The 72,089-nt window shown below is 32.7% G+C and overlaps 6 protein-coding genes across 7 annotated transcripts in view; 3 read left to right on the top strand and 3 right to left on the bottom strand.

The window, feature by feature from the left end:
- Positions 1 to 4,909: 4,909 nt before the first annotated feature.
- Positions 4,910 to 6,830, bottom strand: LOC134248922 (uncharacterized). The gene is made up of 2 exons (XM_062731310.1): positions 6,778 to 6,830; positions 4,910 to 6,626 (listed from the first exon to the last, which is right to left on the bottom strand). The coding sequence occupies exon 2, from the start codon at positions 6,386 to 6,388 to the stop codon at positions 5,165 to 5,167; it is 1,224 nt and encodes a 407-aa protein (XP_062587294.1). The 5' UTR covers positions 6,389 to 6,626; positions 6,778 to 6,830; the 3' UTR covers positions 4,910 to 5,164.
- A 15,098-nt stretch (positions 6,831 to 21,928) lies between these two features.
- On the top strand, positions 21,929 to 24,532 carry LOC134248909 (protein FAM177A1-like). The gene is made up of 5 exons (XM_062731303.1): positions 21,929 to 22,032; positions 22,997 to 23,152; positions 23,668 to 23,734; positions 23,978 to 24,075; positions 24,491 to 24,532. The coding sequence occupies exons 1-5, from the start codon at positions 21,997 to 21,999 to the stop codon at positions 24,530 to 24,532; spliced, it is 399 nt and encodes a 132-aa protein (XP_062587287.1). The 5' UTR covers positions 21,929 to 21,996.
- A 4,079-nt stretch (positions 24,533 to 28,611) lies between these two features.
- On the top strand, positions 28,612 to 33,490 carry LOC134248891 (protein max-like). 2 transcript variants are annotated; one of them, XM_062731288.1, is made up of 5 exons: positions 28,612 to 28,767; positions 28,887 to 28,952; positions 31,453 to 31,560; positions 31,994 to 32,117; positions 32,537 to 33,490. In XM_062731288.1, exons 1-5 carry the CDS (start codon positions 28,729 to 28,731, stop codon positions 32,689 to 32,691), a joined length of 492 nt encoding a protein of 163 aa, XP_062587272.1. In that variant the 5' UTR covers positions 28,612 to 28,728; the 3' UTR covers positions 32,692 to 33,490. The 2 variants fall into 2 exon arrangements, with proteins under 2 accessions (XP_062587272.1, XP_062587271.1); XM_062731287.1 differs by having other exon boundaries at positions 31,453 to 31,566.
- A 1,280-nt stretch (positions 33,491 to 34,770) lies between these two features.
- On the bottom strand, positions 34,771 to 50,496 carry LOC134248890 (protein farnesyltransferase subunit beta-like). Its single transcript, XM_062731286.1, has 13 exons — positions 50,372 to 50,496; positions 45,226 to 45,293; positions 42,070 to 42,154; positions 41,825 to 41,916; positions 41,063 to 41,112; positions 39,427 to 39,523; positions 39,185 to 39,268; positions 38,800 to 38,886; positions 38,177 to 38,306; positions 37,796 to 37,925; positions 37,482 to 37,596; positions 35,542 to 35,656; positions 34,771 to 35,124 (listed from the first exon to the last, which is right to left on the bottom strand). The coding sequence occupies exons 1-13, from the start codon at positions 50,456 to 50,458 to the stop codon at positions 35,032 to 35,034; spliced, it is 1,233 nt and encodes a 410-aa protein (XP_062587270.1). The 5' UTR covers positions 50,459 to 50,496; the 3' UTR covers positions 34,771 to 35,031.
- A 194-nt stretch (positions 50,497 to 50,690) lies between these two features.
- On the top strand, positions 50,691 to 58,388 carry LOC134248889 (F-box only protein 6-like). The gene is made up of 6 exons (XM_062731285.1): positions 50,691 to 51,053; positions 52,839 to 52,943; positions 55,116 to 55,242; positions 56,346 to 56,472; positions 56,868 to 57,007; positions 57,380 to 58,388. Exons 1-6 carry the CDS (start codon positions 50,774 to 50,776, stop codon positions 57,501 to 57,503), a joined length of 903 nt encoding a protein of 300 aa, XP_062587269.1. The 5' UTR covers positions 50,691 to 50,773; the 3' UTR covers positions 57,504 to 58,388.
- Positions 58,389 to 64,861: 6,473 nt separating this feature from the next.
- Positions 64,862 to 72,089, bottom strand: part of LOC134248888 (zinc finger protein 106-like) — an 18,744-nt gene continuing 11,516 nt past the window's right edge. The window contains 7 exon segments of the mRNA XM_062731284.1: positions 64,862 to 65,276; positions 65,548 to 65,700; positions 65,921 to 65,989; positions 66,076 to 66,156; positions 66,786 to 66,905; positions 67,786 to 67,848; positions 69,147 to 69,335. Coding sequence (XP_062587268.1) covers positions 65,238 to 65,276; positions 65,548 to 65,700; positions 65,921 to 65,989; positions 66,076 to 66,156; positions 66,786 to 66,905; positions 67,786 to 67,848; positions 69,147 to 69,335 — 714 coding nt within the window. The 3' untranslated portion in view covers positions 64,862 to 65,237.

Raw genomic sequence — 72,089 nt, 5'->3', positions numbered from 1 at the left:
ACCAAAATTCGGAATAATTTAGGCATCTAACTTTTACATTTGTTTTTATTTCTTTAGTACTATGTAAAAGATTGAACTAAAATTTAAATCACTGAAACCAGAATCGAAATCTTAATGATATGTCAAAATTTCGTATAAATAACTTTAGAAACAGACGACTAGTGTCATGATTTTCAAAGTGTTGTTCGAAATGAGATTGATGAAATTTACGTCGTCGAACGCGTACCGGCGCATAGAAATGTAAGAAATTATTTTTGCTATGTTTTATATTCATCAGAGACTGGGAAAGGAATACAGAAAGGACATTACACACTATATTTTAATAGAATAGTTGTTTTTTAAAAGCACGAGATTCAAAGATAGTTTTAATTCCCTCTATATCGAAAAAAAAAATAGTTATTGCATGTAAAGTAGAGCACTGATTGTTTAACGCAGACATTTGGGAACGGGCCATGAACATCGTCAAACAAGGTGTATTCTCTGCTGCCTAAAATGTAAGGTGATCTTTCAACTAATTAACATGGTTTCTTTATTTTTCCATAGTTTTCTTATTAAATGTGGTTTCGTCATGAAACTTAAAATGCATGATCATAAAATGTCACTCTTTGCTATGACAAGAAAAGAAATGTGATAAAAAGAGAAAATAATATTTAAAACGAGGTAAGTTATTGACGAACAAGTTAATAAATCAAGAATATCAACAGTCTCATTTAAAGTCATCAGTTCGTACGTTCTATGGTCGATACAATGACCTTGTCAGCAAGAACAATCTATCATTAAGCCAAATGCTGACTGACGTTTCCAAACTATACTGTTCATTATTTTAATTACACGCTGAATTTTCGAGAATTTTTTTCTATTTTCCCGATCATGACAATTAAGGAGCACACGGCGGGTGTGACCGGTCAGCAGGGGATGCTCACTCCTCCATAGCACCTTATCCCATCTCAAGTGTTTAAGAGGTCCGTGTTTCCTTCGCTCCAATTTTATATTGTTTAATCAAATGGACTTATAAGCTTGAATATTGTTAATTCGTTATCTCCATATATTTCTTCTATATCAATAACATCAAAACGTACGACTTTTCAACATTCCTTACTGTTCTTTTCAAAATCCGGTAAGGGACTAAAAAAAGATGCTTAAATTTCTAATTGACAAAATCAATGTAGGTTTTCTTTTTTATTAAATCATGTCTTCCAACGACTTATTGGAATTTCTGAGGGTAGTATTTGTTTTTCGCTATAAACTGAGGACATATTTTTCTTTCACAAGGGTTGGCACAAAAGTAATGTCACTATGTCTATATCTTAAATATTTGGTGTCACATTATCAAATATAATGTACCAATATGCATAAAAATAAATCTAAGCAAACGTTGAAAATTTAATTTAATAATGTTTAATTGAATTAATTTTATAGAATTTAAAACATTAAAGATAAGGGGTGTCGCCACGTCACAACTAAACGTCACGTTTTAAAGTATATTGTAAGAATTAAAAAAGACAAACACATTTAAAAAAACATCTAAAAAGCGTCTAATCACCCTAAAAGACAAATTTTACGATATTTTCTAGTCTTTACTTGAAAATAAAATGACGTCATTGCTTTTTGATCATAAACATTGTTGTTTGAATCTGATGTATTGAACAAAGAAAATGTAGAAATGGTAAAATCCACACTGATAATGCTAAAATGCATTTTTGTTCAAAATGGGGAATCGCCAATAGAAAGTTACGATGCTAAATCAGACACATAGAGAAGAGACTGTAAAAAAAGTCTTGTTTTTTTGATGGTTTCACGATTTCTGGCGGGTCATGGGTTTTGAATGATCAGCAAAGGACAGGAAGGCCGAAAAATATTAGGCGTGGTTTTAATATTTTTGAGGTATTTTCTGATATCAAAAAAGAAATTCTTGATATTAATAAATCGTATTCTTGATATCTTAAAATATTTCTTGAAATCAAAAAATAGTTCTTGATGTCAAAAAATAAATTTTTTGATATCAGAAAATCATTTTCTGATATCAAACATTCGAATTCTTGATATCAAAAAATTTTTTCTGATATCAGAAATTCGAATTTCTGATATCAAAAAATCTTTCTTATTTTCTGATATCAAAAAATCGATTTTTTGATATCAGAAAATGATTTTTTGATAACAAGAAATCGAATTTTTGATTATCAAGAATTCTAATTTTCTGATATCAAAAAAGAATTAAGAATTCTGAATATCAGGAAATCAAATTTTTGATTATCAAGAATTGCAATACTTGACTCTCATAAAATAACGTGTATTTCTGACATCAAGACACACTAATTCTTGATATCAAAAAATCATTTTTTTTTTATATCAGAAATTCCCCTTTTTGATATCAGAAAATGATTTTTTGATATCAAAAATGATTAGTATTTCACAAAATCGATTTTTTGATATCAGAAAATAAGAACCAAGTAAAAGTACGATCGATTTAATGAATGCTCCCTGTGAAGACCATTCAGCTTCCCGCTACACAATTTTGTTGCAAACTTTGTGGGTTCTAATAAGTTTGGGACATGTCTGGATGTTAGGATGCCGTCGTATTTTTCACAGGGTTCTGATAAGTTTAAGACATGTCTGGATGCCGTCGTTCTTTTGCACTATTGACTATATATATTTTTAATCATTTAGTTTGCACACATATCTTAAGCACAAACTTTATGGATAGCTCAGACTTCACGATGAAGAATGAACTTCTGCTACTACACAACGAGTACATGCTGGTCAGCTGTGATGTAACATCACTTTACACAAATATGCCATGGGCGTCGGAAGGAAATTGAAAGTTGGGGGCTAATCAAAGTGGGAGGGGGGAGGGGGGCTAAACAACAAAAAAAAAATCCCATTTTTAATACCTATGTAATGTCTATTCTTGCAAATAAAGTGGGGGATCTGAAATGCCCCCCCCCCCCCCGGTTCCGACGCCTATGTATGCGATTGGAGAAACTAATGGCTGCTGTTAACAGGTTGGGGGGAAACGTAAATTCCGCTATAATAGTGGTATCTCACTATTATAGTGAAATTACGCTATATTTCCTGCCGTAGATACCCTCAATTTCATCCGATACCATGCAAGGTGTTTGAACCGCAAGTCATAGTGGGTATTAAAATGATCAAAACTGTCATGCTGGCATGTTTTGAATTTTAATAAATTTTCTACCGTTGCGTTTAATAATGCGAGCACTCTTTTTTTAACGGAAGTTGCATTTTTAACATAGCAACCGATGATTACAGGGTATTTAAGCCTGTTTGAATCTCATTTATTCCTCATTTAAGTGCACAAATTGATGCTTGTTACAATTGTCAACTAGGACTGGAAAGGGTTTATGGCATTAAACAAGAAAAAGATTATTTCTGTCTGCATGGTTACGGGTATGGAGGCCCGTTATGGTAAACGTAAAGACCCAATATGGCAAACATAAAAAAGAGTATGTTGATAAACTCGATTATATCTTCTTAACAAAATCAATTTATAATAAATAATTCAAAAATTACCTATGAAAACGATCGTTGAAAACACATCTAATTTTTAATTTCGGCTGGTTAATTGTTTATTTCAGAAAAAAGACTCAATTTACTTTGGTGTCGGGAATATTTTACAAGAGTGCCTGTAACCTTATTTTAACACATGTTAAATTGGAATTCTTAATATCAGAAAATGATTTTCTGATATCAGGAATTCGGATTTTTGATATCAAAATATCTTGCTTATTTTCTGATATCAAAGAATATATTTTCTGATATCAAAAAATAAAATCGAATTTCTGATATCACAAAATGATTTTTTGATATCAAAAATACCTTAAAAATATTAAAACGGCACCCCATAGAAAAAGGGAGTTCAGGCGGAAACGTTCAATGGTGTCTTACGTTGTCAAAAGAGAGAGACGTGTCACGGTTAGAGCGGTATGAGAAACTAAAGTTTTTCTTATGGTTTTGTTCAAAGAATTTTGACAAAGGACTAAATTATACATAGAAATAGTATACAATGGATGTCAATAATTCTTTTAAAAAGTGAAATAAGTGAATGTGTTCGTGAATCTCAAATATTTTTAAATGAAACGAAGCAATGTGAAGGGGAAGCGTTTAAAGGTGTATGACGGCGTGTATCCGTCATATGACGTTATGTAGGTGCGGCGACTACCATAATCTCAATTTGTATAAAATTCGATATTTTGAAAAGTATAAAACATTTTGATTTGAATTTTTCAGGACTGATTTGATAAAAATATACTGTAAATCACATTTTATTCGCTAGAACTTTATTTTCGCGTAATTAGCGAGACCGTATGCTCGCGAAAATTTCATTCTCGCGTATAATAGAATTCCTTAAGATTATATAGAGCAATGACCACAATTCGTGAAAATTTTGTCTCGTTTGTAAAGAGTCAATGATTATCTCGCGAAAATAAGGTGTTGCGAAAATTAAGTGATCTACAGTAGCTTCCATCATGTATAATTTCGTTGATTTAGCACCGAATTTTTCAATACCCTGCTTATGGGAATACATCTGAGGAGAATTAAAACTACAGGCAAGGTAAACTTCTTTAACAATCAGATTAATAATTTTTATTTCTTATAAAACTCTTTAATTTCAATATGGGATACGATATTATTGAGATGAAACATATGAAGATAATTTATACAGTATTCAAGATCAAATGCCCATTAAACAATACCAAACTGGAGCAGAGCAAACACGAACCTCCAATACATCAGAAGTGAAATCAGGTGCCATGGCGGAGTGGGCATTCTCTGCCAACTGTCACATCCGCCATGTGTTCCTTGTCATGGTCACGAAGTGACAGATTCATTTAAGAGATTTACTGAATAATAAACCAAATCTATTTTTTCTTTTTTTTATGCCCATGTTTTCCCAATTACAATTTTACCGAAGAAGGAAAAAATCAACTTCATTATATGCATGAACAGTATAGGCATATTACGAATGTACATATTTAATCATATAAACTTAGAAATACTAGAATTTTAAACTCTGGCCATAATTTGAAAGAATAAAGCCAAGATTTTCATGTACAATATTGGAAAACAAAGGTTCATGAAACATTATGGCAATATAAAAATCAAGATAATTTGGCAACTTAATCTCTGATACTGAAAGTACTGTTTAGAGTATATATCCAAGTTTGATATTGTGATATTTTTCCATTTGTTGAACGTATTCAATAAATAATTCATCAGAGCAAAGAGCTAGAGTTTTCCCAGCTAAATCTTCATTGGAAAGATGTCCCTGGAAGACTTCTGGGAGAGAACTCGATCTATATCTCTCAATTACATAGTATGTTGTTCTTTTCATGTACTCACACCTATCTATAACTTGCATCCATTCATCCTGATTTAATTCAGATGCTTCGATAATGGTTGTTTTCAAATATTTTATAATTCTATACCATAATTTTATCCAACAAAATGCAAATGTCAGTTCTTCGTGTGATGAACCTTTCGTTTCAAATTCTGGCCAAGCAAAACACGGAACTTCTAAGATGTAACCCCAGGTGTTTATGCTTCTGGCAAAAAATGTCGGCATTTTGATGTCAAAGAGTGAATTGGCCAAGTAGTCTAAAATATCATGTATACATGGGGCGTATAGTTTACGATTTACACATTTATTTCCCCCGTACACATGAAATAGGAAAGCTGATTTTAACACGTACGAAGAGACATTCATACACTTTCCTGTTAAATCGTTTTCTCCTATCAGAAGAGATTTTAGAATTTTATAAGACTCTTTATGATGTTCGTCCATGTTCTTCATTAGTTCAAGTTCCATTGCCGCGAACGATATAAACAAACATGGTGGTTTCGGGAAATGATCAACGTGACACGATTTGGTTACAATGTGACATCCATGTTTGAAAAGTAATTCCTTAAATTCAGGTGGAAAGTCTGAAAAAGAGGTAACCATTTCTAGATTCGGATGTTCAATTGCCAACATTAAATCAACGCCAATAGTCGTATTTTCTATGGGGACAAGAGGATTTTTTACTTTATAGTCTGATTCCGGAATATGAAACTTTTTCTCATAATTGAAATATAATTTTTGTTTTAAATCGACAGGTTGCGTGGTGAATATCTTTCCTGAATGTTTTTCTACACCCAATTTTCTTGCCTCCGAATGTATGGTAATTTTTTTCCAGAAATTCAAAAGAAATGATTGTCGGTTTCCAAAATAATTCTCGAACATATGACTTGTGGAGTGACAGTGGAGCAAATAAGGTTGTAAAATATCAATGGCTCTTTGGGACTTGAGTTGAATTTTCCAGTACCACCGATTGCATCCGCTTTGAAGAATTATTGAATCTGGTGTTGAAAGTGTTTTCAAAACCACCATAAAGTCGAATTCATTGACAGAACTGATTTTGTGCCTTCGAAGAAACTGCCGACAGGTAATATTTTGGAGAATTGGAATTCTGGACTTTTTTCACCTACAACATGTAATATTTCCTCCACCAGTTCCTGGACTCCTGTTTCGATGTCTCTTTTCTCCTCACCCTTCTCTTTGACGAGGCAGCGACTACGGAAGACGTATCGCAAAAAAGCCCTCTGCTTAAACGTGTTATCTTTTGGTTCTGAAAATTAATTATAGACATTTGTCACCTAATTTACATGATAATTAAAACACAAATCTGTGATGCATGCAGTCCTTGAACAATTAAAGTTTGACTGATGATGAATTAAAAAATTTGTAGAAAATGTTTCTATTTGGAGAAAAATGGATACGTATTCTTCTCTAATAAGGTTCTTGTTACACTCTAGTGGTTTCGACAGTTATATCAATATTACATGTTCAAAGAGTGAATGTGAAAAAAAGGACCAGAAAGATACTACCTCATGTATCTGAAATGTATTTTTCAGAAACAGATGTAGATGAGATTTTAAAAAAAATGTACATAAAGTAAATTGTGTCACTGCACTTCTAAATAATAAATACAGTACGTACCCATTATACACTGATACATATAATATCATTATAACTTCCTCTTTCGTTTTAAATCTGATGCTACAATGAAGTGCATTGAAGTGGTAAAATTTTCCGTTTGGATGAAACGTTCTGAGTCATGTTTTGAACGTCAATTATAACAGAATGACACGCCCATTTCTTTAGAAACGAACAAGATATATTCGTCGTAATGTTTTAGAACACCCCATTCTTTGCGACAAGGAACATGAGTTACACCGAAATGGAGATTTTTTAAATTATAAGAGAGATTTAGAGAGTTCCAGCTTCTGTAAAACACGTATTGCAACGAATTTGTACATAATTATGAATTTATCATGTTTATTGGAGTTTCCATAACACATGTTTTGGTCGAACACGTGCTTACTCTGTGTTCATGTAGACCGTCAATTTGATTGGCTATTATATTTATGGAATACCTGTTCTACGGGTATTCGAATGAACCATTTTACCGATTTCTCCTTTCTAAAGAAATGGGCGTATCATTGTATGACAATCAACGTTCTAAAGATAGCTCAGAACGTTCCATTCAAACGGGAAATTTTACCACTTCAATGCGCTTCATTGTATATACAAAAAATTTTACCTTCGTAATAATAAGAGAATGTCATATATAAATGTTTTGGATTCCGTTCAATTGAAGCAAATAGAAAACTGATTTTGTCATTGTACATAAACAAAATAACATGTGACAAAAACAAATTTATGATAAAAAAGCATTGTGAGAAATGTAGTATGAAATATAAAAGCCTCGGCTTTTAACTTTCAAACAACGTTTCTCGACCTCGGAGGTTATCCTGCATCATTCATGAAAACGCGGACTTTATTTCTTTAATATTTTTTTTATCATTTTGCGCGAATGAATCAGGTTAATGTACATAAATGTTAAATGTAAGTTAATAAAATATGAACAGAAAATTGCTTATTAATCGTAAAGTGTTATGTAAACATTTTATAATGACATTGTCGACTTCATTCTTACCTGACTCCATGCTATATCCGCATTTCTAAGAACGTCTGGTTGGACTTGCTAACTATGACACAATTTCACATTGTTATATGGATTTACCAGCTATATTTTCTAAGTTTGAAGTGGCGATACTCTTGAAAAAAGATATTATTCATATATATATACTGTTCCTTATCTCCATGTGTTTCATTTATGCCATTACTTCATGTTTCACTTTTATCTATATATATATTTATCTATATATAATCAAGAACGATAGGTTTTCTGACGTCAGCATAAGTTTTTGGTGTGTTTTTTTTTAATCAAGTACATGTATTGTGTGTACGTATATACCAATGCCATTTCAAATTAATATGGTACTCAATTAATGACTAAAAATGACTTGAAACAACTTCAATGGTTATCTTACAACAAAGCCTTATGATAAACGTGATGACTTTCATTTTTCAATCGTCAACTTCCCTTACTTATGCAGCAATATACCTTTACCACCTGCAAAGGGGGTTCATATCTCTCAGTTGATTCGAAGCGCAAGACCACTCTCTACATATGAATGATATCTAAAACGAATCAATTTCTATTAGTTGTATTGTTTGAACTATTTCGGCATGCGCAAGTATAATGAACAGTAGTTGTTAGGTCACAATATATAAGGTGCTGGTCAGGCGTGAAGTGGTCATCGACGAGAAATCAACCAGTTTCGAACACGCTTTTACCTGTAGCACGTATGACTGAGTCGAATTTTAGCCACGTGGGAAAGGAGCGGGCTATTCATGTTTTGTCTCAAAGTGAACAATCCGGCTCTACAGAGAGTTCTGGAGACGATTTTACAACTGAAGATGCATTAAATACATTTTCTCCGACAAAAAGAGAGGGCATAGTAAGATGACAAAAACAAGAAATTGTCTGTGAACTGAATTTAAGTAAGAAAACGATGGAGAGAAAGGTATTTGACTTTCAGTATTAAAGTAAGTAAATATAGTATGAATTTTAATATTAAATGCAAATAGAGAAAATGACATTAAAAGAGCAGTTAAGTTGCTGGAAAATAACAGAATAGAAACAATTATTCAATCGAATAAATGAAACTATAGTTTTTACGTATTAAGGATAATGGGATTGTTTACATGAATATGAAGACAATTCAATTATTTATGATGCCAATGATGATTTTAAGCTTCGGCAAGGTATTTCAGAGTAAAGAAAAGAAGTATCCTGGTTAGAAAGCACAGTCCTTGACAGTTTCCCGCTCGTATGGGCAGAATTTTGGAAGGTAATAACTGCATACACAGCACCTCCTGTCAATTTTATTGCAAGAGTTATTTAACATTTGATTTTGTGCAAAGCATAGGTACTTGAAATATTCCTAGATGGAAGTCGGCACCTTTTTGACTTTAATTAGAGAATTTTTAGAATTGTTCTATATCATATTCACGAATGAAATAATATCACAATCATTGTAATTGTTTTCTGAAAAATTTATCTTGCAGAGAATGTGTTTTGTAAGTTTTAGAGTAATGTTTTATGCTTTATGCGTTTCCATCTTCCAAAAAATTTATTAATCTAATTTCATACTAAAAGAAACCTTTTGGATAATTACTTTTCAACAGATGTAATGCAAATAAGTGTTTCGTAAAAGAATTATAAAATGTATGTATATTTTCTTCATATATAATCAATTATTCAACCTTTAAAAGTGTTAAGTGTTGCCAAGGGCAATAACTCCTTGTGTATTCAGGCATTTTAATTGTACATATAAAGTAAAATGATTTCTCTGATATTAACATTTCTCATATCTTAGAAGTCTACGGAACATAATCATAATTATGTATTTTAACCATTTTTATGTATTTTTTACGCAGTGGTTATAATATTGTTCACTTAAAATGAACTTTTTTTAATACTAACATTCATTTTTGTTTAGGGAAGGTCCATTCTTTTACGGATCCGATTTTAAATTTACACCCCAATATAAAATTCAGAATGATGATAACGTTTTATTAAAACAATTCTATTTGGATGATTGATAATAATATAGCAAGTATGTATTTCTTTATTATAGTGCCACTGTGCATAAAAAGCTTTCATGGAAATTAACGCTATAGCATTCTGTTCATAGGATCTATGTAACCTACACATAGTTTACTATTCCTGAATATTTAAAATCATACTCTGTTAAATTAAATAAATAAATGTTTTTTTCTATTTTGAATTCATAAAATAGTGTGGACTCTGAGGAGAAATATCGTTATATTAGTAGATGTTTTTAATTTTGAAATTTGCAGTTTAATCATATATTTTTCACTTTTAATAGACAATGATAAAATTCAAGTCGAATTTATTTTTTGAAACCAATTAATTAGGGATGTCAAATCGGTCAATTTTTAGTACTCGGTTACTCGGACGTTTTTTCGATCGAGTACCCGGGTACTCGGTAAAAGTGTAAATAAATATGAACAAGTCAATTGATGACTGTAAAACATTGTAAACTCTTGTAGAAATAAAACCACATGCTCTGATTGGAGGTTTACCCCTAAATGTATTTCTGTTGTCAGAATGATGAGCACTTGTTACGACGAAATTTAAATAACATTTTTTTGAAGTTCAATTTAAATATCAGATAAACACAAGAAATAAAATTATAAGAGGTTCACAGTGTTTTTGTAAAAAAAAAAAAAAGATCTACTTCGTAAATGTAATGTAACTTTGTTGCGTTTGACGTCCAGGAAATCGGTATTTTAAAGCCTTTGCCTTCAACCATTTGTTTTGGCATGTAATCAAACACAACCAATCAACAATCGCACGTGTAATATCATTTACGGCTTCTCGGAGAATTGACAAAATTATTTAATTTATTTAAATAAATTAGACTTTAAACGATGTTCAGTGAAAACAAATAATTAAAGCAAACCAAAAATAAGGGTAGAAGACAGCCAAAGGTGAGAAAAGCCAGGTAACAGGTGCTTGGTCACGATAATTACTGTATAAACACTGTCACAAGCAATTACGGTCATTTAGAGGCGTAGGAAATCCTAATTACTGCATGTACAAGTGCAAGGAGCATTTTAAGTTATAAAACAGATTGTTTAATGCATTAATGAATAAGTTTAAAAACATTCAAAAATATACATCCGAGTAACCGAGTACCGATTTTAGTATTCGATACTCGGACGTTCGATCGAGTACCCGGTTAACCGGGTACTCGTTGACATCCCTACAATTAATGTATATTATTATGATTATGTTTCAGTTTATTGGAAAGTGTGTAAACAGCTTTGACAGTGCAGTTTTTCTTGATTGGGTAATGTATTACAGCCTTTATGGGGCTTTTGTAATTGAGCCTTTATATGGCAATTTTGTTTAAGCCTTAATGGGGCTTTTAAGATTAAGCCTTGGTGGGGCAATTTTCTTTTATGAAGCCTTAATTGGGCTTTTGTAATTTGGCCTTGATGGGGCATTTTTGACTAAGCCTCATGGGGCTTTTGTATGTTAGCCTTGATTGGGCAAATTTGACTAAGCCTTAATGGGGCTTTCGTAATTTAGCCTAGATGGGGCAATTTGATAAGCCTTGATCGGGCTTTTTGTTTTTTAGCCTTGATTGGGCAACTTTGACTAAGCCTTAATGGGGCTTTTGTAATTTAGCCTTGATGGGGCAATTTGATAAGCCTTGATGGGGCTTTGTTTTATAGTCTTGATGGGGCAATTATGACAAATCCTTAATGGGGCTTTTGTATTTTAGCCTTGATGAGGCAATTTTGATAAGCCTTGATGGGGCTTTATGATTTAGCCTTAATGGGACTAATGATTTAATGTGAATTGTCCGTAAAAGATATTGTAAAATTAAGCCTGAATTGGGCATTGTGAATAATTTTATACTGTTTAATAACATTTTATGATTTAGATTATATGCTTTTTTTTAATTAGATGAGTACTAGTATATGAATAACTATTATTTTAAATTTCAGATCATTTGTAGCTTTTCGCATTGGAAAATAATTAGAGATTCAGGAGCCTAGACTTACGGACACGGAACTCTAAATGAAGGATTTAGTATTGAATTTTGGATTGATAACAAACATACAAATACACATGTTATTTTTGTAGGTTTTAGAAGTCCTGGATTAAAATCAAATTTCATGCATTGCCTGACAATCCTTTATTGTTGCCGTTTATTTATCTTAATAATCATCTTAATATAATTCATCAAAATACAAAAACAATACTAGGTTGTATCGGACAAATGTAAATTAATGAAGCATATTATAACATTTAGTGGACATATAACATTATATCAAATAATTGGTGTTCTTACATTCTTGTGATTTTGGTTTAGAAGAGGGAAGAAACTTTTATTAAACCTGTAGTTCAGAAGTATTCTAACACATATTCCAGTTTCGAACAATAATTGTTTTTACTGCCGAAATTCAAACATAATTTTCTCTAAAATATCATATTGTGTTTCCTCTTCACTGCTGTGTTTTATATATCTTTAAAAACAAAATTGTTTTACAGCTATACTTCGATCATTTCTTTTGCAGTTGAATGCATGCAGCACCTTTGTCGTCGAACTGGTTGATAGGCGCTCAACACATTCTATATCTGTGTTCTGTTGTTTATTCACTAAGATACTTAGAATAGAAATATTTTATGTTCGGATGAGTGAAATGAAGGAGAACATAAATCAATTTCTATTAGTTGTATTGTTTGAACTATTTCGGCATGCGCAAGTATAATGAAAAGTAGTTGTTAGGTCACAATATATAAGGTTCTGGTCAGGCGTGAAGTGGTCATCGACGAGCAATCACCCAGTTTCGAACACGCTTTTTTTGATTTATTAAAGGAATCACTGTCTAGTTTTTTGGGTATGCCAGGACATTTGCATGCATACAAAGCCCCCGTGGTTCCTGATCTTTCGCTTGGTGAAATTTACATTCCAGTAGAATTATCATTTAATTTAAATTTAAACAATATTTTATTCACAGATGTTATTGTGAATAGGATTGGGCAGCAGGCGCAGCCTATTTTAGCCCTCTCCCTACATTTAGGTCAAGGTACAAAACAAATAGTGATAATAAAAGAATGTACAAAAGAAGAGAGAAAAAAAACACAAACAAAAATGAAAAAAGTAACATAGAAAAAAACAGAAAAAGTCATATATAGGAAATTAAACAAAAGAGAAAAATAGAATGAACAAAATAACAAGAAGGGCAAATTACAGGGGGAGACAAAATACAAAGTAGTACCGGTTTGGGAGTACTTCTAACAAATAAAAATTATCATGAAATCAACTCGATTAATTTTCAAAGAGTAAAGGAAATTCCATCCTCCTGTGATGTCATAGGTTTTTACAAAAGTAAATTAAATTTATTGTCACAGTTGATATTTAATTAGATACTTTGTGAATAATTCATATTTGATTAGCGCGCATTGCTAATCAAACGTAGCGCTGTTTGTGTGAATGAGTGCCATGTGTGAATGTTTTGTTTGTCACGTGAGGTTTCTATTTTTAGCTTCCCAACCGACCAGGTATACGAGTACGACCAGTGGACCAATGACAGACCTCTATCTGATAATTAGTATGCATGTATACTAACTTCGTGCACTCATTCATTCATTACTCGAATCCAGCGTTTTCTCTGAAACGATTGACCCTGTGACATTATACTCAAAAGAACAATACATTTTGGAAAAAAGATTTTCAAAAATGCATATTTCCTTTATTTAATCAATTATTCAATTAAAAAAAAAAGATGTTGACAAGGGCAATAACGCCTACTCATGTAGCTTATCCAGGCTTTTTCTTTATTGTACTTCTACTGAAAAATACTTTTCTTATATTCACAATTCAGAAGTATTTTATCAGTAGCAAGTATTGGGAATTTTTAGCATCACAATTATGCATTTGACTCAGTTTTTACATAATAATCAATTTTATTCATGATGCTGTTACAAAAAATGTACGATTTTTTTTATGTTGTCATATGCTTCTGTCTATTTATGTCTCCCACCTTAAATAATATGGCAGACTATACATTTTTGGAAATAATTGGTAAATTTAATCTTAATTAAATGAAAATAAATTCATTTTTTGTACTTTTAACCATTAAAATTGTATGGGCAGACAGACATTAACAAAGGGAAAACAAAGAAATGAAAATATTATTAGAATGATGCATAATTTTGATATGTATATTTAATATTTTACATTGTATTTTGTAGATTGTAATGTGGAAATTACTTCTTGGGGTCTGCTTCCAGTGCATCTCTGATAATTTCGCGTGTTTATTGTACATATCGCAAATAAACTGGTTGATACCCAGGTAGCACAAAACATTTTCAAAACATTTTATTGGTGTTGTAAAAAGGTTTTTTCGAAACATTTCAGACTAAACATTTTAAAAACATTTTTAAAACATTTCCTCTTCTCTTTATAACATTTTAAAAACATTTTTAAAATGTTTTCAAGAAGCTTATGATTAAATCCCTTTGGAACATTTTTCTAAAATATTTTTGAAACGTTTTTAAAATGTTTCAAAAGGTATGTTTAGCTTTCAAATATCAAAGATTTTTATAGAACGTTTTAAAAACGTTCTAAAAACGTGAAATGAAACATTCCCTTTCTATAAATCTGAAACATTGCATGAATACGTTTCTGAAACATTTGGAAGGAACGTTGTCAAAATGTTTTTGAAACATTCTTAATTCATTTAAGGAACATTTCTAAGAGTATGTATAGCTTCCAAATATTAAAGATCTTATAAAACGTTTTAAAAAACGTTCTTAAAACATGAAATGAAACATTCTTTTTCTGTAAAACTGAAACATTGCTTATACGTTTCTGAAGAAATTGTAAGGAATATTTTTAAAATATTTTTAAAACATTCTTAATATCGCTGTTAGTTATAAACATTAAATTCCGGATACTTTTCGGCCTAGGCAGTGAAAATGTTTATTTAAACATTAACTAAAATAATTATTTTCACTACAATTGAAACATTTATAGTTTTTGTAACATTTTTTGGAAACATTTTCAAAATGTTTCTGAAACATTTATGTAATTGCGGCACAATTTAAATTCATTTATAAACTTTAAAAGTATATTGTGAGAATAATTTTAGAACATTCAATTTAATGTGTTTTCCTTTTTTAAAGACTTCATTTTTCATTGCTGCAACATTTTTTAATGTTATTATCAAAATGTTCTTAAAACATTCAAATAATGTATGATTGCGATTTTCCTACAATTTAGTTTATGAAGTAAAAAAAGAATATATAGAAAGAATAGTGTTGAAATGAGGAATTGTAGTGATTTTTTAATTGAAAGATTTTTTCCGGTATTTTATAATGATTTCTAGTTTTGGCTTATTGATTAAACAGACAAATATAAAGTCCTTTAATTAAAACAAATCAAAAAATCAATAAATGAAAGGATAGGCAAACACAAAATTTAAAATATAAATAAAATGTAAAAAATCATAAGCATTTGATAAAACTCTTAATGTATTTTTTAAAAATGTTCTTAATCATATCTGTGATCCACTCCCAGGATTTTACTCTGAGGCATTAGATAGGGATTGGCACACTGGTCAGTTTCAGTGTCATAATAACCTATTATGCAATTTTCCTGCTGGGCAGCGCGTTATAGAGTATAGTGGTTTGCAGCTTATCTAGGCCAAATTTTGAATTCTGGTAAACAAGATGTGCGCGCTTACTCCGTGCCGATTTGAATGAGAAGACTTTGCACCATATAACAACAATAATAACCTCGGGATTTATTAACTTTGAATGGTAAGAATTATTCCTTTATCATAGACTTTAAAAGATCATTTAAAAATTACTTTTATACTACCAGTGCATGATCAATAACTTTGTACAGATGTATGTAGCATTAAGAAATGACAAAGCGTTAAGGTTATACACATGTATTTGATATGAATATTTCATTCTTAAGTCAACACAATTTAATCCTTAATTCAAGTATTCATTGTCTTTGTGGAATGTTTTAAAATCATCAAACAATATGTTGATTTAAAAATGAAATTTCTTTACAGCATGGTGTTGATTGCATCATCCGTATTTTCAAGTCCCCCCATTCAAAAAACCCGCCTTTGGTGAAGGCAAAGGTGTACGTAAATACTATTACTCTTCAGTAATATTGTCATAGTAATTATTTTTCTGCTTTTTTCAATGCAAATGAGGAAAGAACTTAAATTTGATATAATTATTTAAAATATTTTTTTGTATATTTTCATTGATCATCTTAAGATACATTATATGTAGAACGCTGATACAAACACAACTTTCCTTATCTTTACAGGTTGTGCTATTCGTTCCGAGGGGCGGATTCCTTATCAGCCTGATTCTAACTAAGTCTTATAGATCCGCCGCTCTGTTCGACCTATACTGTGAACATAGGATTTCTGTGATTCTGTTCTTTCAAAATTCAGTGAATGGATTAGACGCCGTTTTCACCCTTTAAAAATCCGGTGACTTGAAAGAAAATAAATAAAAACTTGTACCGAGAATGGAATTTAAATGTGATTAACATATTGAATATGGGTTTGTATTAAAGGTTCAAAAAATAAATATAATTTGTGTTTATTTTCTTTTTAAATATAAATATATCATTATTTAATGAGAAAAGTAAAATTTCAGTAAAAATACTTTTGTAACCTCGACGTAAATGTTTTGAAAACGTTTTAAAAACCAAACAAATTAAACGTGAAAAAATACATTTTTGAAAATGTTTTGTTACATTTTATAACAATGTTATGATAACATTTGTTGAAATATTTTGTAAAATGTTTTAAAAACATTTTAAAAAACCATACAAAATCACGCGATTACAACATTGTTCAAAAATGTTTTCGTAACATTTTAAGAAAATGTTCCAGAAACATTTGCTGAAATATTTCACAAAAATGTTTTAAAAACGTTTAAAAAACCATACAAATTCACGTGATTAAAACATTAATGAAAATGTTTTTGCAACATTTTAAGAAAATGTTCTGACAACATTTTGCTGAAATATTTCACTAAAATGTTTTAAAAACGTTTAAAAAACCATACAAAATCACGTGATTAAAACATTTTTTAAAATGTTTTCGCAACATTTTGAAGATGTTTTAAAAACATTTTTAAAATGTTTTTGTGTTAACTGGGTAGGCGCTCATCACACTCTATATCTGTGTTCTGTTGTTTATTCACTAAGATACTTAGAATAGAAATATTTTATTTTCGGATGAGTGAAACGAAGGAGAACATAAGGTAAGTTATTGACGAACAAGTTGATAAAACAAGAATATCAGCAGTCTTGTTAAAAGTCATCATTTCGTAAGTACTATGGTCAATACAATGACCTTGTCACCAAGAACAATCTATCATTAAGCCAAATGCTGACTGACCATTCCAAACTATATACTGTTAATTATTTTAATTACACGATGAATTGTCGACGGATTTTTCCATTTTCTGGCTTTTGATTTTGCATATTTAAATTCAGATACTTTACTTCAGAAATATATTATAGGTGATGTCTGCCAACCTTGGGTGCGCTGAGAACAAAAAGTAAACATTTCTATATAATAATTTTACCAAATACCATATCCTTAGGTTACAAAGAAAATATAACTATACACAACTGAATAAATGTTTTGGTACATAATTTCACGTTTGCAGACAATATCTTTTGACATGCTGTCATGAACTGCACAGCCATACATTTCAGGAGAGAGCCTAAAATATGAATGAAGTATAGAAATACTGAACGGTATCAAAATATGAATGAAGTATAGAAATACTGAACGGTATCAAAATATGAATGAAGTACATAAGTATTGAACAGTATACTAGTTCAAAAGTTCAATGAAATGATACAAATCGGGAGCGGATCAAACACAGAAACGTCAGAGGTGGGATCAGGTGCTTTGAAGGAATATGCATCCTCTGTCGACAAGTCACATCCGCTATGCATTTCTTTTCTCTCTGTAACCATTTCTTTGAAAATGTCTAAATTGTACATTTCAAAATTGTTTCTCCTTCTAAAAAGCTTTTTTTAAGAAAAAACAACCAAAAAAAAACAATGTTGTCTTTTAAATGAGTGTAAAGAACCAAGATGGAATTTCATAGACAACAGCAAGTGATTATCGCAGAATTTTTTTTCAATATAGGGTACGATATCATTGAGATGAAATATATGGAGATAATTTCAACAGTATTAAAGATCAAATGCCCATTAAACAATACCAAATTGGAACAGAGCAAACACGAACCTCCAATACATAGTGGGATCAGGTGTCATGGAGGAGTGAGCATTCTCTGCCGACTGTCACACCTGCAGTGTGTTCCTTGTCATGGTCGCGAAATGACGGATTCATTTAAGAGATCTACTGAATAATTAATCAAATCTATTTTTCTATCTTTATTATGCCCATGTTTTCCCAATTACAATTTTACAGAAGAAAGAAAAAATCAACTTCATCATATGCGAACAGTATAAGCATATTACAAATGTACATATTTAATCAAATAAACTTAGAAATGCTAGAATTTTAAACTCTGGTCATAATTAGAAAGAATAAAGCCAAGATTTTCATGTACAATATTGGAAAACAAATGTTTGTGAAACATGATGGCAATACAAAAATCAAGATAATTTGGCAACTTAATCTCTTATACTGAAATTATTGTTTTTAGAGTATATATCCAAGTTTGATATTGTGATATTTTTCCATTTGTTGAACTTATTCAATAAATAATTCATCAGAACAAAGAGCTAGAGTTTTCCCAGCTAAATCTTCCTTGGAAAGATGTCCCTGGAAAACTTCTCGGAGAGAACTCGATCTATATCTCTCAATCACATAGTAGATTGTTCTCTTCATGTACTCACACCTATCTATAACTTGCATCCATTCATCCTGATTTAATTCAGATGCCTCGATAATGGTTGTTTTCATATATTTTATAATTCTATGCCATAATTTTATCCAACAAAGTGCAAATATAACAGTCAGTTCTTCGTGTGATGAACATTTAGTTTTAAATTCTGGCCATGCGAAACACGGAACTTCTAAGACATAACCCCAGGTGTTTATGCTTCTGGCAAAAAATGTCGGCATTTTGATGTCAAAGAGTGAATTGGCCAAATAGTCTAAAATATCATGTATACATGGGGCGTGTAGTTTACAATGTACACATTCATTTCCCCCGTACACATGAAATAGGAAAGCTGATTTTAGCACGTACGAAGAGACATTCATACACTTTCCTGTTAAATCGTTTTCTCCTATCAAAAGAGATTTTAGAATTTTATATGTCTCTTTATGATGTTCGTCCATGTTCTTCATAAGTTCAAGTTCCATTGCCGCGAACGATATAAACAAACATGGTGGTTCCGGGAAATGATCCACATGACACGATTTGGTTACAATGTGACATCCATGTTTAAGAAGTAATTCCTTAAAATCAGGTGGAAAGTCAGAAAAAGAGGCAACCATTTCTAGATTCGGATGTTCAATTGCCAACATTAAATCAACGCCAATAGTCGTATTTTCTATGGGGACAAGCGGATTTTTTACTTTATAGTCTGATTCCGGAATATGGAACTTTTTCTCATAATTGAAATATGATTTTTATTTCAAATCGACAGGATGCATTGTAAATATCTTTCCTGGATGTTTTTCTACACCCAATTGTGTAGCCTCCAGATTTGCGGTAATTTTTTTCCAGAAATCCAAGGCAAATGACTGTCGGTTTCCAAAATAATTTTCGAACATATGATTTGTGGCATGACAATGGAGCAAATAAGGTTGAAAAATGTCAATTAGGGCACTTGTGGACTTGAGTTGAATTTTCCAGTACCACTGATTGCATCCGCTTTGAAGAATTATTGAATCTGGTGTTGAAAGTGTTTTCAAAACCACCATGAAGTCGAATTCATTAACAGAACCTATTTTGGTTCCTTCAAAGAAGCTACCGACGGGTAATATTTTTGGAGAATTGGAATTCTGGACTTTTTTCAGCTACAGTATGTAATATTTTCTCCACCAGTTCCTGGACTCCTGTTTCGATGTCTCTTTTCTCGTCATCCTTCTCTTTGACGAGGCAGCGACTACGGAACACGTGTCGTAAGAAAGCCCTCTGCTTAAGTCTTATCTTTTGGTTCTAAAAATGAATTGTAAAGACATCTGTCACTTACTTTACATGATAATTGAAAAAACACAAATTTTTGACGCATGCCTACTTTGAACATTTAAAGTTCAACCGATGAGGAATTTCAAAATTTGTAGAAATTGCTTTCTTTTGGAGAAAAAATGGAGACCTTTTCATACCTAATAAGGTTCCCGTTACTCTCTGGTGGTTTCGACAGTTATATCAATATTACATGTTTAAAGAGTGAATGAGAAAAAAAATGATCAGAAAGATGCTACAGTGTATCTAATGTATCTGAAATATATTTTTCAGAAATAGGTGTAGATGAGATAATTTTCATTTACATTGGGTGCGTTCTCAGTTCTACCATTACTACCAACTTTCAATATACCATTGGTGCAATAATTTGACAATGGTACCAACTGTACCAATAAACCATGAACGGATATCGGCATACAAATGTAACAATTTTACCAATGTTACCAATGGGAGTCCAATGGAGACGTTGGTAATACTGAATTACAGATTTCTTTGTCTTCTAAGTTACTGGCGCATGTCAGAATCGCAAGAAATTCATAGCAGACTCATATCCGAGAAACAACCCACATTAGGATCACACTTCTTTAGTTGCCATATCTATGAGTTTTATATAATCCATTTAATGGATCATGTCTAAATCATACTTCAAAATCGTGAATTTAAGTGTTTGATATGATTTTTATGTGATTTTGGCATGATTTGTTAAAAAGGCTTAGAGGAAATATAGTTTATATCATTGTGAATCCAGGATCCATGTCTTTCTAGCTTGTTGCCATGTCCATAACTGGCTGTGACGTCATTTACCAACATTAACCACACTCTAGACTGTCTGCAGAAAAACATACCATTGGCAAAAAACATTGGTACCAGTGGCATGCCAATGGTAATTAATTTTACCAACGGCAACTTTTGTCTACCAACGGCAGAACTGTGAACGCACCCATTGTTTCCTATCCAGTCCTTGCCTTCAGTGTTTCTACAGTGTATACATAAAACCCGGTAGCAAACTGTATACATAAAGTAAATTGTGTTGCTCCTAAATAATAGATACAATACATACCCATTCTACACAATACATTATTATAATATTATTAATACTTCCTCTTTCGTTTTAAATCTGATGCTGTACAAAATGTGTACCTTAGGATTAATAATAGAATGTTATTTGGAAATCTTTTGAATTCCGTTGAAAACTTGGAATTTTTTAAAGAATGGTTAAAGTATTCCATAGGCGCTCCCCATGTAATTCTGTAAATGACGTATGATAAGTATATATAGGTCTACCCCTCTATACTATAAAATATCCCCTTGGATATTTTATAGTATAGAGGGGTAGACCTATATATACTTATCATACGTCATTTACAGAATTACATGGGGAGCGCCTATATAGTATTCGTTCTTTTTTTTTTTGGGGGGGGGGGGGTATAAAAGGTTGAAGGGAGGGAACTGTTCTCCAAATCTGTCCTTCAAAATTGTTGAATTTGGTAAAACATTACAGATAATATCTATTATATATTATATAAATTGAACAATAGTTATCTAACAAAATACAAATTAATTTCATATTTAAACAGTGATCCGTTTATTAATAAAGATATATATATATGGTAGTCCGAGTTTGTTATAGTTCGGTTTAGTCCGAGTTTGTTATAATCCGACATTGTTATGGTCCGACTTATCTGTCAGCGGTCCGTCTCGAATCATAAAGGGACAGACCTACTTTCGTTAAAATTTCTCTGTGGTCAGTAAAACGTTTAGATACGCGTTATTTGCGTTTTATAAATCGAAACTTTGAAAAGACAAACAGTTGTAAACAAAAATGGCTACCGATGCATCCTCGTCAGCGAATCCAGTGGTAATAATTGTTAAATTTTGAAATCTATTTGTCAAAATAGTTGATAAATGGTCAGGAGTATTCAAGAAATATTCCAAAATTTTAATTAGAATCAGCAAATGTAGTTGTCTTGTATCATTTTGTCATGAAGGAAATTAAAAAAAGGTACATCTACAGCAGTGTACAGTGCAGTGTTTTCAGGAAGTTGTTCAAGCAGTCAAGCTTAAGTAAAACTAAAGTCGTCTTTCTGGACTTCTTTCTGTTTGAATTATGTTTGAATTATGTATCTAGAAAAAGTTCAAATATGGCATATTTAGTAGGCTTGGTGTAAAATTCTTAGGATGGAAAATTTAAAATGACTCCAATTCCAACATCACAAGGGATTTGACACAAAATTTGTCTCTCCAGTACATGTGTATTTTTAACAGTATTCAATATTTTATACATTTATAATATGATTCTTGTTTTGCGACCATTTTTTTTATGGCCAAATGAAAGTCCCTTTGCTTAAATGAATGCATCAACCGCATGTGTCATTGGTACTGTGTTACATGACTGTTGTCAGAAATATAGATTTCCCAAATTTTAATGTTGTTAATTTCAAATTCAATGCCTAAAAGTAATAGGGCTGATTTCAATCAGTTTATGATTATTTTTCTGCAATAAGCAGATTAATTCATTAAATCAAGGCAAGTTTATTTTAAAACTTTTGTCGTTATTCTCGCGTGAACGTGGCTTTATTTTGTGTTCTGACTTTGCATTTCTTTCCCATTTTACTCTTTTCCAAATTTTTTATGCTGTGCAATAGTCGGAATTTTCTGTTCTGACACAAAATTTGTAGTGCATGTCGCAGTGACGACGAGCGTCGCTGTATTGAATATTTTGTACATTTATATTATCATGATTAACAATTAGGAAATAAAATTAGTTACAAACTAATTAATGTAATTGGACTGAGTACTAATTAATGAATTAAATTCAATAGGAACCTAGTGACTTTACAAACATTTCACTGGAGGGTGACCCTGAACCACCCAAAAAGAAAACTCCACGGAGGTTGATCTACTGCAGTGATGGAGTTTTAGAAGAATACTCAACAGATGAAGAGGAGGAGAAACCCCCAGAACCAAAGATCAACCCGGTAAGGACTGTAATATAATCTGATCTAAGTACTCAAAAGTACAGAGACCTAGGCTCATTTACAGATTAGAGAGTCAACTGTTTCTACAAGAAATAAATATTGTACTAACAGTTACTTAAAAGAAGGCTCCAACAGAATGTGGAAAACTATATAATATAAAAGAATGGATAGGTCTTCAAGGTTACTCTGGCATTTAGCATTAAAAAAAACTGTCAAAAAATAGAATTCAGTTACAATTTAACAATACATCAAATGTAACATTGAACCCTTTAACATTGCTCAAATTAAAAGAGTCTGAATTTACATGATGTTTCTATTTGATGCAGGTGTGAGACAGTCTGTATTTAACAACAGTTTTCTCATAATTTCAGGTGCTTTTATCACTTGCTATTTTTACTAGCTGCTAACTTTCTAAAAGTCCTGAGCCCCTTTTACAAAAGAACTTACAACTATTATATACCAAAATTAAATTATGCTGATTACTTGCTGTTTTACATATTTATCTTTTATTTTAGAAAGAGCTGAATTGGTTGCCTTGGTTTTGGTATTACATTGTGAACACAGCAAAAGGAACACTATATGGTATAATGCAATTAAATTACAGTTACAAGATTTAAAGATTTAAAACTGATCATCAGGACAACTCTTATAATTACTGAGTCAGAGTAGTTAATTGGAATGTTTTTTGTATCAGCATTCAGATCAGTACCAGAAAACAATGATAATTTTTTTTTTCTATGAATATAACTAGCAAGTCTAATTTGAAATCTATTAAAATATCATACCAAAAAATTGTTACTATAACTTTCTATATACTTTGGATAGTGGCAGACACTTGTGGAGAAAAGCTAGCATGGTTTTTTGGCATCACCACACCAAAATATCAGTATGCAATAGATGAATACTACCGTCTTAAAGAAGAGGTAAGTTTGTATCTCAGGAAAATCAGTGTGTAATGAAGAAAAATAGCCATTATTTGCTGATGTTTAAGAAAAAGAATTAAAACTTTCTTTGGATGAAAATTACTGTACACTCCATTTAGAACCCATTGTCAGCATATTTTAGAACTTTTTGATAAATTTGATTTTTCCATAAAATGGCATGAAGATATACCAATTGATTGATCAACACTTGATTTTCAATTTGAAGCTTATAAAGCTTTTGCTTTCATTCGTATTCATAACTTAAAATTTTATTATTGTTTTCAGTTTCTTAATTTCAAAACAGGCATAATTAGTACTTTCCGGGAAGAAAAATACATGTTACCCTCCTAGATTAAAAAATATAAACCTGTCTTGTTTTCAGAAACAGTTTATCATATAATGTTGCATATTTTAGGAGGAGAGAGAAAAGTGCTCTATATTAAATATTGAAAAATAGCTTTAAAAATTGTTTTTGACACTTTTTCAGAATATGAGGAAATTGTCGCAATTTGTGACGTCATATAAACTAGCCAGAAAATTACGTCATTTTTGATAGATATGCAGTCACCAAAGATCTAAGGAATATTCAATGCACTGTTACTAAAACTAATTTGTTCTTGAAAACTGGGCAAAATCCAAATCAAAGCATTCATCAGGATTTAAGAAGGGATCAGATATAATACATTTGTATATTTATTATATTTCTAATTTTTTGTATGAATGGTGGTGTTCACTAATTAACAATATGTGATTATAGAATCTCTGGTTCTTTAAAGTCCATTGTAAAGTTTTTAAAAAAATGCTAGCCCTGTTGCCTTTTTTTAAATACAGACTACATTTCTCTTGAAAAAGATTTCTTCTTAAAGAATCAAAATATCAAATCATGATTTAGCATAATGAAAGCATTCTTAATTTGAAATTTGATATTTTGTTTTATTTCTGCATCATTTATAGACATACTTGTATGACATAGACATTATTTATAAAATAATGTATATTTATATATGGTAATACTAAATTTTTAGCTCTTCTGGGCCAAAAGTTTATAGAGCCAATGCTATGGCCATTTATGCAAGTCAGTAAACTTTTTGGGAAATAGGCCATATCTCAAGAACCTCTTGGCTATTTTTTGTCATTTTTTTCACAGAAATTTCTTACCTCAATTTAAGGACATAATTTTTTTTCTCTAAAGACATGCTGATTAACACACCAGGTTTCCGTTAAGCATATATCGCTTTTGTTTCAGAATTTATTTTTGTATTCCATGTGTATTTACTATTCCATGATCTTTTTCTGAACTGTGTTGTACTGGTAAGGCCCATGGGCCTGTTGTTTTTTTAAGATTGTAAAACACATTAATTAACAGGTGTTCATATTGTCTTAATTTAGGTGTGCAGTATGATTTCTATTTAAATGTTGACTTGGGTGCGTATCATTACCGCTACATTTTCAAAATTTTCATAACAGCTACATAGACATTACCGCTACAAAAATATATTACATTACCGTATATTTATTAAAATGTTTACATTTTTTGTACATTGGTATTTCGTTAGCATGTCACTTGTGCATGTACAGATTGATGTAAAGTACAACATATACATGCATAAGACCCGTATTCCCTGAAATAAAAAATCCCACATTCACACGTGACTCCAAATTATGTAGAATGAGATACAAATCATGGAGTCAGGACTAAGTATTACTTTCAAATATTTGATGTAGTTTATGCTTACATGGCAGCAACCTAACGTTTTATTTGATACTGCCAAATATATTATTGTATACAGGGAAATTTTTGCCCCCGTTTAATTTTCGCACCATTTATAGCCCTTGTATGGCGTGGGTAGACATTATTTAATAAATGTAAACTTTTTTATATAAGAATCTTTTTGGGCGAATTTAAAACGGGGCAAACTTGTTTTGCAAGTCAGTAAACTTTTTGGAGAATGGCGAAAATAACCCTGTATTTTTTGTACAGTTTTTTTCGGTAACCGTAATTTCTTACCTAATTTAAAACGTCGTGCTGATATCTTTGTGAAAGCTTTGTGATTGGAACTTGTATTTCGCACCTGCATACCTTGCTGATTCCATATGTATTGGTAATGAGTTGTTTTCGACTAGAAAAATGTAGCGGTAATGATCGGTCGAAAATTTGGAAAAACGTAGCGGTAATGAGTTGGAATTTTTGGCAATGTAGCAGTAATGTTGACCTCCCGTTAACTTATACAGTATGTTGGAATTTTTATTGTTGTTAAATATGTATAACATACCTTGATTTTTGTTTTAAAGTAAAGTTTCTTAAAGTTGTATCTATCAATTTTTTTTTTCATTTTGTGGAACAGAATGCACTACTGCACATAAAAATGTTGTTGAAAATTCGAAGTTCTAGAATTATAAGAGAAACTCACGAGGAAGATTCTTTCTAAAAACTCATCATTTTTATATGTTTGAGAGAAAATCATAAGAGTCTTGACTACGGTTCCCAAAACTTTTATGTTGATCCAAAATGCAGTTTGAATTTTAGAAACTTGTGTTATTTTTTTTATGGAGAGGACCTGAGGAGGTTAAATTATTATAAAGTATTCTTAACCTTTTATAAACTTGTATTTGTAACAAACTTCACTCATTTAGCTTGTTTTTGACCTTTGGGTCAAGGGTCAATGTTCATTGTTTTGAAATATTTCTACATTCTATCCTAAGATGCTAAAACTAAGACATCTACCAATATACCTATTTTACTCCTGACTCTTTCGTTGGGGTCAAGGACAAAGATCAAAATACAATATCATATATGACCTATGTCAGCGCTTACTCTAAGTTGCGATGATTTTGACCTTGACTCAAATTCAAGGTCACAGGTAAATTACAGTCACACCGGCCGATTCGTACCCCATAGGTGAACGTGACGAAATCAGCCGAGGTTTGCCGAATGATTGCAGCCAGTCTAATGTTTCTGATAATCACAATTTAAAAATTAGGCTCTGATGATGAAAGCTCGAGATTTTAAGGGGTTGTACCTGTTTTTGCAATGAATAATTTGGAAATCACGTAAAGAAAAGGAGGCATGCAGTGATGTAGGTTTCGTATCAGTATCATTTACGGTGGAGTAGCGATAACAAAGTTTATTGTGCAGTGGGCACTTATAATTAAAAAATGAGATGGGTCTGGGAATTAATTCTGCATGTGGTAATCTAAATTATACCTATAGTTCCATTTCCAAGTAGGAAATTCTTTTAAATCATGGGTCAATTTTGAATATTTTTGGATGTTCCCAATAATCAACTTGAATTTGACTAATTACCCTTCTACTGGATACCTAAGGCCATCTTAAAAATGATGTTTGCTTGCCCTCTCCCGACCCAGGTAAAATTATTGGATCGGTTAGTTGGTGGTAAAATCTTTTTTCCAGAAAAGTTGAACATTTTTGTTGACTGATAAGAAGAATACCTAGGAGGAAATATACAAGAGTCCAGGAATGTGAAAAAAGTTTTGATTGGGGCCATTCTTAGTCATTCGGTCGGGAGAGGGCAACCAAAAAATTTTTAAAGATGGCTTAAACTTCATAAAAATCCTTACAAAGGTTCATATTGGTTTTGAGTACATGCGTGGATGTAAGAAGGGAGGGGGGGGTAACCTTGTTGTTGTCAAGAAATATCAAAATCTTATACAACCATTCTCCGCGATAAATTAAAATACATGGGCATTCTGACATTAAAAAAATGCTGTCATTTTGTATACATGTACATGTACCATGTATAGTGAATCAATTTTTATATAATAAAAAAATTGACAAAAAAATTCTGAGTTAACGATTTCATCCACATATTTCAAATTTTGTAAGTGAAAATGAAATATGACCATTTGGTATTTGATCTCAATCTTTTTTCTAAACTATAAAAGAATAATTGCTATGCAAGTATATGGGCTTTTTGACATAAAAAAAAAATGCTTTCATTTTGTATACATGTACATGTACCATGTTTGGTGAATCAATTTTTATATAATAAAAAAATGACAAAAATTCTGAGTTACACGATGCAGAAAATAATAATTCTTCAAATTAATAAATATGCTATTAAAAATTTTTTTACCATATATTTCAAATTTTGTTTGAATGTGTTGAAAAAAGAAATAATCGTCTACTTTCGTTTGTGGGAAATATAAAAACAGAGAGTGACAGTCATTTTTTATTAGTGATTCAAGACAAGTGAAGATGTCCAGCAATTTTGGAGCTTCTGTTCAGTAAGTGGATTTTTAAAAATCAATTAAACTATAATTTATTATTTTCTGAATAATTGCTATGCATGTAGCATGTAATTAAAGGCGAAAAAATGTGAAGGGACAGCGATTTAGAGAAAATCGGACGGTGCTCACGCTCAAAAGGTGGGCGTGGTCGCATGTCGCAAAATCACACTGCAATCAGTTTCTTAGAAAATAATTGTGAATTATATGGGTGCTGCCTTTTTAATATTTTGTAATTAAATTCTTTTTAATGTTTCATTTTGTGTTTACTGCTATTTTACGACAAATAAGCCCAGCATGAATCCGGAAGTCGCACGTGGGACGATCTCGTGGCATTGTTTGTTGACGCCATATTGACCTACCACTGGGAGAAGGAGAAGTTGACTTGAATGGGCGTATAAGCCAACCATGAGCGATGAGGATAGAGATGTAGAGATAGAGAGTGATGTATGTATTCCCCAATCAATTGCAATAATCGTATTTTATCTATTTATCCATATTTTTTTTAAGAAAGCGTGTCTGTTTTCTAGGTTAATATATGAGTCTCGTTTTCGTTTTCTAAATAGGAAGATGACGACGAATTAGGGGGGTCAATTAACTCTGATGGAACTGCTACACAGTTTATGAGCCAGGTAAGACAAAATATTTTATTAATTTTTGGGGAAATATTTTGAGAAATTGATCTTTTTGGTTGAACTGCCTGGTTTGCACGCCTGGTAGCCATGCTGTAGAATGCGCATGTCATATGTTTGTTGGCAAACACGAACCACGTGACATCTTAGGAGTTCACTAACCAATTGGTCATGTATTTCTGTCATTTCATGTGTACAATATTTGTGCATATGTTTTGGCTTATGTTTTACTAAAGCTATTCTGAAGCTAAGATTGCTTGAGTTAATGAGGTGTCCATGAGACCTATCTTTGTCTATCAAAATCTAATGATCAGATAATATATCAAAATGATGAAAGGTAAATTGTTATAATATACTGTATTACAACAGCAGGTACATGTGCATGTTGAGTAGGCTGTCCTGGTTTAATGATTAGGTAACACTCAGTCGTATAAGATTTCATGATGTAACCTGTATCCTGATAGTCTGACATGCATTGAGCAGTGCTTACATAACCAGACCTCACTGATGGGTTTTGATACAAGTTAACCAAGTTGAAAATAAAGTCATTAATATTTCACCAACATTAGACCAAAAAGGCAAAAAGAAAAACCTGAATTACCAGTATATATATCTTAAGATTATACTGATTATTATAACCCCGGCTTGAAAAGTGGGAGGGTATACTGTAATAGGTATGTCCGTCGTCCGTCGTCCGTCAATTTTTCAAAATGCTACTCCTCCTACAGTTTTGGGGATTTCAATATAACTTGGCACACAAGTCTACTTATCCTGTGTATCAACTCCTGTTATACCACTGAGTGAAATGTAATTTAGAAACACAAGTAGACTTTACATAATTCTGTCTATCGGTTTTTGATTTCGATGAACGGTGTTGCTGTGGTTACAAAAAATAAAAATTTCTGTGAAATTCTTACATATTGCAATACAATTTGTGCACCTACAATAAGATACATAATTCTGTGTATCAGTTTTTGATTTCGATGAACGGTGTTGCCGTGGTTACACATTTCTGTGAAATTCTTTCAAAATGCTACTCCTTCTACAGTTTTAGGATTTCAATATAACTTGGCACACAAGTAGCAAAACATGAACATCGCCATTATATTTTCTGTGAAATTCTTTCAAAATGTTACTCCAAATACAATTTTAGTCTGATTATAATATAAATGTGGCATGCAAATAGACTGCACTAAGAACATAAAGAGACTTAATCAAGGAACATTATTCTATTTATTGCTGTTGAAAAGTTTCAACATTAGATATAAGTACAAACCAGAGTTATTCTTCTTTACTCTTGGATTTCAAGTATAAAATCTCGTAAAACAATATAGACACAGCATGAGATATAACAAATTGTCACATTTACCATTTAGTTTTGAGTCAAGCAAGACTTGAACACAGACTTGAAGTTATTATTTTGTCTATAATATTATGACTTATATACTTTAATAGCTTTCACACAAAAATTGCTCATATAAAAGATATTAAAAGAACATATGTATTAACCTTTGCTCAAACTTTGTTTATTTATATCAATAGACTTCAAAGCACTGCATAAATGCATAAAGAATGTAATAATTATTTTTTATCAGAAAAATGTACATATTTCGTGTATTTTACAAATGTGTGTTCAGAATATTTTGATATAATGTGTAGAATGATAATATCAAAAAAATTGATAAATTCTAAAGAAATTGTTGAAATTTTGTCAGGATATAAAATACTAGTTTGTGACGTCATAAAAACAGAAATTGTGAATACACTGCTCTGGATCTATAATTATTTTCTGTTAACTTATATTTCTCGTACAATTTATTGAATTCAGCACATTTCAGGAAGTTTATTTGATGAACATTTAATTTCACTTGGATTTTAATTTTAAACTTAATCCTTAGGAAGAGTGGCAATCTGTTTTGTATAAAAAAAATCTTTAATACTATAATCAACATTTCAATGAGTTAAAAATATATTGTCATATAAGCAGACTGTGACTGCGCACCCGGTGATATATAGTGTACATAACACGAGTATGCTCATTTGCATTTACCAACTCTTAGTTTTGACGATACTTGTGAAGGAGTTTTGCTTTCTACCATTTCTACTCTGATTAAAATTATTTTTCTGGATAAAAATTTTAATATTTCTCATTAATACACAACAAAATTGCCACTTTTCCTTAGGATTATGAATAAGGTTAAAATTTGTGAAAGTGCCATTTGATTTTAATAACTTTTAAATGAAATTAAGATTTTTAATTAATTTTTGTGTGAAATGCTATTAAAATATATAAGAATATTATAGAGAAAATATTGTTTAGATGTCAAGCATATTGTTAATAAGTGAAGAGAAAGTTTAGATGTTTGTTTGAGATGGTTAGGCTTAGTGTAGCCACAGGAATTTTTCATTCATTTGATTCCACCTGCTTGAACCATGCAGAAGATACAAAGTGTACATTCCTATATCTTAATAACTAGTAAGAATTCTTGTTCACTTGCAGGCTGAAAAAAGGGCTCACCACAATGCATTGGAGAGGAAACGCCGTGACCACATCAAAGATAGTTTTCACAGTCTCAGGGACTCGGTGCCATCACTTCAAGGGGAAAAGGTTAATGTAAATGTTCAAGACGGGGATCTTCATTTCATTTTTATCACTGTAAAATCACATATTTTCATGAGGTAAAATTTTCGTGGTTTGAGGAAAAACTTTTGATTTGTGGGAATTTGATTTCAGGGATGAAGAATTTAGTAGTTATGTGTGTAACATTTTACATTTTTTGGTAGACATGAATTTGTGAGTCTCTTCATTCCTCGAAAACAACGAAAATTAAGCCCCCTTGGAAATTTGTGATTTCACAGTATCTATATAAGATTCATTAAATATTAAGTAATCCTTGATGACTCATTACAATGAACAAATTAATGATACTAAAATGACTAGAGGTATAAATTAATGTTAGTCAGTGAAGACATTTTGAGAATATATGACGAGTAAAATTGAATGGATTCCATATTATTCATCAAATTACTTTCTCTTACAGGTTTCTAGAGCTCAAATCCTTAAAAAGGCAGCAGATTATATTTCATTTATGAGAAGAAAGAATCATAGTCATCAACAAGATATAGATGATCTCAAAAAACATAATGCTATTCTAGAGCAACAAAGTAAGTGTACACAGTTGAAAACTTCATTGTTATGTTGTCACCTATAAAAGCAGGTAATTTAACCCTGTAGGTCAAATTAGATTTTATCTGTGCAAAATAAGGGACAGATTTATTGCGATTTCTTGTCTACCATTGGTAATCAGGTAAAGAAAATTACACTCCAGTAATAAAAAATAAAACAGAAAATGTCATTTTTACCCTTTTTGAGAGTATTCTGATTGAAATCGGATTTCGGTTCCCTGTCTATTTTCCAAATAAGTAATTTTTAATGCATGCGTGGTTGTATTGATCTTGAGACTCAACATAACCATTTTTTTTTAACTCAACAAATTGAAAAGAAATCTTATTTTTCTATAGTAGTGTAGTGTCTTTTTCATTGATATAAACAGTGTCTAATTTTTAAATGTTTCATTTGTCAGTTCGAGCTTTAGAGAAAGCTAAAAGCACGGGACAGTTTGCTGTTTCATCAGCTGTAAACGCACAAGCGGGGGCTTTTGAAGAATCAGAATCAGAAAGTTCTATAGATGGAGACATCAGCCATGGACGTCGCAAAAAGTTAAAAACATCAGATTAACGTTAAAGACCTTTTAGTCCAAATTTTACACATTTGTGAATGACGATCTGTCAAACAGTGCATCATTTTTAGGAATACTAGGAGATTAATTAGGTTACTGGTGCATGCATGTTTGAAAGTTTTTTAATCATCCTTTGTTACATAATTTCACCATGGATCTGGGAAAAAAACTTCCATGTACAATATCGTATACCCCAGTGATTCACTAGAAAATGACGTCATGAACAAAACTAGGTGAAAGGTGTTCATACTGGAACTCCTACTTGGCAGAAATATTTGTATATATAAAAATTTTGTTTTTGTTTTTTTACATTAATACAAAGATATATATGATGTACAAGATTTTTTCATTGTTTTTTAACACGTATAACCAATTGTTCCCCTGTTATTTTCTGTAGAATTTACTCAGTATTTACATTTCAGGCTAAGGGAAAATTAAGTGTGTTGTATATCTGCTAAGTTAAAACCTTACAAACAAACAGTTTTTACAATAATTATTATAGTAAGGTAAATATAGGCGGTAAATGAGGTCTTGTTTACTAATATCACATGTACGTGTATTTTGAACCCACCTAGAATATGTTTTATAACTACTGAAGATAAAAGTCCTCACACAAGAAACATTAATTAAAGAAAGAGAAGCTCTTACCGACAGACAATGGCCCCCACTGAAATCCAGTTGATAGATGCTGACAACAGTGTTGTTTATGTTATACAAGTTTACATGATTTGTCCTTTTATGTCTGTTTTCATCTCTCCATTGTTTAATGTCATATGTAGCAATAAATATGGATTCATATGAGTGTTTAAGCCTTGTCTAAAAGTCACAGTTTGATTGATATATATACCCAATCTTTATGCCCCTACTAAACAGTCCCTATATAATTTCTTACTTTAAAAAATCCAACAGTTAGACTGTTTTCCCCGACTGTCAGTCCAGGAACTGTTAAAAAAGACTGTTGCCTGCTGATGACAAATGGTGCTAGACGGAGCTATCTTTACATTCTGTAAAGGAGTATAACAAAACAGTTGACAGGAGTCTCAGGAAACAGTCGATCTCTCGGACCGGAGTACAAACTGTTACCTGCGGCCTTGGGTTTTGGGTAGCAGCTTGCACTCTGATCTTACAGATTGTCTGTTTACCTCTACCCCAGTCAACAACTGTATACTGTTTATCACTCGGGTTTACTGTTGATTTTATGCAATCACGTGACTGTATTATCCTACGACCCAGATCACCACACTGTGGTTTTCTGAATCCATACGACCACTCTGAAACTGATCATTTCATACACAGTATATGTGACGTCTTCCTGTATTTAAGAGTTCCTTGATTAAATGTTTATGGAAAAAGGTTGTACAACTTGTCCCAACAAGTCTGATCAAGATAATCTATATCCCTCAGTATCTTCATTCTACTTGAAAGTGGCATTCAGTGGGAATAACAGAGGGCTTCCTATTTACACACAAGATTTCAATCCCAAATTGTGGTCCCACCCAACCCAGGATCAGGATTGAATTTGCATTACCTCTTGTTGCTTTGCATATCATGACCCCTTCCAATCTCAAGAAGACAAAAGAATTTTTATTTCCCATTGTTGCCCTGAGCCATCTTTGGGGTGCCATTATTTTATTGACTATTTGATGGTGCTTCCTTATTTTAAAATGTGACCAATATAGCTACTGTTCCCGAGAAGGAAAAAATTTGAGTGAAAAAATGCATGCATCCATGGATGGACATTGAATATCAATGATATCATCCATATGAAGCTAATCCTAAGAATAACTCTACACTGAAAATGTTAGCCTTTCATTTACTGGAAGTTTCATAGAAAAAATTGGTAATGGAAGAAATCTGAACTGTTGCAAAAGCAGCTAAATTATCTTTTCATTTCTTTGATTTGCTATATAATAGTGCTTCATACTATATCTAGCACACAAAAATTCCCCCTGGAACCTACATATACTTCTACTTTTCCCCTCTCTAGCTTATCAGAAGAGCATTTCTTGCTTCCCGGGACTCTTTTTTTTTTTTTATTCTGATCTTAAAGTTTGAAAGACTACAATAATAAGACAGCCTGAGGACTACTGACAGTTTTATTGGTTCTTTTTGATAAATTAAGTGAGTTCACAACATGTCGACATCCTTATGGCACTTATTATGCTAAAACATGACCATTTACAAAAGTTAGGGACATACACTTGTGATTGTAAAAATTACAAGTAAATTGGTCACGGCCTCCAGGCTTAAAAGTTGTATTCCACAGAGTCGTAATGATAGAATGCGTAAAATAACAAGCTTCTGTCTGACTTTGATGACAGAGAGGAAATTAAGCATCTTCATGACTCTGATGGTACAGGAAGTTTGTTGAAGTAGAGAGTGGCATGAGTAACAGCTTCCAATCCTATATTAAATACTGGGTGGGTGGGCTTCTAAATAAAAAGAAAAAAAATGTAAAAATATAGCAAAAAATAATTACAGTAGATCTAGTCGATCCCTTCACATACATGCAAGTGGACAAGTTGCTTATTTAACATGGGTACTATCCCTTCACATACATGCAAGTGGACAAGTTGCTTATTTAACATGGGTACTTTAATTACAGGCAAAACAAACTAAAAGTAGTAAAACAGCTTTCCAACAGTGAAAATTAAACCACCTCAGGAAATTTTACAAAACAATTTATATCATAAAATATGAAATATAAGATACATGTAAATATATACAAGTCTTTTCCTAATGAACATCTGAACACTAAAAACAACAGCTCACTAGTCCTCACTTAGTTTATCTTCAAGTGAAGACAGAGTAAAATAAATTAGACTCTCAAAACTCTTTTTTAAACTTACAAGTTCATTTTCAGTATTTCCTAGTACATTCAAGTGGGCAATTTTTCCACCAGCAAAATGCTGAGCTATAGCCATTCCACTCAGACAGTAACAAGTGTGGTAGAAATCACGAGCTCTGAAAAAGATCTCATCCTGGTCTTTAATTTTATAAAGAAGTATAAAAAAAGATTTTTGATAACTTAAAACCTCAAGGACAGGAAATGTATAATCTTATTGAATTCATTAATAAACTGGCCATGCATTCTTTAAATCACCTTTTTATATGCAAGAACCTTTTTTTATCCATGATTCTACAACTCTTACAACTCTCAAAAATAAAAATCAATTGAATAATTCCTTTCAAAAGAAAATTGTCATAAATATAAAATGAAGCAAGTTTTCACAATTAAATACAGTTAACCCTCATAAATTTGCACAACTGGTTTCCTAAGCAAATTGTCCAGATTCATGAAGCATGCTGATTTTAAAATTGCAAGGTGCAAAAGTACACTGTAAATTTTGTTCCTCAAACATTTTGTCCAGAACCTGAAGCATCCAGATAAAGCAGGTGAGAGTCTGTGCTTAAACATAACAAGAATAGATATGGGTTACCCCATATCCAAAGATATTCGACTTTTAGATTTAATATGTTTAACAGTGTTTATTGACATTTATAAAAATAAAACTGCACTGTCTAGTTATAGAACTTGTGTAAATTCCGTCAGTCCGTAGCATTACGGTCACCCAGTCTCCTAACCATGCTAACAAACAGTACACATACCTATGTCCGCAAGACCAGTTAGCCTTGGTCTATACACACGTGCGATGGAGTTGTCGAACGGACTCCCGCAAACAGAGAAGTTACGATGGCAGACAGAACTTTTTTTCATAATTAGATCACATGAATACAAATTTTGATTCATAAAAATTAAACGACTGTCAGTTTAGAAATCCCCGGCCAGTTCGGGTTTTGTTACACATTTTACAGGTACTCTCCCGATGTGTAGTTTGTCTGCACACGTGCAGGAATCTGCTCAGGATTGAAAATTCCGTCATTTAATATACTACACACACAGAATGATTATTTTTTTTTCTATTAGATGAAACTATATGATAATTAACGAACAATTAACATGATTTTACTACAGTTGTTGATATTAGTATAATCAATTCATCAGTGAAAAAATATCAACCGAAGAATGACCTATATATTCTCTGTTATCAAACATGTTAAAAAAGCTGAGGAGGGAGCGAGCGTAGGAATATTAACATTTTTTATTTGCATTTAGGGGGGAAAGTGATCTTTGGAGGAAAAATTAACATTAATTTTGGTTTCTTTTACGTATGACATACACAACATTATTCTTATCATGAACAATTATGTTGTATCTACTTATTAATGATGGAACTATTTTCGTCGGAACAATTTGTGTGAGTCGCCGCTGACTACAGTAATATATCTTGCACTAATAGTATGCACTGATCGAATATATTAAAAATCATAATCTATATTTCTGAGAAATATGTCAAAAATTACATGTATGTCCATTCCTGTTAGCATAATCATTGCCCCTGGTAAATATTCCGAGTATTGTCCCCATTTTTTCCTTATACATGATGAAAAAATACTTATCTATCGATAATTAGTACTTCTGCACAGAAAGGTTTTGAAGTGAGAAAAAAAAGAGTCAGGTACTTTTTTACTGAAAAAGAAACATGCTTCTAAAGAGTGGATAATCAAAAATATGTTAATCAATAGAGGATTTCAGATCTTTAATTGTCAAAATATTAAATTAATGCCTCAAATGCAGACATATGCTAATGGTAAATTATAGCTGTTAACTGTAAAATCAGCATACTATGTTCCAGTACCCTTCACCTCAACCCCTCCAAACTAAGTGAAAATGCCCTGTAAAATATATTTAACATCTGACAGTGACCTATATTTGGGGATGACCTACTTTCCTGGCTTATCAATCAGTCCTCCCCCAGCGTACTGACAACACAGCAGTAAGTACTCCTGTAGGGCGTCCTGGTCAAACATCCACTTCTCCGAGCTCAGGCAGTCACTGTGTTCTACAAAAAACAATTGGGTATATTATAAACAAAGGCATTAACCTTTTTCAGCACAAAAATCAAGGTTAGTCAGAGTTCTGTATGAATATAACTAACTAACAAAATCTCTGCCTAGAGTCACTATTAATTTGTCTAAATCAGAAATAGATTTAGACTTATGAAATAAATTTAGATGATATGCCTCAGACATAAGAGTTACCCTGAGCCAGAATCATGTGTATCAGAGGTAAGGCTCCGCCCTGCCAGAAGGAGTAACAACCGTCCACTAATTTATTGGTCCGTCCCTGGAATCCCCCTTCATACCTCATCTGTCGGTTCACTGTCCACCTCTGTAAAGATCATTCAAAACATATCAACATGATCAAGGTACAAGAACAACATAAATGCATTAAAAAACTGTATTCTATACAGGATATATGCATATAGACAATGTATGAAACATTAATATTTAACTTCTGATATCTCAATTACCTAGAATGAATTTAAGACCCTCGTATGTTCTAACAACAATCAGTCATTAGCACCTTACCAACTGAAAAATTGTGAAAAAGTGTGTTTTGTTTCAATAAATTCATCTTACCAATAGTTTTTCTATATTGCAAAGTTTCCCATGCCCTAGGACCACCAAGGCTGCTAATCCACAAAAGGAATACCCTCCATGGGCCTCAAGTCCAGGGTAACCCCCAAATCCACCCTCATACGTCTGACAACTGCTCAAAAACAAAATTTTTACAATTTTCAATGATTTATATTGACCTTGAATTTATTTATAATGACAATTCAAGATTACCATTCTATCAGTAATAAAGTACACCATAACTTATTAATACTGTGGAACATCAATTTAAAAAAAAAAATTGGGGGGGGGGCAATGTTTGTGGATTTTGTGGAGAAATTCATGAATTTACATTCCCATGAACAATTATAAGAGTTACCCACTAACCAACATAAGATATCTTATCCACGAACATTGACCTTCACAAATTAAAAGGATTCCACTGATCAGCAGTTCAATAACCTAGTCTACATCATTTACATTAATTTCATAGAAAGACAACAGTTACATTGAAAACTTATCACATATTCAGAGAGAACTGACAATGTCTTCACTTGATGTAATTACCGCAGAAAATTGATGAAGTTCAAGGTAATGATAGAAACAGGAACTTACCTGTAGAGGTAGCAAGGTAAATAAGTACTGACCTAGTTATCCACTCGGGCGTCCCGTCAAACATCTGAGGGGTAATAATGTTGGTCAGTCTGGCTACACTTGCTGCACAGTAAGCTCCCCTTAATAAGTAAAATAAAATTGACTATACTGCAGTGCTAAAACTTATAACAAATTTGGAACTTTACCACCTTATAAAAGGCTCATTCTCTTTTCTTTTTAAATAATTACAGAGCATAAGTACAGCACATTTGTTTTTATTGCTTCAGATAAACTTGGGAAAATGTGTAATCATCTGAAATGTTTGAGTTTTGGTACTTGCTGAATGACCACAGGCTTTTATAAGATTTGGAGGCTCTAAAAAACCTGTACACGGATGACAATTAATTAAGCCTTTATTCTCTTCAGATCAATTCTCACCTTATGTCAACTTCTCCCCCTTCATGCATTTTGAAGGAACCATCACTCTTCCTCATCCTCATTAAAAAAGACTGCAGCTTTTCTCTGAAATAGGGATCAATCAACATGAACTGAAAATGATTTGCTTCTGTGCAATAGGGTAAAATCTTCAAGATGCATCACATCATTTAATGTTACCTTTCAATCTCTACACATTCTTATTTATAATAATTATGACCCTATATCTGCAGTTTATTTCACACCTGTCAATGACCTTGAAGGCTGTCTCCGTTCCCAGGATACACAGGGCATTCACTGCGGCATATGTGGGAGCTAGATGTGCCTGTTGTCCAGGGCCACCTATGACAAAGAACACAATAAATACATGAAATCCTGACATAGATAACCTAAGTTACTTTTTCTATCAGTGTATGACAATTTTACACATTCATCGAAAATTTAAAACATAACAGTTGTGTTACATGTACTGTACTAAATTCTATGTACCTTGTTTAAAGCAGAAATCCTGACATAAATAACCTAAGTTACTTTTTCTATCAGTGTATGCCAATTTTACACATTCATCGAAAATTTAAAACATAACAGTTGTGTTACATGTACTGTACTAAATTCTATGTACCTTGTTTAAAGCAGAAGGACATGACTCATTAATGAAGATAAAACAAGAAATCTGTGAGCCAATGCTCACTAGTAATACCCCCGCTCTGATGTAAATAAACATTATCATGTTAATATACACAAGTTCAATTACAGGCAGATGCACATAAAAATATGAAGTTGCCATCAGATTCATATAAAAATTAATCCCACCATATGGCATGCCTCAACAAAAGAGTGTACTAAAATTTCAAGCATCTGCTATGAATAGTTAATTAGAAAACTGCGACGAAAATTTGTTATGTATGAAACAGACAGATGCACAGACATTCAAACAAACAGGAAGTTGACATCAGATTTGAACAAAAATGTATCCCACCATATGGCATACCTCAGAAAAGATAGTGTTAAAATTTCAAGCATCTGCCTCAGAGTAGTTGCTGAGAAAACTGCATCGAAAATTTGTTAAATATGAAACGGACAGACGCACAGACAAACAGGAAGTTGACAAAAGATTTTAACAAAAATGTATCCCACCATAAGGCATGCCTCAGAAAAGATAGTGTTAAAATTTCAAGCATCTGCGATGAGTAGTTGCTGAGGAAACTGCGACGAAAATTTGATATGTATGAAACGTACAGATGCACAGACAAACAGGAAGTTGACACCAGATTTGAACAAAATGTATCCCACTGTATGGCATGCCTCAGAGAAGATTGTGTTAAAATTTCAAGCATCTGCGATGAGTAGTTGCTGAGAAAACTGTGACGAAAATTTGTTATGTATGAAACAGACAGACACACAGACAAACAGGAAGTTGACACCAGATTTGAAGAAAAATGTATCCCATTATAAGGCATGCCTTAGTGAAAAGTGTTAAAATTTCAAGCATCTATGATGAGTAGTTGCTGAGAAAACTGCGACGAAAATTTGTTAGGGACAGACACACGGACAGACAGACAGACACACAAGGGTAAAACAGTATACGCCCCTCTCCTACGGACCGGGGGTATAAATAGTTTCATTTATAAGATGAATCAGTAAACAGAATGCATCAGTAAGTTCAGTAATCAGAATGTGTCAGCATCATTTTCGGTAATTAGAATGGAAAAATCTCGTGAAACAAAATGGATCATTCATTGAGTGTATTTCATAATTTTGGCCGACATAATGTACTTGTATGATAAATTTAAGTATGAGATTCATTAAGATGAAGCATACAACAGAGATTTTACTTTACTGAGAAATTTAGTGTCCATGTCTTGTGCAAGTTTTACATACCTCCAAAGCCTCCATCTGAACACTGACATTTTTCCAAAAACTTGGAGATTCTACAAATTGAAAGTTAGAGGATGTACAGTACACATATAATATTCCTCAGAATATCTGTGTATTAACTATTAATCGTAAATATTAGGATAAATATGATACAAAGGTTGATCATATAACCATAGAAAGTATTATCATGTTAAACAAAGGTCATTTAAAAAACTAATAGTCACAAGATTAGGAATCATAATCTTTTAGGCCTGGTCCTAATTTTTAAGGAGAAACAATGGAAACTCAACCCTGACAAAATAGTTTTATTTTGAGATTTTGATTGCAATATGATCAAGTAAATGTGCCCTGCAGTAGCCCTTTGTTCTACATGTACCAGGAGAATTCTGCTTTAGTAACATTTATGATTATATTACCAAATTTATAGGCACCCATTTTTTCCCAACACAACTTGATATACCGTATAATCCTTGTTAACTGCCCCAGGCACTTAGAAAATTGCAAAAAGGGGGCAAATATTTGATATTCTCATTTTTAGATTTAATGTTACCCCATAACCAAGTTTCATTTTCACTTCTTCAAATTATAGCAGACTTTTGATACAATTTTTTATTGTTTTCATCATTGTACAAGGGGCCCTTATTTCCTTACAATTGGATAAGACCTGGAGAGGGGGCTTATCGGGGCACAGGCTGCTAATAGGGATTGTAAGGTATATAGATAATATACAAACCATATAAAAATTTTCCTTTTTCTGATACTTACATTGAAATTTCATCATCAGAAACATTTTCGTCTAGTAATTCTAAGCTATGCAGAATCCAATAACACAACCACGTACGACTGGCATCCAAACACTAAAAACATGTAGGTTTTTTTTAAACAGTATTAAATTTCTTTATTTTTAATTATTTGTTAACTTCATAATTATAATACATGTAATTTGAAAACTCCTTGATTCTAAGATTATACTTGATATGCTGCCCATTAGTTTTGTTTTAGAGTATTACCTCATAAGAATTTGAGAGATGTTGTAATCCTTTCTTTAGAAAAAGAAGATGCTGTTCTCTTTTAAGAGATGGTAATTCAAATGACCTACAAATTATTAATAAAAACATGTTAAATAATAAATCAATATATAAACAATTTAGAACAGTTTGTCCCAATCTGATTATTCTTTTATATATACCTAGTGCTTTAAAGTTTATGTCAATTTCTTGTTGCTTTAAGGAGGATTGTGCTCAGAGAGATTGACCTAATTTTTTCTGATATTTTTCTTGTCCATCCTAATTGTGGTACTATATTACATGGATAATTCCAAATATTCTTGGTCCTATAAAAGTTAATTAGGGAATTGATTTATGATCAATAGTTCATAAGGTCAGTAGATAATAAGTACAATATCATGTCAGCAGGCAACATCATGTCATTTTCATACAGAATTCCTATTTATCAATAAATTTCAAGATTTAATCAGAAGCAGGATAATCTGAATAAAATACTTTTTAATAATGTATTTTCATATATTCTACATCACCTGCAGTGGTTAGCGTTTGCTCTCGAGTAGCAGAGTAAGAAGTTTGTCCTAAGTCTCAAGTTCTTATTATGTTCCCCAAACGAAGTTGGGGACCATATTGTTTTTACTCTGTTTCTTATTATTATGTTCCCCAAACGAAGTTGTGGAACATATTGTTTTTACTGTTTCTTATTATTATTATTATTATTATTTTTTAGACAAATTTTGTGCACGCGATATCTCGAGAACTATTCATTAGTTTTTCATCAATCTTTTTGTTTACATTTTTCTTCACTTGTCGATGATGCGTCTCTTATATGCCATTGTTAATTTTGGAAGAATTTTGGAACAACTCGCTTCTGGTGCCAAGTTATGGCCATTTTCCTGATTTTAAAATGAAATTTTGTCAGTTCGAGATCTAAAGAACTACTAAAGATATGAACTGGAGACTTGTTGGAGAACATAGGGCATGGCTTCTAGATATGCGGAATGTCCATTTCGTGTGTCGTCAGTACTTCCGGTTGCTACCGGAAGCGAATTAAAAAAATCAAAATTTTCAACTTTTTTGTTTTTCATTATTTTTCTTTGAATTTCATGGGGTTAATAGAGACTCTTAAAGGAATGCGAAATGTGTAATTTATTTTAGAATTAAAGAAGCCAATCTCGAGAAATTCGCATTTAAAAATTTGAAGCGGTGTTCCCGATGGCGTAATGGTTAGCGCGTTGGATTTTCACGCGGGCGACCAGGGTTCGATCCCCCGTGTGACCAATATTTTTTTACGACTTTTTCAGCTAGATTTTTCGTTTTTTATTTCAGAATCGGACGGAAGACCTCTCGTTGCTCGCAACGAGGTCGTTTCTAGTTATTATTATTATTATTTTTCTTCTTCCTGGGAAAATTTTGTCCACGAATGATCTTGTAAACTACACATCCGACTAAGGTAAAATGTTTTTAGGGTCAGTAGACATGTTATGTAGATTTGCCGAATGAGGTGATTTTGCGCGCACGTGCTTGCAAGAGCGCGCACGTGCAACACTTGAAATGACCAATATAATGGATATTGCTGTAACTTTTCTATTTTTTTGATGAATTTTTTTGAAACTCATAATGTAAGGATACATTAGTAGTATAGACAAGATGGCATGGTCAAAATAACAAGATCTCACGCGCATGCACGTGCGCTTCGCTCTGATTGGCTGAAACTAAAAGCTCAATATCTTTCTTGTTTCTTGTCATAATCTTTTGAAATTTTTAACATAGTCCTACATTATGAAGATCTACAGCATGATATATAAAAATTTTCATAAAAGCATGCGCATGCGCGCATGCTGCAATCTGATTTACTGAAAATTTAAATGGCTATATCTCCTTTGTTTTTTGACGAAATGCTTTGAAATTTAAAACATAGTCATGCATTAGGATATCCTACAATATGATATAGAAAAAATTCATGAAATCACGCGGATGCACGTGTGCTGCAATCTGATTGGCTGAAACTTTATATGGCTATATCTCCTTTGCATTTTGACGAAATGTTTGGAATTTTAAAATATTGTCACTCATTTAGATATCCTTCAGTACGATAAAGATAAAAATTTATGAAATCACGCGCATGCATGTGTGCTGCAATCTGATTGGCTGAAGCTTCAAATTGCTATAACTCCCTTGTTTTTCAACCAAACAGGATGGGATTTAGAACATAGATAAATATAAGGGACTCCTACATGAAGGTGTAGTCATTTTGCACGTGCTTACACATGCGTGCAAGTGAAATGAGTAAAATTAAAAATACACTCGAATGAGTGTATTTTTCAATACTTTTGGATTAAATGCTTTGATATTAAGTATATTAAAATTTTAGATAGTGTAGACAAGATAATATGGTCGTTACGCACATGAACACGCTGCAATGCCTATTTTTAAATATATTTTGTATTTTTCTGGGAAGACCTTGATTAAGTCTAAATTCCATAAAGCATTTCTTATTTAATAGAGATTACAGGGAATATGGCACCAAAAGGGAGTTGGGGAGAGTTTGGGGAACATCTGTAACGGTCCCCGTTACAATTAGCACTAGTTTCATTTTGGGACGTGAAGACTGTTTTTCAAATGAGATTGTATAAACCCTTGTCACAGTAACATGAAAAAAGATCCCTTACTACTCAAAGACAAAGGTCATAAGTGTCAAGTACTTATCTTAATTTGGAGCCCTCTTCTGGCAAGTGGTGGTGTCTCAATATGAGTAAAAACTTCAAGGGGATGTTTGACAAACATACAAACAAACATACTGTAGATTCCTAATTATATGCGAGGAATTAATTTCCGCGTAATTTCACGATAAGCGTCACTCGTGAAAAAATATTACTCAATTTTCTTTTCATGATGCTGAAATCTATGTAAATTCTGTTGATGAACCATCCATTTGCAAATTATAATTCTCGTGATTTGACGTTAAAGACACAGTTCGCAATAAAAAGTGCTCCAAAAAAATAAGGAATCTACAGTATATAGTATTTTAATGGTTGACTGATGTTTGACTGAGATTGATTGATTGAGTTTGACTGAGAAACTATAGCAAATTTCAAAGTGTCTCCAATATACAAACAAACATAAACAATATATAGTAATTTTAAGCTTTTTACTACTTACTCTTTCTCAGCATGACTTCTGGCAGCAAAATACTTGAAGTAATGGGACACAGATTCTTCTACCTCTTTCTACAAAGAAAACACTATTAGTCAAGAAAAGAAAAATTATCTAAAATTTAGATCAAATGTCAATTAGCAGAGATAAATTGTCGTGGATTGATTTCAAACCAGAACAATCACTATATTAAGATGATGCGACTTTTAATAGTTGCTTTAGAGTATAGCTAAATAAAGCTATGTAGGTGATTGTTCTGGATTACACAAGTCCAAAATCTCTATAATTTTAAGCTTTTTACTACCTTTTGGTTGGGATTACTTCTGGCAGCAAAATACTTGGTATAGCTATGCTACTCAGCATAATTAAAATTTTAGATTTTAACAGTCAATCCATTGTAATATTTTTTTCTGAGTCATTTAACTCGTTGAATAAGTGATTGGATTTCAGTGAAACAAAAAAAATAATAATACAGCATTGAATTTTTCCTTCTATCAAAATATATTGCATCGAAAATAATCATACCAAGGTGAGACAATATACATGTAATAAGAAATATAGTTAATCTCAAGTGAAGGACATTTATATTTCACCCCTACACTTCAGGTAGGTAAATTATGCTTTGATGGTAACTTTAGATTTCTTATTTATAAGCTAAAATTAATGTCTTTTGATTTCATTCTGGAATACGATTTATTTATTGACATTCTTCATGTCACTAAAAAGAATTGCTTCAAACTTCACTTCATTAGAAGTGTAGGCTGTCACCGATTCTACACAAACATAGCAAATGGAGCGCAGTGCAGCTCGTCACTGCGAGCACTTAAAAAAGAGAAAATTCGGACTTTGCACATTAATCCAAACAAATTTTTTCTGCAGTTACTCTGGACCCACAATGCATCACTTGTGAAAGCTACATTCTTGCAAGATTAACGCCAAAAGTTTAACAAAAAGTTAACTCGCCTTGATTTAATCAGGTCCAGCACAATCTGTTGATTAAGCTATATAGCTTTAAAAAGCTATATAGCTTTATCAAGCTATTCAAAATAGCTTGATAAAGCTATTTATATGCAAACTTTTAAAAAACTTTTTGCAGAAATACAAAAAGTCACAAGTATTTATTTGGTATGTGATTTTTACATGGATTGCATCAAAAGTACAACCCAAATCATAGAAAGTTCTAACATTGCTGCTGTTGAATACTTTTAAGCAAAATATGAATTTCCATTGTTTGTATAACTACATGTCCACTATTTTGCGTGCGGTGAGGCATGGGTAAGTATGATTGCTTCTCCTTGTGCTGAAATGTTACCAATCAATTATACTGTTGGTCATAATTGACCTCCTTTATAATTTCATTCAAGAAATAACTGTGTAGTCACTATTAATAGCCCCAAACTTTTAAAACTTTGAGTACAAAATCTCTAGAGGAGATGCAATTTGGTGAGTGATTTTTACATGGATTGCATTCAGAAGAGTTCAAAGTTCAATATTTCTACTGCACCAAGGTGCAACTTTTTGCACATGTTGAAAAAATAACACATTTGAGAAAAAAGCTTAATGAAATAGCTTAATTAAGCTATTTTGAATAGCTTAATAAAGCTATATAGCTAAATCAAGCTACATAGCTTAATCAAGAGATTGTGCCGGACCTGTTAATGGATACATATATTAAAGATAGATTGTAAACGAAACCTTCTTCATTCACCTTCAGCACTGCTCAGGCTTCTTTTTGGTAATGCAACTTACAAACAACGTCATGTGATGTCTGAGTCTACACAATGCCACGTGCAGTTTGATGAGCCCGATCTGAATTAAAACTGAATGAGTATTTGTGCTCGTCCTAATAGTCATATTACATTTTTCAGAATGACATGAAGGCCTGCGAAGAGAAGTGGATGTAGGCGAGAGCCTGTCCACTTCTCTAAAGAGAATATTATTGCATTTATAGCCATTTGAGGCTATCTTAAGTTATTAATATATATATCTTGATTCTCTTCTAAGAATAAAAACGTATAACACCGCTCAGAACACTAGCTCTTTTGAGATCTTTATCCTCTTCATCACAGTAGGTAACCGTTAACATGTATAATACAGGTCCAGTACAATCACTAGATTGTGTCAAAAATTCCTGGAAAAGTAGCTTTCATGTACCTACTTTCAAATTTTTTAGCTATTTCAAGGTAACCTTTTCAAAAGTTTTCTTTTTATTAAAAAGAGACAAAAATTCAATTAAATGACTATTGAAATTTATCTTCTAGATCACATTAGAGAAACAATCCAAAGCAGAGATAGTTTATACATTACTGCGTTTACAATTTAGAGCAAAACATGTAATTCCATTGTTTGGTTAGCTGTCCCTTGAGGCATGACTGTGAGATGATTACTTCACATTGTGCTGAATAATTACTGACCTATGTATCGTGTTAACCGGAACTGGACTTCTTTGTCATTTCTTCCAAGGGGTAACTGTTCTAACTGTCATACATAGCCCCACTTTTGTTTGATTGCAATTGCGCATGTAAAAGACATTTTTTCAAGAGGGATTTTTTCATGAGTTGTTTTCAGATGAGTTCAAAGTTGTAAATGATCACTGCATCAAAATGATATTTTCTGCACACCCTGAGAAAAATGCTTTTAAATAGAAATAAACCAATTTGGTAGACAAACAAAGCTATCATCACTTAGGTAAATAAAGCTATGTAGGTAAATCAAGCTACGTAGCTAAATCTAGTGATTGTACCAGACCTGTAATAATGGCATCAGTGATAAAAATGGTCACCATGTTCACGTGGAATTATGGTTCAAACGGTACCTGGTGAAAACGGCACCTAGTGAAAACGGCACTTGGATTATGCAAAACGGCACTTGGTCAAAACGGCACTTAGTGAAAACGGCACTTAGTCAAAATGGCACTTATAGAAAAAATTATATGCAATGATAATTTGATATATAGATTGATATATATTTGTGTGAGTATATATACATGTAAACATATATAATTTTTGTTTTCTGGGAGGGTCCATTTCATGTACATGATGTATACGCTGTAATAATTTTTTATGAAATCTATCTGATATATATAAAATTAAATTATAATGTATGAACCTATGCATATACATACTTTTCCCCACAGATTCATACATTTAAATACCAAATTTGAAATGCTTTTTTTTTATTCCTTGAAATATCAGTATCTTCATCTTTTAGTCTCCTTTTTTTAAATTAATGAAATAACAGCATAGTTTTTAAATGTAACGTTATTTTCAAAAACAAGATTAAAAACAATAACAGCATCATTTTATCATCTAAATAAATTATTATTTGTAACAATATTCATTTATTAAATAGAAATAAATTGATATTCTTCAGTTATTAAAAAAAAAAAAACGAAACAACAACAAACAAATGTTTTTGTTCTTCTATGTACAGGTTTCATATTGTAAAAAAAAACTTTAGTAAATGTTGTATGGCTATTCAGATTTTATGTACAGTTTAGAGAGGAAAATCTAAGTTTCAATCCCTTTGACATATTGTCAAGAAATACACAATAGTAACTGTATATGATTGCAAATTGACGATCAACAAATTATAGAGGGGGAGGTGTGAAAAAGTCTTGTTTCTTATTCCTACAAGTGTATTCTAAGTAAACATACTCTGACTGGCTTCTAATTAGTCAACTGTGACTGGCAACCCCCAAAACAGAGTAGTATACATATTAGGGTGTCCAGTCACTTCGTACACAAACCGAGTCGTACACAAACCAACTCGTATACAAAAAGTCAACTCGTACACAAAAACCAGAAGTCAACTCGTACACAACATTTATATACAATCGTTATGATTTAATTTTATAAAAATAATGTTTGATAACACAAAGTGTTACTTTTCTTTAAGTTTTTCCCTAAATATTTAAATAATTCAACTTCCCTGATAGGAACATCAAAGACATCAAAGAAGTATTGTTAAACCAACACACGCGTGGTGGTTTCTTGGATCTTCCCTTCTGAAGAAACTTGGCCGTCTGTACAGCCCCTTCTGAAACCTGACTGTGTTGTGACCAAAACTGAGTTGTGGTTTAGTTTTAGTGCATTTTATCTGTGCTTCTAGTGACTGTGTTTTGTGACCAGTAGTGCTTGTAGTGAATTTAGTTTTAGTGTATTTTTATTAATAGTGCTTGTTACTTGTGCTGGTTTTATCTTACTTTTGTTTTGGTATGTAGATATTATATAAAAATAAAAAATAAATAGGAAATGGCATGTCTTTGTCTGTGTTTTCATTAATAAACCACAACAAAGATGAGAAACGGCCCCATCATGTGTCAACCAAATATATATTTATATAACAAAATTATGTACGACATGTACAATATACATTCCGGAAAATCTTGTCAACAAATCAATATGCGCATCGCATCGCGCATATGGTATATGGATAATCAGAGGCATAAACTAGTTAAAAATGTACAGAAAACACATTTGTGTACGAGTTGACTTCTCAATTTTTTGGAAACTGTGGCAAATATTAATTACCTTAAATCACATAGGAAAACCTATGTATGAGTTGTGTACGAGTTGACTTCTGGTTTGTGTACGAGTTGACTTTTATTTGTGTACGAGTTGACTTTTTGTATACGAGTTGGTTTGTGTACGACTCGGTTTGTGTACGAAGTGACTGTAAACCCATATTAGCAATACTATAAATTTTTAAATTTCAAAGGGTCATAATAATATAATTTGGATTTGATCTCTTTTGTAGAAAATATTAGATATATTATTTAAAAAAGTACATTTAAAAAAATCTAACCACTGTACAAAAGTACAATAATTTTCAAACGAATTAGTCAATTTTTTCCCCTAAAATATTTTTTAAACATTTTTATCAATAATTATATACACATTTATTACTATAAATGTAATATAAAGATCCATTTTCTGTATAAACAATATCAAATTCTCAAAATTAAAAAGTGCCGTTTTGACTACTCTCAAGTGCCGTTTTGCATATTTCCTAAGTGCCGTTTTCACCAGGTGCCGTTTTGACTTGTACCCGTTCACGTGTTCTGCTTTTTCTATTACCAATTGAAGATATGTGAAATCGTAAGGCTTTAGAATCAACGTAAATCATAGATTAGCCTATTTATGTTGCTCACCTGCTCATCTGATGAAATTGTTCCCAAACCATCATCGTTATATCTTTCTTTTTCATTTTTAGAATTGCTACATCTAAATCTATCCATGTTTTCTAGCTTCTCTATCTTCTCTAATTGAAGAGCTCGGGTATCGGTAAAAGGATTTCATTTAAGAGAACACAACAATCCGTCTTGCACAAAGCTATGAAAGAAAATAATAATAGTGAAATATTTATTAGATTAATTTATTATTTATATGTATTTTTAATAGTGTATATGAACCACAAATCATAGTATTATTTTTCGTATTACTTTTTGAAATAAAAACTACTTATACCCACAACTAAGTTTGTTTACATTCAGGAAAAACCATCATGTTACTCAGGATCAGGTGCCGAACTTATTCATAAAAGACAACACAAGATGGGCACACGCCACTCAATAATGGATTTAAGTGAAGTGCCAGACACTGTGCTGCTTCATGTTCTGTCATTTGTGAATGAAAAGGATCTCTTATTGAGGTGTTCCTTGGTTTGTAAAACCTGGAAACAATTGATAGATAGTCAAACTCTTTGGAAAACAAAATGTGAGAGAGCCGGATACTACTCCTCCAAATGGCTACCTTTCCCACCAGATGATTTTAAGAAATATTTTTTTCAAAACCCATATAAAAGAAATTTGATCCAGAATCCACGTGCATTAGGTATATACACACTGTACATAGAATAGATCAGGATACATAGTAATTTTCAACTATGAGACAATAGTTAAAGTGGGCTGTTCAAATCAGAGTTTGCCCATTCATCAGTTTGTTAACTCTTTAGGTCAACTGAGTCACCTTGGTGATATCTTATATCGCTTTCTCTCTTTTTGAACTGCTCAGCCAATTGCGATTGATAGTCAAAATTTGTAATTTAGCCTCAGCAAAGGGGAACGAAAATTGTTAATTGTTAATAACAGACCTGTTTACGCTTACGATTTCGCCGTGTTTTGTACGAATTTTTAGTCCAAAATATGTTTTGCTATTATGAGAATACGGAAATAAGAGATATACTTGTTTAGAATTGAGAAGTTAGTTTTCGTTATGATCTGTCTCAGTTTCATACTTTTTAACCGCTAACAAAATGTTCAAATTCAGTTATGTTAGTTTGCCAAAACGCCGTATGGTATAAAATGATCAAGATCATGTTATTTAACCATGTTTTAGTAATCAGGAAAGGAGTTAATGTTCTCCATTTTTATTTGTAAAATTAATGGAAAGTGAAATCTTACTGGCAAACGCCAAATCTCACGGACAATTCTAATGAAAAATACTGATGTGACAACTATATGGGTAAAAAGGTCTGTAATAATGAATGGTCCCTGCACTGTTGAGATCTTAAGTTTTTGCGAAAACCATCAAAATTAATGCAAAGAAATCTTCGAACAATCCCTTGAGTCGAACTGCTGCATGATTAATTGAGTCCTTTATCAATTTGTAAAAGAACTATATGCGGTATATTGCATATATTTGCCCCCACAAAAGTCAAATTTTGAAAACTTCCTGAAATGTGCTGAATTCAATTAATTGTATGAGAAATATAAATTAACAGAAAATATTATAGTGTCAAAGCAGTATATTCACAATTTTTGCTTTTATGACGTCACAAACTAGTCCGATTTTATATCCTTTTTTAGAAAGAGGACAAAATGGACAAAATTTCAACAATTTTAGCTTTAAAATTTATAGAGCGCAAGTTTGTTCAGGAACAATATTGACATATTTCATTGACATTATCATTCTACATATTATATCAAAATATCGATTCTGAACACACATGCGCTCGGTGACTTTTATTCAAAATATCGACGAAATATGTACATTTTTCTGTAAAATTCATAAAAAACTGAGATTTACGTCATGTTTATGACGTCATTACGTACATATGGCGTCATTACTTATGAAAATATTCAGTGCTTTGAAGTCAGCATATACTCCCCTGTTTAAGAACTTAATTAAATATATCTCCATCAAAGTTTGATTTGGGGAGCAAATATTGGTTATTACCGAATAAAGTTCTTTATGCCCTAGGATCATATTGATCCTAAAATAGGAAAATAATTCTGACACCAATCTTAAAATCCTCTGCGGTTGGGTATTGAGCAAACAAAGTATATGACTATGATGAGCAAGTTAGGGTATCTCAGCCAACACTTTGACTTTCATGGTTTCACAGTCAGAGGTTCTTGTATTATGGCATGCATCTATTGATGATATAATAACATATGTATTCATTCTTTGAAATTTTGAAAATCTTTTTATATGTACCTGGGTTTTAAGCAGATGGTGTGATGAGCAAAGGTGCCTCATCCAAACCTGCGATGTTCATTGCCCCTGGTTTAGAGCTCTATTGAACCTAATAGTATGCTGAAATTATCAATGCATAAATATTCAAATTATAACATGGAAATTAGAATTTCATCCTTTAATAGATTAATGCTTTTTCAGACAAATTTAATCATTGGAAAATCGTCAAAAATGGAGGGGATCGATTTGTTGTTGAAAACAAACCATCAGGGAGTCATCCATTGGAGAAGTTCACAGACATAAAAGGTAAGAATATATAGAGGATATTCAATGTTTTGTGGTTGAATATGGAATTTATTTCACTCTTGAGACAGGATTTTTTAATATTTTCACTTGTGCTTCGCACTCGTGAAAATATAAAAAAAAAATCCTGTTTCAAGAGTGAAATAAATTCCATATTCAACTACAAAACTTAGAATTTTCTGTTTATTACATTTTCTTTGATTTTCCCTTTTCCTCTTTCTTTTTCTATGCAGTCATAGGCTACATGACGTCTTAGTTGAGCGGTTAAGACGTGATAGCCAAGTGTTGTGAGGTTGAAAATGTAAACAAGGATTTCAACTAAGTATGCAGGGGATCTTTGGCAGTTTTATCTTATGTCAGAATGATATATTTATTTTCTAATGGACCAAGGAGTATTTCTTATGACATTCTTTGTTATTGGAAGGTAAATCGAGAGTTTTACCGCACTTTTGATATTTGTCACATTTTGATATCCTTTCACACTGTGACAGAATATCATTTTTATTCAATGAATAAATTACATTATTTCACTGTTGAAAATGTAATAAAGAATGTATATCACAAAACTAAGATTATAGCATCTATATCATAAAGGATAGACTTATTATAAGCATATATATATGACAAAGGTCAAACTTTAGCATGTGTATCATAAAAGTAAGATTATAGCATGTATATTAAGGAATGTTGATAAAATTATAGCATTTACTGTGGTATATCATAAAGAGAAAGCTTTTGCATTTATATCATAAAGATAAAACCAAACATTTTCATATAAAGATAAAACTATAGCATTTATATAAAGGTAAGCTATAACATAAACAATGGACAATCAAAGTTTTACATTGGAATAGAAAGTAGGAAATATCTTTTAAAAATCTTCCTCTCAAGAACAGCAATACAATGAATGGTGATCTTCATTTGAATAAATCATATGGAAACATCCTTAGGTAGTGTAAATTCAAGTTTATCCATATCATGACCTCCAGGGGTAAGGTGGGGCCATAAAGGGCAAACAAAATTTTACATAGAACTATATATGAAAAATCTTTTAAAAATCTTCTTCTGAAGAACAGCAAAGAGGAGGAGCAAGGAGGGGTCACAACTGGAAATCATTTTTTTTTTTACAAAGTAATATGCAGAAAAATATCTTTAAAAACCTTTTTTTCAAGATATGCAAAGTTATACATGTATGCTATATTGACATGGTGTTATTCTTAGGTAGTATAAAATCCAATCCCCCTTTTTGAGTAAACTTTTCAAAACTCAGAGCTGATTTGTGTTTTTACCTAATCCATGAGGTATGTCTTAAATTGTCTTATAACCACAAGGAACCACAAGGACACAACAAGGACACACCAATGACATCTTATTTAATTTTAATGTGGTTCCTTGTGGTTAAAAGACATACCCTAATCCATGTGCTCAGGTGAGCAATGTGGCCCATGGGTCTCTTGTTATAAATTAAGATGGGCAATGCTAAAATCAAACATAAAGGAAAGATAGGGTAATGGCCTAATCTGGCCCCTTATATGATATAAAAATCAGCAGAACTCTGGTAAAATTGTGATAGTTTGAAGTTAAGAAGTTAAAATGATGCTTACTTTAAAACAAATCCTACATGGAAGCCACAAAAGGTTGCAGAAGTAGGACATTTCCCAGAATTTTCTCAATTTTGGTGGAATTTCATCATATTTTTTGAGATACTTTTCTCTTCAGAAAACACAGAGCACAAGCTTGCCTATCTGAGATTTTTACACATAAACTCATCTGATACTAGTGTATAAAATATATAAATTTGGTAGATAGACAAGCTTATGCTGTATGTTTTCTGAAACAAAATGTACCATAAAATCGATAAGATTTTGCATAAAAATGAGAAAATTTGAAAATTGCCCTACTTCCTGACCTTTCTGTGTCATTCTAAATCTTAGAACCAGTACTCAATATGTGCAGGGGTGACAACAGGCTTTTATGGATAAACTGTTGGATTATTCTGAAAGACACCCAAAATCGGGTGCCAAATAGGGGTCTTACCCTAACTTGTCCTTTGATTGAAGTTTTATGGTGTATATATAATCAGGCATCAGAATGCTTAAATCTTGAAATATTTTTATGACTGTTATTAATTCTAAATGAAATTAATTACATCACAATGTGGTTGTCTACTTTTAGGACCCTACAAGTGCTGGGTGACGTCATACGGAATGTGTGAGAAGCATCAGACTATTGACCTACTTAAGGAAGGGTGCTCTCCTGAGGTCCTCGATAAAATAAAACCCGAGATCCAGGTCTCGGAGTGGTAGGTCACATCTTATCAAATAAAACCCGAGATCCAGGTCTCGGAGTGGTAGGTCACATCTTATAAAATAAAACCCGAGATCCAGGTCTCGGAGTGGTAGGTCTCATCTTATAAAATAAAACCCGAGATCCAGGTCTCGGAGTGGTAGGTCACGTCTTATAAAATAAAACCCGAGATCCAGGTCTCGGAGTGGTAGGTCACATCTTATCAAATAAAACCCGAGATCCAGGTCTCGGAGTGGTAGGTCACGTCTTATCAAATAAAACCCGAGATCCAGGTCTCGGAGTGGTAGGTCACGTCTTATCAAATAAAACCCGAGATCCAGGTCTCGGAGTGGTAGGTCACATCTTATCAAATAAAACCCGAGATCCAGGTCTCGGAGTGGTAGGTCACATCTTATCAAATAAAACCCGAGATCCAGGTCTCGGAGTGGTAGGTCACATCTTATCAAATAAAACCCGAGATCCAGGTCTTGGAGTGGTAGGTCACATGTTATAAAATAAAACCCGAGATCCAGGTCTCAGAGTGGTAGGTCACATCTTATAAAATAAAACCCGAGATCCAGGTCTCGGAGCGGTAGGTCACATCTTATAAAATAAAACCCGAGATCCAGGTCTCGGAGTGGTAGGTCACATCTTATCAAATAAAACCTGAGATCCAGGTCTCGGAGTGGTAGGTCACATCTTATCAAATTCACTTTTCCTTTTCCCCATTAATGGTAGATCTCATTGTTATAGACCTCAAGGCCATTCCCCACTTAATACCCACTTTGAGTGATAAGTTGATTGTTTATAAAGAATTCCTCCCATTTCCCAAAAGAACCATGAACTTCATTTTTTTCAATTTTTCAATTCAACAAGATAAGACAAGTTTGAACATTGCATGGAGATTTTTAAAAAAAAAATTATATACATTAAAACTCAGTTCTAACGAATTAAGTTACTGAGACCAAAAAAATTACTTCGTTATATCAGTAATTCGTTATATCCGTACAAGGAATGTGTTAAATTTATATTGCTGGGGATCCAAGATAGCTTCTCTATATCCATGAATTCGCTATATCCATGTTCGTACTAAACAAGTTTTACTGTATTACCTTAAAGGTATGCAGCAAGGTTTGACTGCAAAATGGAGTACCACATAAAAGTAAAGCTATTAGATGCTGAATCCAAGGAGCTGGATAAGTGGTCGTTCTCTGATGAAAAACCGGCAGGCAGGGACTGGTTTCAGGTAGACTGGTATTATAAGTATCAGTAGTCTATACACATGCTGTGACACAGCAATCTGAAATAGGTGTGGATCGAAACTTTTAAGACTTGTTAACAAATTCACTACTGTAAGATTACGATGTGCCTTGTTTTAACTTGGTTTCTGGTTCTTCTTTCTCTCTCTCTCTTTCTCTCTCTCTTTCTCATTTCTTCCTTACTTCAAATTACAGATAGAAGGATAAAGCCAAATTAGATCACAGATAATTGGATAGAGAGAAATATCATAAATGAATTTTTTATTAATTTTAAGTGCTAAGAGGGATGCAATGAGAATTTAAGGTTAACCAAAAATATAAATCACATTTTCCAGTCATTTCAGACATTTAATGATGAACTAGACTAAATTATTGTTTTTAGGTTGAGCATATTTTTACAACATATCCAGAAGGACTGAGGTATATAAAATTCCAACACAAAGGCAAAGATCGGCAATTCTGGGCAGGGCACTATGGCTCCAAGTTCACTAATGCTAGTGTTAGATTCAACCTTCAGCAAAGGTTAATGTTACAATTTATTTTGTTTCTTGATGGAGACATCCTCAGATTTGTTTGATTCAATTACTTTTAATATTACAGATTGTTAAATACAGTATGCTGTTGGTACTGGCATTTAAAGCAAAAGCCACTCTTTGAAGTGAATTATGATTTTTTTTTATATCATACTTATTAATGTTAAGCTTTGAAAACTTATTTATCACTTTTTCTTGCGATGGGGGATGGGGTGATTAAACATTGTTCCTATATTCTGGGAATCCAAAAAGGGCTATAAACAGATTTACTACAAAGAAATACATCAATCTAATAGTTGTTTATTATACAATAGGATGAATCTACCGGGTAAGTAATTATCATTATTAATTACTGTTTCAGGTCTGTCAATGCAGTCTCAACTCCACAGGTGTCCAGGTCCCGCTACTCTTCCTCCTCCTCAGAGCCAGAATATGATCAGTGGTACGAGGAAGATAGTGAAGAGGATGAAGGAGCTGCCTTGTAATAATCACCTTAATGTGGCTCCTGCAACTATAAAGGAGCTATCCTGTAATAATCACCTTAATGTGGCTCCTGCAATCTTAAAAGGAACTATCTTGTAATAATCACCTTAATGTGGCTCCTGCAACCTTGAGGAGCTGCCTTGTAATAATCACCTTAATGTGGCTCCTGCAACCTTGAGGAGCTATCTTGTAATAATCACCTTAATGTGGCTCATGCAACCTTAAGGAGCTATCTTGTAATAATCACATTAATGTGGCTCCTGCAACCTTGAGGAGCTATCTTGTAATAATCACCTTAATGTGGCTCCTGCAACCTTGAGGAGCTATCTTGTAATAATCACCTTAATGTGGCTCCTGCAACCTTGAGGAGCTATCTTGTAATAATCACCTTAATGTGGCTCCTGCAATCTTAAAGGAACTATCTTGTAATAATCACATTAATGTGGCTCCTGCAATCTTAAAGGAACTATCTTGTAATAATCACATTAATGTGGCTCCTGCAACTATAAAGGAGCTATCTTGTAATAATCACATTAATGTGGCTCCTGCAATCTTAAAGAGCTATCTTGTAATAATCACCATGATGTGGCTCCTGCAACCTTAAAGGAGCTGTCTTGTAATAATCACATTAATGTGGCTCCTGCAACCTTAAAGAGTTATCTTGTAGTAATCACCTTAATGTGGCTCATGCAACCTTAAGGCATTATCTTGTTATATTATACTTTCATGTAAATTAGTTGAATCTGATTGGTCGAGAAACATTTGTTAAAAAAACACTACTATCCACTGAATAATGAAGCCACGCCCTCCAGCGTAGCAACAGTCAACATTTCTTAACGACGGGTGGTATTCCAAAAAATAGCGACTGCGCAGAATTTATGCGCACACGGTTCACTGTTATATGTTTAAGGAATCACTGTCTAGTTAGGAGAGTATGCCAGGGCATCAACAATAGTGGGAAACATGGGATAATTTGCATAACGGGCGAAGCCCGTTATGCTAAAATTATCCCATGTTTCCCACTATTGTTGTTGTCCCTAGCATACTCTCCTAACTAGACAGTGATTCCTTATATTTTCATTTCAGTGTGAAATAAAATGGTAGATTTAGACTTTAAAACTGTAGAAATAGACTTAAATTACACGAGGACTTCCATGCCAATTTCAATAGTACTCGCCCAATGACGTCAAACACCTAGGCAGCTGCACGAGATTTACATGCAAATTTTGCCTCCTTAGTGTCAGACATAGAGACAGATGCGCACGAGATTTGCATGCATTTTAGGCCTCCTAAGCTCCTGACCTATCGACCTGCCTAATTTACATTCCAGCAGAATTATCAAGAAATAAACTCCGAACACTTTCAAAGAGTTATCGCAGAGAGAAAAATTAGAAATGGAAATATATTTGTATAAAACATTCAGTATAATATAATAAATATAGCATGTAGTCGAGTGTAACATTGAAAATTTTCACACCTCGAAAACCATTGTCAACCTCGGCTGCGCCTCAGTTGACAGTGGTTTTCTTGGGGTGAAAATTTTCAATGTTACACTCAACTACATGCAATATTTATATAAGAATCATTTATTGTACTCAGGCAATCTTTTTTAGTTATTTTGTAACAATCCTGTAACTGTGGCTCATAAAACCTTAAGGGATATCCAACAATTATAGCATGGACTGTTTGAAGAGTGTAGTGATGGAAATTGGAATTTTTAATTCATTTTTAGCTCTTCTGAATTAAAGACTCAAAGAGCTAATGCTATGACAATCTGTGCAGTGTGCCTAAACTGTTTGGAATATGATATGGGAAATATCTCAAGAACCCCTTTTTGTCAAATTTGTCACAGAGTATCTTAGCCCTTAGAGGGCTTTTATACACCGGTATATACTTTTAACAGGGATGTGACCTTCAAAAAAGAAAAATATAAACACAAGAGGACCATGGGCCATAATACTCACTTGAGTACATTGGTAGGGGAAAAGCACATTCTACTCTATATTTAAAAGTTTACTAAGGGGGAGGGGGGCTTGAATTTTATACTACACAAGGATGCCTCCATATTAGTATACTAGTAGTATATAACTGTGCTGTTCTTCAGAAGAAGATTTTTAAAGATTTTGTTCTATATATAATTTTGATAAAATTTATCCCTTACTGGGGTCCCTCCCTACCCCCCACCCCCAACCCAGAGTCAGGGTGACCTACTTTTAAAATTTTATGACTATATTTATATATTTTAGATATTAAGTGACTCAGAATCATATAATGTTATAACTTGCTGTATATTGAGTCCTCTGAGTGTGTCAACGTAAAAGTGGGTCATCATGACCTACTTTGGGATTTTTATGGCTATATTTAATTTTTTTTTCAGACACTAGTTGGCTTAAAATCAACAAGACTTGTCACTTGGGTCCTCACTGTGTGCCAACTGAAAAAAAAATATCACCATGATCTACTTAGGGATTTTTTAAATTTAAATATTTCAAATATAAATTGGCTGAGAATCATCAGATTTGTGCTTAAAAAGTAGGTCATCATGATCTACTTTGGGGATTTTTTATGGCTATATTTAAATATATCAGACATTAATTGGCTTAGAATCAACAAATTTTATAGGTGCCTCTTGGGTCCTTAGTGTGTCAACTGAAAAGAAGGTCATTGTGATCTACTTTTGGGATTTTATGTCTATATTTAAATATTTCAGATACTATTTGCTTGAGAACCATCAAATTTTGTCACTTGATGTATCTTGGGTCCTCAGAGTGTGTCAGTAAAAATTAGGTCACTGTGTCACATTTTTGAATTTCATGGCTGTAATTTTATGTTAGTTACTAATTGGATTAGAATCATCAAATTTTGTCATTTGGTGCATCTTGGGTTCTTATAGTGCATTAATCAAAATGTAAGTCACATTGACCTACTTTAAATTGTAATTTAGATAGAATATGAATGGGCTTCAAAAAGAAGTGACAGTTTGTACAATTGATCGGAAGAGTGATTCATTGGCTATGAACCTCTTGTCTTAATACTCATGTACACCATAATACTCTGTTCATATGAACCAACAGTCAACTAATGCTAGAGAGTATTAAATATGAATGATAAAGATTTATTCCTTGGCACACACATATGAAAATTTTAAGTATTCAAAAATATTTTGTCAATCTGTATGTGGACATTTTTTTTTTTTTACTAAAAATTCATGTACATGCATCCATTTCTTGACACTGTTTACATTCTTGTATTTCTCTCATTGAAGTTTTAATAAAAAAAAAAGTAAAAGTATTTTGACTTTTCTGATTTTTAATTTGTATTATACTGTAAACCAACTTTTATTCTTTTGAGAGAAATATTTGAGTTTTGTGACCTACTTTAATTCTTGAACATTTTTTGCCATGAACCATTTACTTTGCTTTATATTGGTAGAGAATGTTTCCTCCGTAACAAAATTTAATTGTGGCAGATTAATATCAAATGATGAATCATTATTAAATAATGACACGAATAAAAGTTGATTAACAAGTAATTCAGGTTGCTTTGAAAAGTTCCCAAAGATAGAATTTTATCTACCGGTAATTTCAAATGATGAATCATTATTGAATAATGACACGAATAACAGTTGATTAACAAGTAATTATGTTCCCCAAACGAAGTTGGGGAACATATTGTTTTTACTCTGTTTCTTCTTATTATTAAGGTCTTCCGACTTCCTTCGGAAGACCTTATTGTTTTCCGTCGGTTTCCTATTATTATTATTATTATTATTATTATTCTTTTTTTCATATTTATGGCGATATCTCAGCTGTGTCTGTACGTATTTCAAAGATTTTTACAGAAAACTTAAGATGCATCAGATTAATATCTCCAGACGTGTTTTTCATTTTTTCAAAATTTGCTTCCATTCGCGATTTTTGGGGAAATTTGTATTTTTTAAATTGATTTTTATACACTACTTTTCTCAAAAACGGCTAAAGATATGACATTGAAACTCATGGACATGAAAGAGCATCAAAAGTAGATGTGCCAAACGTCCTTCATTTTTTGTCGTTACTACTTCAGTATAATTTTTGAACTTTTTTGTTTTTCAATATTTTTCCTTTGGATTTACAGGGTTTATAGAGCGTCCTCAAAGATATCTATATATGTTTTCATTTTTTTGTCCCCCGCTTGAAAAGTGGGGGATATTAATTTGGGTTTGTCCGTCCGTCCGTCCGTCCGTCCGTCTTTCTGTCTGTCTGTAACGCTTTCGTTTCCACACGATATCTCGAGAACCCTTTGAGCTTTTGCAATGAAATTTAGCATAGCAACTCCCTATGGACTAAAGAAGACCCCTATTGATTTTGAGGTCAAAACGTCAAAGGTCAAGGTCATAAATAAGCAAATTCTGTCTGTTAAAACACTTTCGTTTCCACACGATATCTCGAGAACCATGTGAGCTATTGCAATGAAATTTTATATAACAACTCCCTGTGGCCTAATGAAGACCCCTATTGATTTTGAGGTCAAAAGGTCAAAGTTCAAGGTCGTAAATTTATACATTCTGTCTTTATGTAATACTATCATTTCCAGGCGATATTTCAAGAAGATTTTCAGCTTATGCAATGTAATTTTATACCAAAACTCCCTAGGACGTCTGCCCCTCTCAAAGTGCCCCGCCCCGTTTGTTTTATTAGTATTTATAGTATTACATGGCGCTATTTTTAGCGCAGGGGCATGAGGAGAGTTATTGCGTATAAAACAGGTTCTACGGCGGACTTTATGTTCTTATTACATCAATTAAAACTGTTTCATAAAGGCTAAATAAATCAAACACCATAGATTGTGTAAAATTTTGAGAATACCGAACATGAATATATACATGTATGTGACTTCAGTTCTGCATATACTTCTATCAGCGACTCCGTGGTCTAGTGGTTATGTCTCTCGCTTCAAATGTGAGAGGTCCCGGGATAAAAACCTTTCATTTTTTTTTTTTTTTAAATACTTTTTTTTTTTTACTAAATGATAGTATTCAGCATGTGAAATGAAAAATTTATGAGGTTATAAAATCATCATTACAGTGTGATAAATATTCCATATAAAAAAAATCTTCTATACACATAATAAAGAATAAGCAATCAAATCTTTGTATGAATATTGTCATACATGTATTTTATTTGCTTCAGTATACATGTATACATTTAATAATTCTACAAATTCAGTCAGGGGGAGCTGACTTTTTCCCTAAGCGGGGGACACGAATTCTCTGAATTAGCTTGTTCATGCGTGCGTTTATTGCAAAGATATGACCGAGCCAAACTTTGTCTTACTGTCGGGGGTTCGAATCCCGCTCGGGGCGTTCCCCAAATTTTTTCTTTGTTTTTGTCTTTTGTCAGTTGCGGATTACTTTTCACTGTTTTATAACATGTTTGGAAGATTTTGCCGATTTTTAAAAGCTATATTTGGAGATATTTTGTGAAATACCTGGAACAATCACGATCTGTGTTGAGAAACTACTGTTAAAGAACGTAAACGAAAAAATACATTATGAAATCTATTCCATGGGATGACACAGCATAGATTGCAAAACAGAAGTCGGTCAGAAGACCTGCTTGTTGCCCAAGCAACAAGAACGCATCTAGTTATTATTATTTTTCTTCTTCCTGGGAAAATCTTTTCCGCGAGTGATCTTGTAAACTACACATCAGACTTAGGTGAAACCTTTTCAGGGTCAGTAGGCATGTTATGTAGATTTGCGGAACGAAGGTCATTTTGCGTGCACGTGCTTGCAAGAGCGTAAACGTGCAACACGTGAAATGACCAATATAATGGATATAGATGAATCTTTTCTATTTCTTGATAAAATGTTTTGAAACTCATAATATAAGAATATATTAGTATTATAGACAATATGACAAAATAGCAAGATCTTGCACTTGCGCTTCACTCTGATTGGCTGAACATTTTCTTTCTTGTTTTTTGACAAAATCCTTTGAAATTTTGAACATAGCCATGCATTAGGATATCCTACAACATGGTATATTGCAAATATCATGAAAACACGTGTGTGTACATGCACTGCAATCTATTGGCTTAAATTTTGAAAGCTATAACTCCCTTGGTTTTTCAACTAAAAATGGGATTTGGAACATAGATAGATATAATTGACTTCTACAAGAAGGTATGGTCTCCATGCACATGCATACACGTGCGTGTACATGCACTCCAATCTGATTGGCTTTAACTTTAAAAAGCTATAACTCCCTTGGTTTTCAACCAAATGGGGTGGGATTTAGAACATAGATAGATGTAATGGACTTCTACAAGAAGGTATGGTCACCATGCTCATGTATGCACGTGCCTGCACGTGAAATGATTAAAATCAAACATACACTTGAATAAGCGTATTTTTTTAATTACTTTTGGATTAAATGCTTTAATATTTAGTATATAAAAATATATAGATTGTGTAGACAAGATGATATGGTCATTATGCACATGCATTCACATGCACACGCGTGCAATGCTAAAATTTGAATGAACTTGGTACACTTCTGGGTAAACGTTGTTAAAATCTCAAATGTTTAGAGTTTGTCTTATTTAATGAAACTTACAGGGAATATGGCACCAAAAGGGAGCTGGGGAGCGTTTGGGGAACATCTGACGGTCCCTGTTACAATTAGCACTAGTTCAGGTTGCTTTGAAGTTCCCAAAGATAGAATTTTATCTACTGGTAATTTCTGTCCAAGAAATACACTTAGGGATTACATATAACACTGAAATATATAGTAAAAATCTTTAAAACTTTTCTCAAGATCAGTTGGTCAGAAAAGCTGAAAATTATGTGGAAACTTCCTAAGGTAGTGTAGATTCTACATTGTATAGATCATATACCTGTCGCCCATTTGGCAAACAAAATTTTACTTGTTTGTGGGAATGCAACCTTATGATTAACTTGTATTATATAGAAGATCCAATAAACCAATATGTTGATAAAGGTATGGCCGGTGTGAATGTAAACTGAGGAGTAACCAACTATACTTAAGAATAGCAGTCTCCCAGTAACAGTGACAATTCCACTATAGTTTTAATGTTTTGCACCTGAAATTGAAGATTCCGGGGTATAAAATTTTTGCTCTGACCGTCTGTCTGTCTAGCTGCTTGTGTGCAAAAACTTTAACCTTGCCAATAACTTGATTGGTTGGAGCTACATGTATATGACTCTCGTACTTCACATGTGTATTCCTTGTGACAAGCCCTTTCTTTGGGTATCAACAAATACCATACCAAATGTCATGTGAAACGGCATACAAGACTGCAGTAATGACATTCTCATCCTTGTGCAAAAATTGTAATTAACAAGAATATAAAAAGGTAAAACAATTCAAAATTTAATTTCTTGTTAGGGTAAGTGCTTCCAAGAATGATGAACATAAGAATATCACATAACATAATAAATGCCTAGCACAATGTATATCATACATTCCTGATAAATGAAACTGTGGTAAAAACTATTTTATACTTTATATAGAAATAGTATTTGTGCAGAGTTGCTTCTTATGTCAGTAAATGCAAAATCCAAACAGGTTCTTTTATGAAAATACACATAAAAGTAAAACTTAAAAAGATCAACAACAAAGCTGTCCATTGACAGATGTGTATATGTGTTTGTCACCAAAATGGAATTAATTTGTCTTGTGTAAGTCCTGAACTATCTGAAATCACAGCAGAAAATGGCACTCGCAACACTTCTAGGTGTAGGCATGAACAATGATGTGTTCTTCAAGCACCTACAATATAATGAAAAAAAATGTATTCAAGGACCTGTGTGGTTAAATGTATGTAAAATTGTAAGTTCCTGTCAAATATTTTTTTAGTCAATTAAATCTGATTTTTTTTCTCATTTACTTCTCAAAGAATATACATGCAGGTTATTTTCAGGAAGCAAATGGAACATTCCATCTTGTTTCCATGCAATCCTTTCACTTGTCAAAAGTCTATATATTGGTACATCTATTACTTGTCACAAGCCTACATACATCTTTGACTTGTCATACGTACATCTTTTGGGGCAGTAGACTGGAATCTTTCTTTACAGTTCCTCCATGGACAGGAGGTCTTTTTGCCAGCTCGGACATTGTTTAAGATGTGATCATGAACCACATGGTATACTAGATGACTCCTCAAGGCAAACACAAAACTACAGTCTGAACACTGCAAAGATATCATTCTAAGAATAAAATCAAAGGTACATCTATAAAATCGCAAAAAAATATCTGTCAGGCTGAAAAGAAATATTAAAGTAACAATAAAGTACACTAATAGGGAACCCACTTATAATGAATTGACACATATAGCAAAGTGATTTTCATGCCCTGTGACTTTAAAATCTATTGTAAAGTTAATACATATAACATTTAACACACAAACTCACCTGACAGCTGTGATCCTGCTGAGTTATAGGGACGGCTTCTGTTAGTCCTTGTCTGTTTCCCGTGATTAACTGTTTGAGAAACATAAATACAAACATCAGATCACCAAACATCACTGTAAATTCTTCATGTGTAGAAATCACATTAAATATCTCACCATTCCGTCACTTATTCTCATTCGGATGATTAACCCCTCCCCTGCCCCAGCTCCGTAATAAAGGCGTAACAACTTCCGACTCTGGAAATAAATACAAGATACTGATTATGTGTATAGGCTTATCCTTGATAGGTGAAAAACTAAATTTTTCAACTACTATGAAATCAGTAATTTTGTGGGGGTTTATTTTTTGTTCTTTTGGAGGTATGAAGAGATCCACATGTCCACCACAAAAAAGCAAAATGTAATATTTGACTGCTCAACAATTGTTCATCCACGAAATCAAATCCCCACGAACCCGTAGATTTTCCTAAAACCACAAAAATTTGACTCCACGAAAATATGTGATTTTACAATATTTCATTATATCAGCCTAGCTTTCTAAAAATTAATTTATACACAGTATAGAATTTATACATTATTGTAGAATCAATTTTAAGTTACAATATGTTCACTTTCAGATTGAACAAAAAAAAATTGATATGAACCCACAATTAAAAGAAAAAAATAACAAATTGAGGGACATAAAAAAAATTGTTGATTTAAAATGGTGTGAGAAAACATTGTTCAAGTGAAAGCTCTTAAAATCATAAGACAAGTACAGTGTAGTACATATGTACACATTATCCACAAGTATCTTTAATATATCATGATTGTTTTCCTATTCCTGAAATAACAAACATTTATTATGTTTATTATGAGTTATCTACCTTTTTGCTGTAGCAGCGAATCAGTCTATCATAGGAAGCACAAAACAGCTGGTCGCCATGGGTACAGACACATGACACTATCCCAGTAGCCTCTGTGAAGGTCCACAGTAACTCCCCTGTCTATGGGTAAATTAATTACTTGTTAAATATATAAATTAATTAATCATAAGATATATCAAGTGCATAACTGACAAAATGCAACATTAATACCATGTTGAACTTCACTCCTACCAGATGTCAAGGCTCCACCTTTGGTGACATGATTTGAACCCAAATTAGCATAGTTAGTTATTTCTATATGACTTATAAAGACCCTACTGCTCTTTAAATATTATTTAAACAATTTTTCCAAATATTCCCATGTATGACTGATATCCTATGGTAGCCCCACCTTGCCTCCTTGGCAAGAATTATTCATGGGAAAACAAAGGTTGCAAAACTCAGATATTTTTTGTTTCCAAATAAATTTAATACAGTACAGTAAATCTCGTTTAGTACGAACACGGAGATTGCGAATTCAAGGAAATAGCGAAGTCATTTTGGATCCCCAACTAAATAATTTAAATGAATTTCTTATACGGATATAACAAATTACAGTTATAGCGAAGTAATTTCATAGGCCCCCGTGACTTCGTTATAACCGAGGTTTACTGTATTATGTTTAGAAGCTGTAAGTATGTCTCTTCTGGCCCAATGATTCCTGAGATCTTTTAAAGTCATCCAACTTCCTTTTGCCCTTTCTTGATTATCTCCCTTTTAAGAGGGAGTTTTGAACAAATTTCAATCCTTTTCACCCAATGATTCTGGCAAGTTTGAGTTTGGCTGTTACTGGCCTAGTGGTTTTACTGAAGAAGTTGAAAACATAAAAAAAATTACAGATGGACAGGCAGACAAAATGATGTTCCACAAAATATAATCAAGAAATCTCACTTGAACTTTCAGCTCAGGTGCCTTAAAAATGACACACAAAAGATAAACTACAGGACAGTAATGAACTCACCGAGATGTTGTGTTCCATCACAGTTTTGTCCCCTGATCCACTGTACACTAGATGACCATCCACCTTGAATGAAGAATTTGTGAAGATCAACTTTAAAACTGGTTATTCATTAAAAAAGAATTTTTCCTACATATTTTATGTAAAACTTCGATTTCCCACTCTGGCCCCTCTCTACCCTAGGGGACATGATTTAAACAAACTTGAATCTACACAACCTGAGGATTATTCCATATAATAAGACTAATTGTGGCATTTTGTTCTTGAGTAGAAAATCTTTAAAGATTTTTTTTTTCGATATACAATGTACATGTATCCCTAAGTAAAACTTAGATCCCCCATTGTGGCCCCACCCTACCCCAGGGGCATGCCTTTAACAAACTTAAATCTAAAATACTTGGGGATGCTTCCATATCAATATGACCAAGTGTGGCTTTGTTAATCTGCATATGTAGTTTTCAAGACATTTTTCCTACATATTCTTATGTAAATGTAAAACTTGATCCCTTATTGCAGCCCAAACCTATCCCCAGGGGTCATGATCTGAACAAACTTGAATCTACACTATATAATGAAGTTTCACATATGTTTCAAATGTTCTGGCCCAATTGTACTTGAGAAAAAGATTTTTAAAAGATGACATCAAATTTTCATCAATTCTTAATTAGCTCCCCTAGGAAGAAGATATGGCCCTTCATTTGAACGAATTCGAATCCCCTTCACCTAAAGAAGCATTGTGGCAAGTTTGATTGAATTGGTTATAACTGATAATTGACCATTAGTCCTCACCCCCCAGGGTTACACCTTTTGGTTAGATCTGACCCCCTAGTCCTCGCCCCCTTGGGTTACTAGTGGTTCTACCTGACCATTAGTCCTCTCCCCCTAGGGTTACTAGTGGTTCTACATGATCATTAGTCCTCATCCCTTCGGTTACAAGTGGTTCTACCTGACCGTTAGTCCTCGCCCCCTGGGGTCACACCTCCCTGGCTCTGGGTTACAGCCACCAGCCACTGGTAACCAGGCTCTCCCCCAGGGGTTGTATACAAGCCCTCTCGGCACGACAAGCCCGGTCAGACTCAGTCAAGGAATGCTCTCATCTCACACACAGTAAAGTTATGGTTACTATACTCACTTTTACATTGATATAACAAAGATCAACCACTGGATGTAAGATGAGAACATTCAAAAACTGTGAGAGGGGTCACACAAGATTTCTCACTATCTATCTGTAGATATAACGGTACTTTAGTGTGTGAGGGGTCACACATGATTTCCCACTAGATTACCTGTAGGTAGAATGGTCTAGTGTGTCCTTCTAACATTCGTATCATAAGCCTGTGCTGTTAGATTTCCCACTAGATTACCTGTAGGGAGAAGGGTGTCTTTGTGTGTCCCTCTAACATTCGTATCAGTAAGCCTGTACTGCTGTCGTACACATAGATCACTGCATCAAATGAGGCTACCAGAATGACCTTACGAACACCCTCTGTGGCTGAGCATATCCGGCTGATTGAACGGTCAGCACAGTGAAACGTGTCCAGAACTTTGTCATTCTAAAAAAAAGTCATAAAATAGAACCGAAGCTCTTAGAAAGAATTTTGTTTCAATCAAACTGTTTTCCTTTGCTGAAAAACAAATTATCATGCATTAATTTAATGACTTCAGTGTAAGTATTTGCTTTTTATTTTATTACCAGGGAATGAACTACATTGTAATACACAAGTTAGTATGAACATTTATATATATTTCTGTAGATAAAAGCATAATATATTTTTAAACAAGAGGCCCACGGGCCTTATAGGTCACCTGAGTAGCATGTAACAACTTTCAAGCGATTGTATTTGGTTCGTGATTTAATCCCAAAGCCATGAAATTCACAAATTTTGAAAGAGGCACCATTGCAAGAGCAGATTTCAAAGCATTAATTTATTTTAAGTCAGTCCCCCCCCCCCCCCCCCGGTACCCCTGACCCAGCAGCCCTGAAATTATCTATTTTGAAAGAGGCCCCTTTCTTCAGGCCAGCATTTTTTTATTTCTAGGTTTAGTTAAGAACATAATTCATGAAAAAGTCCCGAGGGAGAAGGAAAAAAAAATTTTTTTGGATTAATCAATTATCAACATTTCTACATTCTTCTTTATGCTATCCTAACAAGCTCCTTACCACTGGACACATAATGCTTACAAATAGGAAAGTAGAACATTTAATTGCTTATTTCATCATTGACCAAAATATATTTTAACAAATCATCTTTAAAACTCTTTCAATATATCTTCATTTTTTAAATATGTGTTTTATAGGTGAATGTGTAGACATTGTTTTAAAATATACTTGATGCCTAAAATTATAATTCCTATCATAAAACAGACAGGGAATATTGTGGAGTAGGGTGAACATTTTTTCAATTAAGTGTAAAATAATTTTTCTGGCTGCCACAAACGGTACTACATGCCTGTATATATTTGTATATACTTTCTCTTTAATAGTTGAATTTTTTTTAATTTCTTCAGGTTTTTGTTTATTTCTTCCTCAAATGGACTTAACTTCTCCCATAGTTTTATTCATTACATCTGATGCTTAAGAATGATGCTTAGACTTTAAGCTATAACAGAGACCTAAATAAAGTGCCGCGCCACAGCATGATACGCCCGTCAAAAATTACAATTTTCTTCAACAGTTTAGCTTGCAATCACATCAACCCTGATACTAAATTTCTGATTTTTCCATTCCTAAAAATATTTTTCCATACCCTGTGATGTAGGCAATAGTTATAGTAAATATTACATCATTGATGGATTTCATGTTGGGTGTGTTAGACCTTGTAAAATGCCCATCATATTAAACGATATCAAATTAGTCTTAACAAATTAATCTATACCAAATTAATTTTGAAAAGAAAATGCTGGCCATCAAACGACATATGCTATAAACTAACCAACAGTTCTTTGTTTAATTCCCAAAGGTCATTATACAGCTTTATCAGAGTAATTAAGACAGCTAGCCTAAACTCATTAATTAATCTTTAACTGGATGCTTGTCTACTCATTAATACCAATAGATGAATGGGTCTGCACTATCTACCATAACTTTTTTTAAAACAAATGAAATACTCAAAGATTTTTTTTTGGTTGACATTTAATGTCCGACAGGTTTTAATATAAAATTCATATGGACATGCTGATTTTTTTTTTTATAAATGAACAATTTTATATAATATAAGATTAGTCACTATGAATATTAAATTAGTTTTAATTACTTTTCATTATATTCATTTTAAAACTTAGGCTAGCCAGCAAGAGCTATTTTTAATCCAACAGGCTCACACATTTGCCCAATACTTATAGATAACACCATGCTCTAGCTATTAGCTACACTCAAAACTCATTAATTTCTCTCTAATTTGACATGCAATTTTCTGTTATCATAAAGTTATAATTACACTCATGGGAGAGGTATTTCTTTAACATACATAATATTTGTTTTAGATTGCTGTCAAGTACAGCTGTATATGCTTTAAAAAAATAAGTATTTTCTTGATTTAACACTTTTTTAATAATAACAGTGCAATACTCTTACATTATTTGGGGATGTGTAAATGAATAGTAAAAAGACACATTTTTTTTTTAAAATTTCATTTAAATCAAAGGTCACTGTGACCTTGAAATAGGTCGCGACACACCTTCTACCTAAGATGCATAAACTGGCCAAGTTTGATGATTGTAAGTCTTATGGTTTTCTAGTTATGGGCCGGATAGGATTTTTCCATATTTGGCTATATCTTCTTAATTAAAGGTGAGAGTGACCTACTTTTTGTGCACGACACACCTTCCACCCAAGATGCATCAGATGACAAAGTTTGATAATCCTAGGCCTTAGTATTAAAGTTATGAGCCGGAAACGAAAAGCTAACAGACAGACAGACGGACAGACGGACGGACACGAAGCCTATAACATAATACGTCCCGTCTTAAGACGGGCGTATAACAATGTTGCTGGAATAGCTACCACGGGCAGTTTTAAACCTGTGGGGAGGAAAATAATTCACAGACAGATACTTTTGATTGAAACGAATACAAAATTATCTCACCAGCATGTCACAAGATACGTTAAAATGATATTGTCCTACGGACCCGGTTTAACGATAGATTCGTGTAGCAAACGAAACACAGGCGATAACTCGAAGAAAAGTCGTAAGTGCATTTACTAGGAACAATCTAGAGAGTTCCGAATGTAAACATGGCAGGTAAATTTGAAGCGAGAGAAAAACGTTGAGAAAATTAATTGGATTTTCGTCTTTAGATGGATTATT

This window comes from Saccostrea cucullata, unplaced genomic scaffold, assembly GCF_032062105.1.
Source record: "Saccostrea cucullata isolate Sc308-1 unplaced genomic scaffold, CSIRO_AGI_Scuc_v1 ctg62, whole genome shotgun sequence".
Taxonomy (NCBI): Eukaryota; Metazoa; Mollusca; class Bivalvia; order Ostreida; family Ostreidae; genus Saccostrea; species Saccostrea cuccullata.
Note: the sequence above shows the minus strand (reverse complement) of the source record. Positions and strands in the feature narration are given on the sequence as shown.

Bases quoted from the DNA above. Each gene is read 5' to 3' on its own strand.
- LOC134248922 (XM_062731310.1), bottom strand. From the start codon at position 6,388: ATGGTGGTTTTGAAAACACTTTCAACACCAGATTCAATAATTCTTCAA.
- LOC134248909 (XM_062731303.1), top strand. From the start codon at position 21,997: ATGGCTACCGATGCATCCTCGTCAGCGAATCCAGTG. The intron at 22,033-22,996 runs GTAATAATTGTT...TAAATTCAATAG, and splicing joins CCTCGTCAGCGAATCCAGTG to GAACCTAGTGACTTTACAAA. The intron at 23,735-23,977 runs GTATAATGCAAT...TACTTTGGATAG, and splicing joins AGCAAAAGGAACACTATATG to TGGCAGACACTTGTGGAGAA.
- LOC134248890 (XM_062731286.1), bottom strand. From the start codon at position 50,458: ATGGATAGATTTAGATGTAGCAATTCTAAAAATGAAAAAGAAAGATAT. The intron at 42,155-45,225 runs GTAAGTAGTAAA...AATAATTTGTAG, and splicing joins AGAAGTCATGCTGAGAAAGA to GTCATTTGAATTACCATCTC. The intron at 38,887-39,184 runs GTGAGAATTGAT...TTACTTATTAAG, and splicing joins GGGGGAGAAGTTGACATAAG to GGGAGCTTACTGTGCAGCAA.
- LOC134248889 (XM_062731285.1), top strand. From the start codon at position 50,774: ATGGGCACACGCCACTCAATAATGGATTTAAGTGAAGTGCCAGACACT. The intron at 51,054-52,838 runs GTATATACACAC...ATGCTTTTTCAG, and splicing joins CCAGAATCCACGTGCATTAG to ACAAATTTAATCATTGGAAA. The intron at 52,944-55,115 runs GTAAGAATATAT...GTCTACTTTTAG, and splicing joins GAAGTTCACAGACATAAAAG to GACCCTACAAGTGCTGGGTG.
- LOC134248891 (XM_062731287.1), top strand. From the start codon at position 28,729: ATGAGCGATGAGGATAGAGATGTAGAGATAGAGAGTGAT. The intron at 28,768-28,886 runs GTATGTATTCCC...TTTTCTAAATAG, and splicing joins ATGTAGAGATAGAGAGTGAT to GAAGATGACGACGAATTAGG. The intron at 32,118-32,536 runs GTAAGTGTACAC...TTCATTTGTCAG, and splicing joins TGCTATTCTAGAGCAACAAA to TTCGAGCTTTAGAGAAAGCT.